Source organism: Podarcis pityusensis (assembly GCF_964106645.2).
Source record: "Podarcis pityusensis genome assembly, chromosome: 5".
Lineage (NCBI taxonomy): Eukaryota > Metazoa > Chordata > Lepidosauria > Squamata > Lacertidae > Podarcis > Podarcis pityusensis.
The window spans coordinates 52,782,500-52,854,588 of NC_138032.1; the positions used below are offsets into that span (position 1 = coordinate 52,782,500).

The following is a 72,089-nucleotide window of genomic DNA, read 5'->3' on the forward strand; positions in this document are numbered from 1 at the left end:
GCCATCTTCCTCCACCTCAGCTGTTTCCTTAACCAAAGTATGGCTACTTTTCTGTAGCCCCCAGTAGACGTATGCTGAAATGTACCTGGAACAGCATTCAGCTATGTTGTCTAAACTAGGGGTGAGCACAACTAATCCTTTGTACCCACCATATAAAAGCAGCTCAATTTGCTGCATCACACAGGCTAAATTTACTCAACACTTTAAATAATATTAATAATCTACACTGAAGGCACGTAGTCTCTAGCATTTATTTATGATTGACTCCATACAGGCAGCAGATGGAAGGTGGAGAAAATTTCCAAGCCGTCATATTCATGGCTGGCGATCCAAATTGTGTGGTCCTGTCAGTACATGGGTACAAGTATCATATCTGGGGGGGGGGGGGATGCATGAGCTTTTTCTGAGCATCCTCTGAGAAAGCTCAAGCTCCTCAACTATTAAGCCAATTTTGAGTTGGGCTAAGTTCATCCAGCAGTTTTTGAAAAACTTAATCTTGACCTTATCCTTTCAAATGACATTGCATTTCCTACTGTTAAAGAGGAGCAACTGCGGCTTGAGCGTGACCTTATTAGCATTTTGAAATGCTATAGTGAAAAGATTGTTTTGAATGATCTGTCAGAAGTGTCTCATTTTCAGAAATGGCAAATGAAAATAGTCCTAAGACCAGGATTCAAGTCTCTTTCTCTGCCTTTCGGTGTGCCTGCATGCTAGATAATGGACAGTGCTCCGAAGACCAATTGCCATGGTTACATCCAAGCAGTCTGCTCAAGTTTCCATAGTTATTTTTTTTAATGCATTTATTAATTGAATGGGAACTGATCTCTGGGCAAAGCCCTGTATGCTTCTCTTTTCTCTAGGGATGAAAGAATGTCCTTGAAAGTCACAAGTTTGACTAATTACCAATTTCAAAGGTACAGATCAAGAAAGGAAAGCATACACAACATTCTCCTGAATCAAAAGAGCTAAATGGCCTTTTATTTGGGGCTGGGGAAAGGCATTGTGGGGCCCAAGGTAAGAGGAAACCAGCTTTTGCTGAAACCCTGCTCACCAACCTCCTTTAGGTCCTCCTTCTTTGTCACCACATCAGTGATATGGGTGCTTCTCTACGGACATCTTACCCATATCTTACTCTGAGCAACATCTGGTCTTTCCTCAGAGTGAGACGCACAGGAGAATCCTTGCAGCAAGTGGAATTTGGATATAAAATTTACAGCATGTTATGGTTTAAGAGGAAATTATATGAAAATGATATATAGTTGGTATCTAACACCAAGTAAACCGGCAAAAATGTATAAATCTAAATCAAACAAATGTTGGAAATGTAAAGAGAAAGAAGGTTCTTTTTATCATATGTGGAGAAAGGTTAAAGCTTGCTGGGAAATGATATATAATGAATTGAAAAGGATGTTCAAAATAACTTTTATAAAAACAAACAAACCCAGAAGCCTTTGTGGGGGGGATTATAGGGACAGAACTACCTAAATTGTATAGAAATTTATTTATGTATGCTACTACAGCAGCAAGAATGTTACTTGCCCCAAAATGGAAAGAAGCAGAAGTCCCAGTAAAGGAAGAATGGCTACAAAAACTTATGGAATATGCAGAAATTATGAAACTTACCAGAGGAATAAGAAGTCAAGATAACGAACTTTTTATAAAAGAATGGAAATAGTTTATTGAATATTTACAGATAAATTGAAAACAGATAAAAACATTAGCAGGATTATTGTAATAAACTGCAGTTTTATAAGAGCATATATTTACAGTAGATAATTAAATGAACAAGTTAAATGAATTTGGATATGTAGAAGATATTAAAGAATAAATTTAATGAACTACCAAAAGAGGGGGAAGGAAGTCAAATTTTGAAATGTTAAATAGATTGTAAAACCAATGAAATGTATAAATTTGAAAAGTATAAATAAAGAAAACCGAAGCAGGGAAGGAAGGAAGTCGAGGCGTGAGGACTCGCAGTGTAAATATGATGACTTAAAATGTTGATTGTAAAAGATTGCTTTATTTTCTTGTTGTTTGTGTGTGAAAAACCCAATAAAAAGAAAAAGAAAAGAAAAGTATAAATAAAAAACTATTTTAAAAAGAAATAATAAAAAGAGAGAAAACACTTGCAGCATAACCACTTTGTGGTAAACTGTGAAACGTTAAAACAGGTACTCTTCTGGAATACTTTGCCCACATTGTCTCACTCTGAAAAAGACATAGGGCGACCCAAAGAACCTTTTCAAAGCACCACAATTTCAGTATAGCAGAAAAGCAGCGTCAGGGCCCTTACAGTCCCAGGCAGGTGAGCTACAGTAACAAGCCTGCCCACTCAGGAAACAGCAGCAGATCGTTCCTCAGACAGATGGAGATAAGGCATGGATCACTAACCATGGCTAATCCAATAGGAGCCAACTCCTAGGGGCTGTGGGGACTTCAGCCCCCACAATAAAATATTTGAGAAGGCAGGTCCTCCACAAAGTTGATGGGCCTTCCCTTTCAAATGGTGTGGGTGCACTGTGTCATGTGATCAATTATGTGGGGCGGGGCTAACCTGGACCCCCACAATATTTTATTCAAGTTGGCATCCCCGGCTAACCCTGATCCACAGCCTGAGATGAGGAGTGTATCTTGGCTAATGGATGGACCAAAACTGCCTTTATTGCTGTATTTTTCGCTCCATAGGGCGCACCTGACCATAGGGCACACCTAGTTTTCAGAGGGGGAAATCAAGGAAAAAAATATGATTCCCCCCCCCCCCCAGCTCTGGGAGCAGCGGACAGGCTGCGCACAGCCTGTGCGCTTCTCCCAGACCTTCTCCCTGCTTTTGCGGGAGGTGGGGGAATTCCCCCATCTCCCGCAAAAGGTCACAGGAGCTGCGCACCCTTTAAGGAGCGCACAGCTCCTGTGGGCTTTTCTACGAGGAGGGAGAAGGGACTGATGCAGCCAGTCAGTCCCTTCTCCCTCCTGGGGAAAAGCCTCAAAGAGGTCGGGGAGCAGCACAGAGGCGGCGCACCGCCTTCCCGCTGCCCCGCAGCTTGTAGGGCTGGCGGTGGGGGAAGCACTGCTTTCCCCCACCGCCAGCCTCAAAACCAGGTCGGGGAGCAGCGCAAAGGCGGTGCACCGCCTTCCTGCTGCCCCCTGAGCTTGTGGGGCTGGCAGTGGGGGGAAGCGCTGCTTTCCCCCACCACCAGCCTCAAAACCAGGTCAGGGAGCAGCGCAGAGGCGGCACGCCGCCTTCCCGCTGCCCCCCGAGCTTGTGGGGCTGGCGGTGGGGGGAAGTGCTGCTTCCCCCCACCGCCAGCCTCAAAGATCCCTGAAGCCTTTGGAGCACAGCGGGACCTCACACTGCGCTCAAAGGCTTTGGATTCCTTTTCCTGACCCAAAGCCTTTGGAGCGCAGCGCGAGTTCCCACTGCACTCCAAAGGCTTGAGGCTTCTGGGACAGCCTTTGTAGCCTCCGGAGGGCAGCAGGGTGAAGGCACCTTGCTGCCCTGCATAGGCTTTGCGCAGCTAACCCCAAGCTAGAACAGCGAGACGGAGCGCTCCGTCTCACTGTTCTAGCGTCAGGGACAGCCTTTCTAGCCTCCGCAGGGCAGGGGGGTGCCTTCACCCCGGTGCCCTGCAGAGGCTTTGCTCAGCTAACCCCAAGCTAGAAGAGCGAGACGGAGTGCTACGCAGCGCTCCATCTCCCTGTTCTGCCTTTGGACTTAGCCGCGCAGCCTGCATTCGCTCTATAGGACGCACACACATTTCCCCTTTATTTTTGGAGGGGAAAAGTGTGTCCTATAGAGCGAAAAATACGGTATGTTTGTGGTGGGTGGAGAGGCAAATTTATCTGCCCATACCCTGCATTCTAGCAACATGTAGAGAGTTTTGTGATGCTTATAGAGAATGAAAGAGCTAAGTGATTCACTGGTTCTGTTCTGTACACAATACATCCACCACTTTTAATTTTTAAAAGCTAATTTTAATTTAGATTTTAGCTCAAGCTGCCCTGTCAGAGAGTGTTGATAGGCTATGGAATTAGGCATAATCATTCTCAATGCGAGCAAAACCTTTACGTCATCAGAACAGAAGATTTGCTGGTGCCGCTTAGTGAGAAATCCTTTATTTCAGTTCTGCACAAGAGAAATTCCACAAGCAAATTGCAGACCCCTGGGGGAATTCCAAAAGTTATTGTTTGGGGCAGCATCCATCAAGAGGTTCTCATTATGCTCTGAATTGCTCGTTCTGCCCCTAAATCCAGAAGAATGTGATATTATTGGCACCATCTAGCTATATCTCACGGCTTGCTCATAACTGACATTCCTGTAGCACGTGAAGTGTTGGCATAAAGAAAGCTTTCTATGTTCCATTGCAGCCTGTTGACAAAACTCAAGGAAGATAAAGAGGAAAGGGGGAGAGCAAAACAAAGCTTGTGGTGCAGAGAAAATGGGGGACGGGCGAGAGAAAGGGCCATAGCGCAGTGGTAGGTTTCCAGTTCAATCCCTGACATCTCCAGGAAGGGCTGGGTGAGATGCCGGTCTAAAATCCTAAAGCACCACTGCTAGTCAGTGTAGACAGTGTTGAGCTAGATGGACCAGGTAAAGGGAAAAGGGACGCGGGTGGTGCTGTGGTCTAAACCACTGAGCCACTTGGGCTTGCCAGTCAGAAGGTCGGCGGTTCGAATCCCCATGACGGGGTGAGCTTGCGTTACTCTGTCCCAGTTCCTGCCAACCTAGCAGTTCAAAAGCACACCAGTGCAAATAGGTACCACTGTGGCGGGAAGGTGAACGGTGTTTTGGTGAGCTCTTGTTTCCGTCACGGTCCTCCGTGTGCCAGAAGCCATTTAGTCATGCTGGCCACATGACCCAGAAAACCGTCTGTGGACAAATGCCAGCTCCCTCAGCCTGAAAAGCGAGATGAGTGGCGCACCCCAGAGTCACATTTGACTGGACTTAACTGTCAAGGCAGGAGTGCCAACTTGACCCTGCAACTTTGAGTGTCCGGGGCCATGGATGCCCTGCAGTGTGCATGGCCTTGGCACCGAAAGTTCTGGGTGCCTGGCCCCTTCATGGGGAATTTTGTGGGTGCTTAGGGATCCAGGGCCCCAGGGAGTTGGCACCTATGGTCCAGGGGTCCTTTACCTTTAACCTTTAGATGGACCAATGGTCTGACTTGGTCTAAATCAATTTCCTATGTTGGCTGCCATCTTTTGAGTAGTCCCTGGAACAATGCCTTTAAAGACCACCTGGATGTACCGATATTAGCAGGTGATAAAGCTTAGCTCTGTACTTTATCAACTGGGTTCTGCATACCAAGCAGCTGTTAAAGACTGAAGAGCAAGCTAGGCTTTTGAAAATGAAAGGAAAACAGAAAAAACGGAAAATACAGGGGGCAGGCTAAGAGATCGGGCTGGGGGGGGAAAGCCTCTGGGTGGGGAGGGAGAAAAAAGCATGCAGATGAAGGCAACCAAGATAATCAGCAGTCTGGAAACCAAGTCTTATGAGGAACGGTTGTAGGAGCTGGGTATGTTTAGTCTGGTAAAGAGGAGACTGAGAAGAGGTATGATAACCATCCTCAGATATCTAAAGGGCTGTCACATGGAAGAGGGAACAAGCCTGTTTTCTCCTGCTCCAGCAGGGAGGACCTGAAACAATGGCTTCTAGTTACAAGAAATGAGATTCCGACTAAACATCAGGAATAACTTTCTGGCAGTAAGAGCTGTTAAACAGTTGAACGGACTCCCTCAGGAGGTGGTGGACTCTCCTTCCTTGGAGGTTTTTACACAGAGGTTGGATGACCATCTGTCATGATAATTCCTGCACTGGACTAGATGACTCTTGGGGTCTCTTCCAACTCTACAATTCGATGTTTCTATATCCAGCCGCAAAGATACCAAAATACAATTCATCATGACAACAAAAACCAGCATCAGGACACAACTCGGGAGCAAGCAGACAGCCACAAGTGGATCTTGAGGGCTTTCCTACTGGGGCTTGTCAGCATAAAGAGAGTAGAGTGCGCCGTACAATAAAGTGCAGTGAAAAGGGGAAAAGAGCATTGATGATGTACAAGAAAAGTGGAGAAAATCTCACATACCTCATGAGGCAGAGTATGCTATAGAGTCAAAAGGGAAGGTCAACAAAAGGGTTCAGAGAAGTAGTAGAGAGAGGAATTCGTCACCACCACTGTCCTCAGAGAAGTAACCAGGCAATGTCTTCACTCTCACAGCCCATGGAAGGGAATTTGCTTTTGCTTTGTGAACTGTATTCATGGGAGCCACTTGAATATTAGACAGACGCCATCTCTGTTCTCTTTTCAATGCTTCCCTTTTTTCAGACCCTCCCTCTTTCAAGATCTTTTGAAAGATCCCTTTTGAGATCTTTCCCGGTCTTCTGCATCTGCATTGGAATTGTTTAAAAGACATTTTATTGTTTTTTTCCACTTGTTTGCTGTCCTGGGCTCCTTCAGGAGGAAGGACAGGGTATAACTTTAATAAGTAATAAATGAATATAAATAAATAAATCCAGCAGAATAAATCTGGCAGTCACCCTTGCTGTTAACCTTCAGGTATCTCTTGAAATCTTTATTTTATGCTGACAAAAAGTAGTATTTTATAAGTTAACTGTTGTTTGTTTGTTTTTTAAGCTGGATTCAGCCAAGCTTGGCTAGAAAAAAAGAATTCAGTGCAATAATTAAAAAGGAATCAAATCAACTGTATCTCAATTGCACCTGACACAAATCTCAATCGTTTATAACCCTTCTGTTAGGCTTTGTTGGTACAGTTATTTCATGTAATTATCCCTTTGACTCTTTTGCTATTGTTCTGTACAATGGTTGTATAAAAGAAATTTGTACAAGGAACAGTATTTAAAAAGAAAGAATTAATCTAGGCACTACCTAATTTTCAGGAGTTTGTCTGAAAGCTGTAAGCGATCCAAATGCAAAGACAACATTCTTTCCTTAAGCGATGCAAGGTTATTCAAAACGTGGCAATCATAGAGTTAGAAGGGATCTCAAAGGTCATTTAGTCCAACCCCCTGCCATACATGACTAAATCACTCTGTGGATATATGGGACCGGCTGAGGAAATGTAAAACATCTGCAGTGATTCTGCAGAAATGTCCACTTCACACTGATGAGTTGCTGAAGGTCAGCCTCCTTTGAGCAAACGGTTGCTAAAGCAACCAACATTGGCCGCTTGGATGAAACCTTTTGTGTATAATACATGTTTATGGAGCGGTAATTTCATTAGTGCTCTCAAAATAGATACTTGAGAGCACACAGCTGCTCACCAAACAGCACTGAACTTTCAGCAGGACCAAGACTTCGGTTGATAAGCCGCCCCCTCTCTCTTAACTGCAGTCTTGAACAGTAATTGACATCAGTTCCTGGAAGCAAAGATGGTAGCCTGGGGGAGGCCATTTGAGTTTCTCACAAAGCCTTTCAGTAACAGATTCTTTAAAAGAGAGAGGGGGAAGTGAAGTTGATTTGGCACTAGAAGTAAATTCAAAGATAAAATGGTTTACACTGGCTATGTGTGTACCACAAATTAGAAGGTGAATTGTGGTAGTTTGGGAAAGGTTCTTGCTAGTGCTATTTTTCTGGGGGTGCACAAGGGCACTTCCCGTAACAACTTCATGATGAGTACCAGCGCAAAAATATTTGTTATTTAACTTAATTAGAAGACTCAATTAGCAAATTAATCACATCATCAAGAATTTCATAGAAATGAAAACAAAGTATAAAGATGAGCATTGCCTTGGAACTTATGATTTATAAATAATCTCCAGTGTTCAGTCAATCTATTTGGTACCCTTCCTTTCCTATTCCTTCTATAATTTGTGAGAAATGCTATTTCCCAAACTCTTTTATACCACTATCAGTAGTTTTGAAGATTTCCAGCTGCTAGCAGTGACTTGCCTAGCTGCTCTTATCTAATATTCTGTATGTTTGAGATCTGATTCTTCAACCATTTCTTTTAAATTGCCAAAGGGAGTGGTTTTGCTGTCCTTGGGATATCATAACCAGTAATGGCTTCCATTGTATTCAATATCTCTCGCCAATTACTTGAGGACAAGTCCAAAATAAATGTAACAGGCTTGCATTTGACATCTCCAGTAATTATCATCCTGAAGATTGTGTTTTCTGCAAATGAACAAACATCAGATACTAAGTTGCAAGTTATATAAATTCTATTTTAATGTCACTGGAATCAGATTTATACAACCACACCCATTCTTCTGCAATAATTGGTTCACCAAATCTTCTCTCCGTATACCTTCAAAACTATATGTGTGATCCTGACTTCAGCAGTTGAAGCCATTTAGGTTTATCACATTGACAGCAATCAAAACAGCCTGTTACTTACATCCCTTGAGAATTGATAAGTGCGTCAGGTAAAGAAGTCAATGCAGTGGGATTGCAATGCCTAGCAAACTGTACGTTTTGTTATTTTCCAATCAACCCTTGTCAAAGGCAACAAACCTTCTAGAGGGAACAAGGAACCAGAGGAGTCAATCACACTTGATACAGCAATGTGCCTGCTTATATAACCAAACCCATGCATTTTACCTGAAATTTGTTGACAGACAATGCCATTTATCAGGTGAAGGAAAAGCTCAAGAGGCATTGTTCTGAAGCTTAGTAACCTGTGTGTTGCATCACAGATTGGCTTTCTTTTCAAAAATGAATCTGTGGTTCAAGAGAAGCTACACTAACACCTTCAATCCAATGCCATTCTAATTCCACTTTTTAAAATGCCACTGCTTATGTAGACTGTAAAGAGGAGAGGAGATATAGCCATCTTCTACATAGACAAACTCTGGCCCTCCAGATGTTTGGTACTACAATTCCCATCACCCCTGAACACTGGTCCTGTTAGCTAAACATCTGGAGGGCTGGAGTTTGCCTATGCCTGATCTAAAGGGCTGTCACATGGAGGATAGAGCAAGCTTGTTTTCTCCTGCTCTGGAGGCTGGGACCCAAACCAATGAATTCAAGATAAAAGCACCAGTAAGAGTTGTTCAAAAGTGGGGCCAACTCTCTCAGAAGGTGGTGGACTCAGCTAATATAAACAAATTTGCAAATTTGCAAAGCCATTTCCCCTAAAATAATGCATTTATGTGTGGGTGGGTGGGGTGTGTGTTTTACAGTAGTACCTTGGTTCTCAAACTTAATCTTTTCCGGAAGTCCATTCCAAAACCAAAGCATTCCAAAACCAAGGCGTGCTTTCCCATAAAAAGTAATGCAAAATGGATTCATTCCAGACTTTTAAAAACAACCCCTAAAACAGCAATTATCATGAATTTTACTATCTAACGAGACCATTCATCCATAAAATGAAAGCAATAAACAATGTACTGCAGTCACACAATCAATCAATCAATCAGTAGCTGAACTGGGTTCCACACAGTCACAAAAACAAAACAAAAAAACAGCGAAAACAAAAACGCAAAATAAATAGCAAAAACAGACAGACCTCAGCTTAACACTCAAAACAGAAGTGTAGCACTCAAATCGGAAGCGTAACACTCAAAATGAAGTACGTTCAGCTTCCGAAAAAAGTTCGCAAACCGGAACACTTCTGGGTGTGGGTTCCAAGTTGTTTGAGTACCAAGGCGTTTGAGAACCAAGGTACCACTTTATATGCATTTTTCAGTGCATGTACCAGTCAAACAGACATCTGTTAATGACTGGACTACTAACTGGGCCTTTCCAACTAATCTCAATGCATGGACTGGATGGTACTGGGAGAGGCATCTTTCATATATTACATTAGAAGAGACCCCATGTGTTTCTTAATGCCATCATAGATTAATCTTAGAGAAATGAGGCTCTGGCTTCTGTCACAGTTACCCTTGCCCCACTTATCCAAGATGTGAGAAGTTCCAGGCCACAGAACTTACCTGGAATTAGCTTTCTTTGGAGATTCAGACTAAACATCAGGAAGAACTTTCTGTCAGTAAGAGCTTTTTCAACAGTGGAACTGATTCTTGTGAGAGGTGGTGGACTCTCCTTCCTTGGTGGTTTTTTAACAGAGGTTGAATGGCCATCTGTCACGTATGAACTAGTTGAGATGCCTGCATTGCAGGGGGTTGGATTAGATGACCCTCAGGACCCCTTCCTACAGTTCTATGATTCTAAGTCACACACAGCAAACCTGATGTTTTCTAAGAATAGACAGGGACCCCCCCCCAATACACACACACACACACACACACACACACACACACACACCAAATGGACAAGTCAAGCCCTATGGGAATAGAGCATGCTCACTGAACACAGAATGCTGATAGACTGTTGAGAGGGAGATGCAGAAAAGTGGGTGAGAAAATGTAATTGAGCAACTGGGAAAGGATGATCGGGAAAGTGAGGCAAGTAGAGAGAAATGAAAACTTTCTCACTGCTGCCTGGTCCACAAGAGAAAAGGCCATTTTTAGATGTTCCCTGAGATGCCTAGAAAAATGAGAGGAGAAATTCAGGATTTTCATTTAGCTGCCATTGCCCATTCTCACACTGAAAATGGAGGGGGAGGGAAACCTCACCAGCACCCAAATATCCTCAGTGAGCAAGAAATACTGAGGGCTGGAGAGAGAAGTTTTGGATTTGATATCCCGCTTTATCACTACCCGAAGGAGTCTCAAAGCGGCTAACAATCTCCTTTCCCTTCCTCCCCCACAACAAACACTCTGTGAGACGAGAGTGAGGCTGAGGAACTTCAAAGAAGTGTGACTAGCCCAAGGTCACCCAGCAGCTGCATGTGGAGGAGCGGGGAAGCGAACCCGGTTCACCAGATTACAAGTTTACCGCTCTTAACCATACACCACACTGGAGATGACAGGGAGAAACTGAAAACAAAGGAAGGGTAACAGAATGACGTAACTAGCATTCTGAACTCAAGCTGCAGGCACCACTTTCCCCTTCCAATAGCAATGTGGCTCATTGGCTGGCTCAAATGGGTTGGAAACAAAATGGGGCTACCCGTAAGAATACAGGTTTCTGCATATCTGGGGGACCCTGAGCCACACAGATGTATATGGCTTCTAAAAGAAACCTACTCCGTTAGGACTATGTGCATAGTGGCTGGGCAGATAGCTCACTTAGGCAGGTGCAGCAACTCAGTGGTGGTGGTAGCCCAGGTCCTGGTGCAGGTGTTAATACCGGCTGCTCTGAAAGGAACAGAAGATGCTGCTATTTTGGAAGACAGAGTAGGAGCATGGATTGATAACAACCCTGTGTCTGGTGGAATGCATGAAAGCGGTACCTAGAGCTTGCAAGGTGGTCCTTGTGGGATAACTTAATGTTTGACAGCCGAAGGAGGGAGGGAAGGATGGCAGGTGGTGAGCGGTTGCAAGAGATCCCAATGGGCACAGAGAGTGGGGATGGGGGGCAGTCTGAGTAGTTTGGGGAGCTTCCTGCAGAAGAGAAGTGAACAAGCGTATCTGAAGGTGTTGGCTTGGCTTTTATAAGTGTACTATTAAGCTAGAGAAGTAGCCCTCGAGCAGATTCATTTCTCTCCTTGCCAGCTGAGGATTTTCAGTTTATCATTTGCTGGGTTGGAAGCAACAGTGATTGACAGTATCCAACAATTGTTTCTGACCTATGTGTCCCTCATGCCTACAAGGGAAGTCTGGCATATATGATGAAGCTCTAAAGTTGGGTTCAGAGTTTGAAAACATTTACTAACAACCTGATCCTGTGGCCTATCTACTAGGAAACAGGTCCCACATAATAATAATAATAATAATAATAATAATAATAATAATAAATTTTATTTATATCCCACCCTCCCAGCCGAAGCCGGGCTCAGAGCGGCTAACATCAAATGTATAACACATTAACATAAAATCAGAAAATCAATTAAAATACATCCTCAAATCAGATCAGGATCAGAATAAAATCCAATCAGATGGCAACCCGCAGATTAGGGTTGGGGACCTTAAATGCTCACCAGGCCCAACTGTTTGTGCTGAACTTATATGGGCCTGTGAGAAAAATTGGGAGGCCACTTTCATGCAAGTTCTTATGAAAGGGGAGAGGGAGTCAGACTGAACCCCGACCAAAGGCCTGGCAGAACAGCTCCCTTTTGCAGGCCCTGCGGAAAGATGTCAAGTCCCACAGGGCCCTAGTCTCTGGTGACAGAGCGTTCCACCAGATTGGCGCCACAGCCGAAAAAGCCCTGGCTCTAGTTGATGCCAGCCTAACCTCTCTGTGGCCTGGGACCTTAAGGATGTTTTTATTTGAAGACCGTAAGTTCCTCTGTGGGACATACCAGGAGAGGCGGTCCCGCAGGTACGAGGGTCCTAGGCCGTATAGGGCTTTAAAGGTTAAAACCAGCACCTTAAACCTGATCCTGTACTCCACCGGGAGCCAGTGCAGCTGGTATAGCACCGGGTGAATGTGATCTCGCCGTGAGGACCCAATAAGGAGTCTCGCTGCAGCATTCTGCACCCGCTGGAGTTTCCTACTCAGGAACAAGCCACATTATAATGATTTGTACTACAAATTTTACCTATGCTGACACGCCCCACTACTGCTTTCTCTTCAGCAGCTAATGCACCAATGCCAGTCAGCCTAGCAATGAGAATAAACTTTGTGGCTCCCACCCAATATCCAAGAGCTAAGGTAACTCAATATGCATGAGACCCCGCTGCCACATTTTGCCAAAGGGCCCGCCTGTTCACATCCTATGTCTGACCACTGCCCTCCACCTCACTCACATTTGTGGATAGGGCCTAATGGAGCCACTGATTCTGTTGGAAGGAGGAGTAAAGAAAACTCGGTAGGAACAGTCAACCTCACCCTCCAACCCAGGATATAAAGAACTGTATGTGAGCATTCCTGTTTATGAGGAGGGAAATTGGGGTCGCTGTTAGATGTGAACGTTGTGTATGTACCATGCAAACTCCATCTGCTCTCTTAAGTTTTAAGGGCAAGCAGGAGGTGCAATCACATAATTTCACTTGAGCAAATTAGTAGGTTCCCTTCTTACAATAGTGGTTGTCTAAGCCAACCCACCACGTTCACAATTAATAAGTCCTGGTAAAATGCCACAGCAACTATAGCATTCACTGCACAGTGGTACCTCTAGGCTAGGGAACCTCATACATGGGACTAACCCCAAGGGGACACATTATATTTTTTGCTGCTTGCTGATAAGAAATCTCCCACCACTATATGACAGATCCCTCAAGAGCATTGGCCTTCAGCTCTTAGGGGTCAGGACTCACTTCTGGGCCACAGCATGATCCAAGGTGGTTCGCAACAGAAGCACTACCACAAAACAAATATATGATAAACGATTAAGAAATGGGCCACCAAAATCTATCTTTGAGTTAAAGGTGGGTCTCAGATTCAGAAATAATAGGAGGCTACTGATCTAGAGAATACAGTTCCAAGGTTATCTCATTCCATCAGCAACAGAAAGCGCAATCACTAATATTATATGGAGGATAGAGGGGGAAGCCATCCTAATCGGCCTAGATGAATTTTTTTATTTAAAAAATTGTTTCAGAATAAGGGGTTTCTAGCCACACAATCACCCTACCCTAGCAACAAAAAACTGGCTGGCAGCTTTAGAAATTAGAAAGGTTCACCCAGAGGGTGGAAATACACGAGCAAACAAACCACTGAGCAGTGAAGTGGCTAAATCACAACACTTTTTGTGATGTCTTAAATATGAACTGCTGTTCCATTACCAACAAATGTAAACTGGCATAATTATGTCTGGCAGACAAAATAGGGATTCAGGAAATGAAGATCAAAAGATCACTATATATGCAAAGCACTTTCCACAGCTCTCCTGCTGCCTAAAAAAAGCAGCTAGGTATAAGACTGATGCTGAAAATTTGTTAATGTCAGTGAATGGCGTGTGAAGAGTTTGAACAGCCTGCAACTCCTATGTGCACTCTGCACAGTAATATATTCAACAGTATAATATTAGGAACCTTTGCACAATAGATCCGAGATGGAAATCTCAGAGAAAATAATGTCATTACTTCTCTGGCTGATTACTGCAGAAGCATCCTTCAAAAGGCAGGCAGAGTTTTCCTTGGGACACTTCTGCACTCACTGTGTAATGCCAGCACTATTACTGGCCATCAAAGTTTCTCTCAGCCAGGCAAACCAGTATGGATAAGTGGATGCAAGTTAAAAATGGAAACTTCAAAACCAAAATGTTTGTCTAAAAATATTTTAATAGAGCAAATTTCCCAAGAAACAATTCTGATATATAAGATGACACCTGATGCATAAAATTTTGCTATTTAGGTCTCATTTGAGGGGGGAAACAAAACACACACACACGTGTGGCAAGTTGTCTGATTCACAGAAGCACCATAGCTAAGACCATGCTGCTTTGGTTAAGTCATGGCTTTAGAGACCTGACACACTGACTGACCAAGAAAAATGTCTACAGAGTAACCATTGTTTCATATGTTTTGTTGTGTTCTTTCATGCTCAGCTCACAAAGATAAAACCCTTTGAAGATAAGGAAACAAATGATTTCAGCATTAGATGCCAAAACATACAGAAATCTTAATACTAATTTACAACATAACACAACATTTTTTTTATTTTTACAAAAAGTTTTCAGTATCCTAGTCAGGCAAGATGCTACATAGGGCTAAAACATTTTTTCCCCAAGAATGTGTAGAATATTGACATTAAAGGAAGGCTTTGTCCTAACTTTTAAAGAAGGACTGGTTTCAAAAAGGTAATGTCCTAAGACTCAACATTCAATGACACAAATAAAATTATATAACCTGAAACAAAAGTTGCATTCTACAGGTTATTTACAAATCACAAATTAGATACACGAGTTTAAAAAAAAAAAAGCAGCCCAACATACATAATAAACCTGCACTCTTGGAAATCAAAAGGGTGTTTTATATTAACATTCTCATCCGCTTGATTCTGGTAGCTCTAGTTCTGCCAACAACAAAATATCAAATGAGAATCCCATTCTAATCCGTAGTAACATAGACTATGCGGAATATATTCAGTCTCAAACAGTACCAACACTCCAAATGAAGGGAATTCCATGGCAATGGTATAAGTCACCATGAATACTTTCTGCTTATGTTTCCTTATTGTAGGGGTATATCTCATTGGTCAAAGCAAAATGGCAGAAAGGTGGAAGATTAACTACATGATCTTTCTGGTTAAACAAGAACCACAAATCCCAGGCATGATTGTCAACCTTCCACCCTTTCAGTGGTACCAAATATTTCACGTGCTTCAGATGGCTATCCCTCAGATTACTTTACCTCTGACCACTCTAAATGAAGATAAAGTGGACCAAATGGCAGAGGACCATTGGTAGGAAGTATATGATGGGTTATACTAAGCAATGTAGTGCTTTACCAGGGTGATCTGTAGTGTAGTGGCGACATTAACTGGGGAGGGCAGAACAATATGGGTTGCACCCAACTAAGTTGCCCCATGAGCACAAGGACTTCCACCTGTGCAATGGAACTTCCTGTCTCTCTCCTTGGTGCCCCTCAAATCTCTTCTGGAGGGTTGGAGGGGAAAGCCAGAACAGATTTGGAGGGGAGAAGGGAAAGGAAGTCCCACTGTGGAAAACCTTGCATTAATGAGATGACTTCAATGGATACAACTCTTAGGTTTCCATCTTTTAGAGAAGACCCAGTGCCATGGAATGACTGTAGGCATGGTGTCCCATATGCTTGGCTCCAGTCCTCATTCACTAACCAGAGCAGGGATGAGGAACCTATAACCCTCCAGATGCTGTTCAGACTACAGGTGATGATCCTCACTCCTGCTCTAGCAGTTGTAGCTCTGCCATCTTCTGCCACACAACTAAAGCCTGAATGGGAGGATTCTGAGGAGAATGCTGCAACAATAGGAATCACCTGGATGTAGCAAAGTACCCATCCTTAAAAATAAATAAATCATAAAAAAATTTTCATAACTGCGGAAGCAAGTAGCTTTTATATCAGGGATGTTGATTTTATTTTCTTCAATCTGTTTTTGTTTGGTTACTAAAACTACTAAGTTGTGCATACATTCTGCACACTCCCATTTTCCATATCCAAAGATATACTCAGTCAACTGGTGTGAGTGGCATTTGTACAGATACATTCTGCATTAAATACAGTATTGGATATATATGACCTCCCTACAAAAGATACCCCCCCCCCCGAACTTTTCAACATCAGGCCTTATGTGAACTCTGTCCTTGAGGGCAACTGAGGTCTGGTGGGTGGGGTGCCAACCTGGAGCAGATGCCAACTGGGCTAATGTAATTCTAGTGGCATGACTATGTACTTGCTCATCACATTCAATGACTGGGAGCTCAGCGTGCAAACTTATGGACACTGAGTGGGATGTCACAATATACTGCTCATGGTATCAATTTGCTGGAGATGAAACCACAAAAAATGTTACACTGGTAAAGGTCCTAGGTAGTCCATTGTTTCTAATGGAAAACATTCCACAGCAGAATCTGCTCTAACAAAATTATACCTGCCTCTCACTTAGTACTTTTCATCTAATTAATTGTTTCGAAGAAAAATACTGAACAAACCAAGAACATGCAAGGGATTAATTTTTAAAACATTTCAAAAATTAACAATCTGTAATTTCCTAGTGTCTTTCATTTGAATATCAAAAGAAAGGAGGACAGCCTATGTAAAAGTAGAAAGGAATTTTCTTGCCATATCTACTGTCATGGTTTCTTTGAAGTGATGCATAATTTTTGACCATTAACTAAGAGCCCAGTTTTCCCATCAGGTCTAAAAGATTTGTTGATATTGCAAGGGTTTTGTTGTTCTTTTTAAAACAAACCAACACTTTTTCCAAGTACCATTTTGCTATTTAAGATAATGCTCTCACACTATAATGGACAAGCATATCTCTCAAGAGTCCTACCCAATGAGATTTCAAAACTGTGCAGGGCACTCTGTGCACCAGATAAGCCCAGTGTGACCAGTGCACAAAAGTGGGGAAGGCATGTAATAAGATTATTTTTTTACTAATAAAGAGAGCTGCCATTTATTACTTCTGGAAATGCAAAATGCTTTCACTCCATGGCCTTCCACGGGCACAACACTTATATTAAAGGTTCATTCACAATGAACTTCCCCTGAGCACTAACTTCTCAGAACAACTGCATCCAGTTTGGCTTTGCTGTCTCAGTGGCAATCGATATCTGCACTTACCTTTTATTGCAGAGAACGACCTACTCTTTCTATTAAAAAACCTCCTCATTGTGTGATATCCAACTAAATCCTACCCAGAAGGGACCTGATGAAATCAATAGACGTTTAGTCATGACTAACAAGTCTGCTCTATAGATCTACTCTGAGTATGACCTAGCTGGTTACCACACATAAGACACAGGGGATCCCTTAGTTCTCTATGCATGCATGGTGCTTCTTCATAGAAAACACGGGGTGGGCAGGACAGCACCTTGTGACTTGCCTCTGATCTGGGACCAGAAGTAGAATACAGGGATCCAAATTCATCCCATATGAGGTACAGATTGCTGCATATATATTCATACCCACAATGCAGTGCAATCTATTGCAGGACGTTCAAGCTTTAACAAGAGGAAAAAAATCCTTTACGTGCAAATCAAGTACACAATTCACTTACCTTCTGAAAAGGGTACAAGCTTTTCATGGGTGTGTAAAATTGACCTAGAGTACCTTGCTACCCTATTGGGACGCGGGTGGCGCTGTGGGTAAAACCTCAGCGCCTAGGACTTGCCGATCGCATGGTCGGCGGTTCGAATCCCCGCGGCGGGGTGCGCTCCTGTCGTTCGGTCCCAGCGCCTGCCAACCTAGCAGTTCGAAAGCACCCCTGGGTGCAAGTAGATAAATAGGGACCGCTTACCAGCGGGAAGGTAAACGGCGTTTCCGTGTGCTGCGCTGGCTCGCCAGATGCAGCTTGTCACGCTGGCCACGTGACCCGGAAGTGTCTGCGGACAGCGCTGGCTCCCGGCCTATAGTGAGATGAGCGCACAACCCTAGAGTCTGGCAAGACTGGCCCGTACGGGCAGGGGTACCTTTACCTTTACCTTACCTTGCTACCCAGAGGTAAGCTACAAGCAAAGTTTCAGCTCCGTTCTTTAAATCTATTATAGCAGTCCAATAACAAGGTAATCAAACAAACAGATTATTTAAAACCATAAAGAAAAATCTATCTGTACTGTCACACTCCAACACGGTAGATGTGAGCCAATAACCTGACCCACAATGTCTTGTCAAATCCTTCTATCTGTATACACCAGCGTTTTAACTCTGAATTGAAATCACATGTGGGAACCGCTTTCTATCTGGGGTTTAAGTTTTTGCAATCATTACTGAAGCCAACAACAAAATACAATAAATGCTGAGACTTGCATTAATACTTCTCATGTGGAAGGAAACAGGGAACATAATTACAATTTTCGTTCACTCTTGTTTTCCTAAGTGATAGGTTGCAAGAAAATCTTGCAAATTTGCAGCATGTTTAATCAAATCACAGCTTAAGAGAGACAAAGCTGCAAAGCACCCAAGCTGAAAGCAAGGAGACGGGGGGCACAGAAGGACCTATTAATGGATATCAAAGGGGGGGGGGAATAGGGGGAAGGGGGCTGAATAGGTGAACTATATAGATCTGGAATGTCAAGAACCAATAACGTAAGACTGACTCTAGGATGCAAACTTTTTGTGGAACAAAAGAAATACTCCCAAGTGATCAATTTTTATTCTTTCTAAGCAAAACATTTCAGACAAAACCTAACGGGCACAAGCTCAGCAATGTCCACACATTTAGAAAGTGCAAAGTTTCTTTCAGAGGAAGCTGCTTTTTTTTTTTTTTTTTGGCTACCATGTTTTAGTATGCACTGGTCTTTTTAAAACAGAAACAAGAAGGTCTGCTCCTCACAGGATTGCTCAAGAAGAACTTGTCAAGACTGGTCACATTGTTCCAAGTTAGCCCCCAAATAGCAGCAAACAGATATTTTATTACATGGCAAGAAATATGTCCAAACTCCTCTTGTAGGTATAGCTTGCATCAAAGAACCTGAGTATCAGTAGAGCCCAACGGGGCTTCTGGATACCCTCCCTTCCAATGTCACTCCAGTGTCTGCTCCTACTGAGAATAAAATACTTGTTGCAGTCACTATCTGCATCCTCTTGAGCTTGCACACGAAGCGGAACCATCTAAAACAGTAAAAATAAAAAAACAAGTTTAAAGAGAAAAATGATTCAAGGTAGCATCTTTGCTGGTGCCCTCCCACCTGATCCATTATCTCAAAAGACAAGCATCCCACCCATTCTTCTATGCGTACAAATACCCTAAGAAACTTAAAGGACATCTTTCCATATGCCGGAAAAATACATAGATGGCTGTTAAGCCATAAAGCCCTAAACACCACCATATTATACAACACGATACAGTAGTTTCATCAGTTTGGAGCACCAAGGACTGCAGAACGACACTGTTCTGCAGAACGGACCTGCAAGATAAGGCCTGGGTATTTCTGATCCTGCCAATTCAAGTAGTATCCATTCAATGATATCATGCTGAAGGTAAAGTTAACCTACACACACATACTTCAGTGATCCAATACTAAATTTACAACTTCTTGAATCTTTTTTTGCTCATCTGTACAAACTTTATTATTACCAATATTTTAGAGATGTAGAGCAGGCATAGGCAAACTCGGCCCTCCAGATGTGTTGAGACTGCAATTCCCATCATCCCTGACCATTGGTCCTGTTAGCTAGGGATGATGGGAGTTGTAGTCCCAAAACATCTGGAGGGCCGAGTTTGCCTATGCCTGATGTAGAGGGAAGTGGAACTACAGAGAGCCAGTTTTTCTTACTCCTCAAGGTTACATTCCAAACCTTCTGCACCCTGGCACCTTCTCTTTGACCCGTGTTGCAAGTTGCCATACACAGGAACTTAACTTTGCAACTGTTGGTGAGAAGGAGTTGTTTGCTTCACTGTCTCAAACGAAGCGTCTGTTGTTAATCAAATAATTTATAATGGTAATCTAAATTACTTACTGTAGGTTAATTCTTCTCCAGCTCTTTTACGTGACTGGTCACCTCTTAAAAAAAAAAAAAAGGTAGCAATGGAAGGAATTATAGAAAGTTAGCATGAAGCATGACATCAACATAGAGTTCAAAAACAATACAAATAAAATATAATATTTATGTATGCCAGAAGAGCAACAATAACAGAAGGAACAGAATGTACCAGAATCAATTTATTCTGCCTGACAAGTATTATCCCTAATATTTAGGGCCAAGTTTTGAATTACTTGTGTGTCAGGGTTTTATTTCTGTATGGTCTTATTCAACACCAGCAGTTATTTGAAATGAGCAGCTGCAGAGGATAAGCAAATGATGTACTTACTTCCCATGCTGGCAGCATACCGCTCTGTGGTTAGTAACACTGGCATGTGAAGCAGACACACAATCTACCTATCCAACACAATGGCCACCTTTCTAAATGTTACAGGGACGGATCCAACCATGCAGAAGTAGCTATCCTACCCAAAAACATAACATGAGATTGACACCTATGACAACTTCCTTTTGGAGGTGAACAGCAACTTCAATGAGGGGCTGTTTTCATTAGGATGCCATAACCCTTTCCCATCCATGCTGCTAACAGCCCAGAATGGGCTATCTTAAAAAAATAATTATAATAACCAAGCATGTTAGCAAACATACATTTATTTAATGAGCCATCTAATTTTACCTAAAAGATCTGAGACACAAGGAGCAACCCTGCCATTAGTCACAGGAAAGCAGCTTTATTTAAGCAGCTTATTTAGAAACTGGGAAAGGGCAACAATTACTAACATGGGGAGTTTCATTTGGCATTTGTGCCTCAGCCATCAGACTAGTTAGTGTTTTGATGAAATTTCTCAAATTTACTATTTCTCCAAAGGGGTTTGAACTGAGCATCTTGGAAACCACACTGATAAGCTACTGAAAGAAATGCTTCCAAGCCAACATTGTTCCATTTAGTGAACAAAATAGAAGAGTTAACATTCCTCCAACATATGTATGACTCATAGCTAAGCTATTTTGTATTGTAAGTGACCTCTAGCACTACAGATAACTTATTCTCCTGGAACATTGCTAGTGCTAAATATCAGCCCCAAGGCTAAATTTACCCAGAGTCACTGGGGAACAGCAGTTTAAAATTCAAAATAAAAATAAAACAAGCACTTGATCAGATTTCCAGGCTAAAGTGATTAGGTGTAACTGCACAAGAAACCTACAGCCATTCTGCATGGATTCAAGTACAGTGGTACCTCGGGTTACATACGCTTCAGGTTACAGACTCCGCTAACCCAGAAATAATACCTCGGGTTAAGAACTTTGCTTCAGGATGGGAACAGAACTCGCGCGGCGGCGGCGCGGCAGAAGCAGGAGGCACCATTAACTAAAGTGGTGCTTCAGGTTAAGAACAGTTTCAGGTTAAGAACGGACCTCCGGAACGAATTAAGTATGTAACCAGAGGTACCACTGTACAACCTTTTAAGGAGAGTGTTGAGAGAACTCCTGCTTTTCCTGGCAAAAGCTGAAAGTGTGCACACATACACATAAGAAGGACATATAACAACAAACAAAGCAGAACAGTAAGAATTCCCATCCACTCCGCCATCACAACATTCAAAACTCTGGTAGCTGGTTTATCAAGGCTATCATGTGGCTTTAAGCAGACAGCTTTGGGTGCTTTTGTAGCAGTTGTTCAAAAGGCAATGTCTTTGTTTTGTCCTGTTCGCAGTCCTTGAAAACTGTCCCTATCCCTGATAGCTCCTCAGTGAACACATTCTCCACGGTCAATGGAAACACCAAGGAAGAGTACAAAGAAACACGTGCTCCTTCCGCAAAACATTTACAACAAGCAGACAGTACAGGGGTAGGGAATCAGTTGTTATTATTGCACTTTAAACTCTACTCTCAGGGCAGTTCATAAAATGTTTGCTTTACACACAAGCTGTTCTGACTTTTCTGGGCAAGTACAAGGACTGCTGGCAGCAATTATTCTGACTGTGGCTGCACTTTTATTTCAGCTCATAGTCATAGCCATGACTGACCCCACTCCCAAACCCCAACAACATCAATTTGAGACACTTGCTGAAAAAAACTGGGTACTAATTTTTAAATGCCAGGGTTATTACCTGGAAAATCCTTCCTGAATAAGTTCTTGTTGGAGTTTCTGGTCTTGAGCAGCATATTCCTCAAGCTCAGATTCTACAGCAGGAGGGAGGATGTTTGGAATAAATTTAGAAAATAAAGCTGGTGCCATCTGAACCCATTCTGTGTAGAAATGGAAAGTAATAGTGAATGAAACAAAATCACTCGCACGCACACACATTAATTCATATGGCAGGCCTGTAACATCCTAGCACTGAGCTTTCACACGACATAGAAAGGATAGCTCAGTTGGTTAGAGCGTGGTGCTGATAATGGCAAGATTGCAGGTTCAATCCCAGTATGAGACAGCTGTATTTCCTTGCACTGCAGTGGGCTGGACAAGATGATCCTCAGGGTCCCTTCCAAGTCTACAACTCTATGATTCTATGAAAGGATTAAATATTATCTTGCTGCATGCTAAATGCATGTACAAGGCATCAAATTGCTTAGCTGTAGAAGAGAAAGATGTGTGTCAGGGAGCAGCCTGGTGGAGTAGGTGTTCCCAGTGTTTCGACAGCAATCATAACCACAAACGTACCACAAATGCATCCAATTTCCCATGTGCCACACAGTTTAACTACACACCTTGACATTAATGGCTCTGATCTAGGACTTCACCTGCAAGTCCACAATCTGGCCAAAATAGATTATAAGAAAGGACTATAACACACACACACACACACACAGAGAGAGAGAGAGAGAGAGAGAGCGAGAGAGAGAGAGATACGCCTTCTTGTTGATCTGGTTATTGAGACTTGCCTAAAATATACCGCTCTTGAAGGCTTCAAAGCCAAGCCCTTTCATTTTTTGCCATGCATACATAAGCCAGGCCATGTCAACAGGGCAGAAGTCACAAAATCATGGAATTGTTGGAAGGGACCCTGAGGATCATCTAGTCCAACCCCCTGCTATGCAGAAAAATGCAGCTATCCCATCCAGGGACCAAACCTTCAACCATGGCATTATCAGCACCATGGAGACAAAGGAACTTGCTGCTTGATTTTCCAGGGACATCAGCCCTGTAAATTATAGACTATTCAAAAGAAAAATGATTTAGCTCATTTCCTATGTTTGTATTCCTTCTGTGAAGCGTAAGATACACTACATATCGATATTCTTTATATCTACTATCCATCAAAATGTGATCACCATTTCTCCCCCATTGTTTTATTGTTTTCTAAACAATGCGCTAAATCAATAAAGAGTATTTAAAATAATAATAAAAATAACAATAGTAATTTACCTGGCCTAAGCATATACAATCCTTTGACAATGTTTGCCATAGTGGAAGGGTCTATCCAAAAAGGCGTGGTCTGAGCTTCTAGGAGTAAAGCTGAAATGATAAAAGAAACTCACTTAAACATTAATTGTATGCCAATTAAGCAGGTAATGGTGGCATCCAAATAACCTTTTCAGAAGACAAAACTGAATGAACCATATTATCAATTGCAAATGAGGAATATTCTAATATTATCAGTTCAGAATGTTATCAATTCAGAATATTATCAATTCAGAAATGAGGAATATTCTAATATTTTCCATCAACCTTTTCCGAATATAAAGACAACTGCCTTTACCATCTTTCTTAACAACAGTATGAAAATACTGGATCCTTCCAATATCTATTGATACCCCCACATGACACAGTAAGAACTTTAAAGCCTGTTAAAACTTCCCAAGATAAGAAAACATTTTAAGCCTCTTAAAAATAAAATCAAGTAAAATAACAGTTTGTATTAAAAAACAGAGGAAAATCTCTGTATGCAATGGTAAGTTAACAGAAGAGTTTGAAGGTAACCCTGGGTGGGTTATGGGGACCCCCTGGTGTCCATGGACCACCAACTGGGAACCACTGCTGTAACTTAATGATGAACTGCATGGAAAATGTACTCACCCATTAATATAACTGGGTGGCCAAGAGTTCTTTTATTATGAGAAAATGGGTGAGGAGTTGGCTAATAATAATAATAATAATAATAATAATAATAATTTATTATTTATACCCCGCCATCTGGCTGGGTTTCCCCAGCCACTCTGGGCGGCTTCCAACAAAATATTAAAATACAATAGTCTGTTAAACATTAAAAGCTTCCCTGAACAGGGCTGCCTTCAGATGTCTTCTAAAAGTCTGGTAGTTGTTTTTCTCTTTGACATCTGGTGGGAGGGCGTTCCACAGGGTGGGTGCCACTACCGAAAAGGCCCTCTGCCTGGTTCCCTGTAACTTGGCTTCTCGCAGCAAGAGAACCGCCAGAAAGCCCTCGGCACTGGATCTCAGTGTCCAGGCAGAATGATGGGGGTGGAGACGCTCCTTCAGGCCCATGCACTTTCTCCACACCAGACATACATTTACAGACTGCTATCGTGTTTTGGTTGTCTTTTCTCCATACTAGAAAACCTAGCACATCAACCTTTTGATGGTTCCAAAAAATCCCTTGTAGTTACTGAGGTGACTCAGCCTTTTAATGTCTATTGATTACACCCAATAGCAGCGCAGGAAATTACTTCTTGACTTTTAACAATGCCTTTACATCTAAATGCCTTGACCTTTACACCTAAATAAAAAACTGCTGCCAGTTCATTCATATGTCAGACACATGAGTCAGTCTCACTAAAATTATAACGTTAATGATTTAGAAAAATTAACAGTTGCAAGTACAGTGGTACCTCGGGTTACAGACACTTCAGGTTGCAGACTCCGCTAACCCAGAAATAGTACCTCGGGTTAAGAACTTTGCTTCAGGATGAGAACAGAAATTGCGCAGTGGCGGCGCAGCAGCAGCAGGAGGCCCCATTAGCTAAAGTGGTGCCTCAGGTTGAGAACAATTTCAGGTTAAGAACAGACCTCCAGAACGAATTAAGTTCTTAACCCGATGTACTACTGTAAATGGAACTGACGCTGAAGCACTAAACAGCAAAAATGTAGAATACTACAAAATGGCATTGCTGGGTGTTCATTAGCTGTGGACTGGGATGTAAGAAGTGAAGAACAGACATTTCCTTTTATTGACTATGATCAGTTGTTTACCTTGATTTGATATAAGGGAATTTTAAATAAGTACTATTAAACTACTAGCAGAAAGCATTTAGATGCAATACTTATGGGACTTTAGGGTGTATCTAATAATTCTTACCTACACCTCAGTTGGGCTGATACATTGACAGTAAAAAGTTTACCTTAATCAAAGCCGATACAGTCAAACCTCGGTTGTTGAATGTAATCCGTTAAGGAAGACCGTTCTGCTACCGAAACATTCAGCAACCAAGGCACAGCTTCCAACTGGTTGCAAGAGCTTCCTGGACTTAAGCGGAAGCCGGGTCAGACGTTCGGCTTCCAAAAAACGTTCAAAAACTGGAGCATTTACTTCTTGGATTTTGGCATTTGGGAGCCGAAATATTCCAAAACAGAGCCGCTTGGGAACTGCGGTTTGACTGTATAGGTTCACAAAAAGCAGGTGGTGCAACTCTCCTAAAGACAGGCATGGAAAATTGCATGTTTCATGCTTCCACACATACAAAAAAATGAAATATGTAGCTCATTATATGCAGAAACCTGGTGACAGTTTATGAAAATGTCTGAAGAACAGAATTTCCATGAACGATTTCAATGGAGGCCAAAGTAATCACTGAAGTGTTCTTATTTTCTTACTGGGTTGGTTCGAATCCAGAGATAGTTGCTGTTTTGCCAATGTCAACATTGACATCTGAAGAGGACTGTTTCCATTTATAGCAAAAGATTTGTAAAAAAGTAACAAAAAGCTGGATGTTGTAGTAAGAACAAATCAACAGTGTGGCTGCAGACTTCCTGGCTTACAATGGTTTTTTTGTGAATGACCAGCATGCTACTGTATGCTTCCCAATGTTCCCACTGAACTCCTTTCCAGGCATGAGCAGGAAAAGCAAACTCGGAAGCCCAGATCTAAACTGTGGATCGTGGCTTGTTTCTCCTTAACTAACTTGATGAATAATCTTCACCTCCCATGGTTTAAGGTTAGCTAAAGATCAAGGCTTGCTAGGGAGAAACAAATCACAACCCCCTGTTCAGATGGAACAGGAAGTCTAGGCTTTCTGGTTAGTATATCCTGCTCATATCAGAGATGGAGTGCAGTGGAAGTGACTTGGCATGCTGCTTGTTCACAATAAAACCACAAAAAGCCAGAAAATCTGTGGATGGAGCCAGTTTTTCCCAGTGATGCATTATGACTGTATTTTAGTACAACTTAATACTGTCAAAGACATCTGCTTCAAACCTCTTCAGCAGATAGCTGTATTTATTGAAATAATCAATCATACTGCATTTTCTAATATAGGCCAGGAATAAATGACATCCATCATCTGGTCTTCAAAGCCTATTTTGAAATGAGCTATTAAAGGTTCCTTGATATAATATTTGGTCTTAGACTTTTTACCTGTTCAATTTCCCCATTAATACTGAAACTTCAGCATTTTGTAACTCCACAATACGAAAGAAGCCAATTAACTTAATATTTTAGAAAACGTAAGCCCAAGAACTTTACTTACGCATTAGGCTGTAAATGTGCTTTTCTGCAACATGTTCCGTAAACAGTTTTATAAGGTCATTTTTTAAGTCTCGATTAAGCTTGGTTTCTATGTAAAACTTATTCTGAAAAACAAAACAGAAGAAACCATGTTAACTGTTTTGGATTTACAGCAACACAAAAAAAGGCCTGTGAAAATCTTCAGAAAAGCATCATTCATCATCACTCCTTAGAACCTTTGTTGTTGTTGCTTTTGAGCACTGCATTTCTTCAGGGATAAACTATTGGTGACCACATGGTGGTGGTAGACATGGGCTGTACTAGAGACACAAGTGGCCCAACTTCTATTATTATACATTGTTGTTATTACAAGGTATTTATAGGCAGCTTTCCTGCATGATACCCATTTCAAGGGGAGAGAGGAAATCAACAATACAGAAGATAAAAACCACTAGATCACCCCAAGATTTAGGAATTCTTTTCTCTTTCTCTCTCTGCCACTCCCTTTTCCCTTGTTTGCCACATGCATGAAATTAGGCCAAGGGGTGCTTGAAATGAAAATGATGGCTGCATGTTGCTCATACCTGATATAAAGTAAACATAGCTTTCTTTGAAAGTGATTCTAACAACTTTTGCTACCCCATTACGGTACATAGAAAGTGTTCACAGAGTGATAAAACAGTTCAATGTAAAACCACAGTAGAGCTATCTTGCTTATCAGTACTGCAGGCATCACATATTTCTACAGGAGCCATTTCCTGCTTGTATCACTGCTGTTCTTCAGCATCACACATCAGTTGCCATTATGGTCCTCCATATAGCAAGCATATAAAATGAATATTAATGATACCTGTCAAGCACCAGATCTGCCCAGCTGTCCCCACTATTACTTATTTATTTAATTGCATTTATATACCACCTTCTCCCCCAATGAGCTCAAGGTGGTTCACATAGCTCTCCTCCTCATTTGATCCTCACAACAACCCTGTTAAGTAGGCAAGACTGAGAGACAGTGCCTGGTCTAAGGTCACCCAGTGTGCTTCATGGCTGAGTAGGAATTCAAATCCTGGTCTCCCAGGTCATAGCCCAACATTAACCATTATGCCACACTATATTCTACCACTATCAAATTCAACCTAGCAGATGTCAGGAGACAAAATGTGCTGGGGCTTCTAAGGTGATGATGATTTTTTAACATAGAGCAAAGAGAAAAACACATCATGTTTTGAATCCTCCATCCAAATGGCTCCTTAAACCAAGGTTACATTTACCAAAATGGAATGTCTACTTGTCATTTTGGGGCAAATCAGCTCGAAAGTCTTATTTTTCAAATGACGGACTGCCTGTTAAACATCTGGCTAGTTCAGATGACAACCTTGAGCTGGGTTAAAAACTCTGAGGACTTAAAGAAGAAACATCACTTGATCCAGGGACAGTCCACATATATATTGGCCTATTCTGACCTCTTTTTCTTAATGGTGACTGCTCCTGCTCAGGCTGCACAGAAAAAGCATTTCGGTTCCTGAAATTCATTCCAAGTGTACAGATGAAATATATTTGATAGAATTCTACAGGAAGTGGTATTAGGGTGTGAAAATAGTCCAGATCCAATGATCCTCAGGCTTGAGTGCCATTGGGAGATGAGAATACAGAAATTATTATATGAATCTAAGTGAGTGAAGTCTATTGGATTCAGCAGAAACACACAGTTGATTCAGAGACAGAGCAAAACGAGAACCAAGACATTAAATCTGACTAAAGCAACAGTTAACACACTGCCCACTTCATACTCCATTTAGAATCACTACAGACCTGAACATACCACCCAGAGATTTCAGCCAAATACAAGACACCTCCAAGCACTTCATTTTCTCTTGAGAGACACATGCTTCAAAACAACTTCAAAACGTTCCTCACAAAAGGTCAATTGTGAACTACTAGCACATATTCTGATAACACTAAAGCCCTTCAGTACCGTTCAGAATTTTTATCATTTAGTCAAAAGTCATTTTAAAAAATCAAATCAAGAAATATTACAACACAAAAGAAAGGCTACATAATGACCAGTTCAGGTAGTTTTAAAGGACAACACAATAATCTTTACAACATCCATTTTAGTTGTTGCCATGGCAAATAATATAACCCTCCTAATGTGTGTATCATTATTCAATACTATGAAGGATAGCTAATGGGATGCTCTCTAAAAGCAATGGTACCAAGGATACCAGCTAATCAGTTTTCTGGTGACAGTTTGGAGATGCGCCTAGATCCAGTCATGGGAGTTACAAATGGCCTCCACGGACCAAGAGTTTTCTAACAGCTTAGCTTGGTTTGTCAGCCGAGATTTCTGGAGAGAAACATAAAAAGCACCTGAAAAGATTTTAAGTTACGTATCTTTAAAGGCTGTTAACGAAACACAAGTTTGCATTGTTCCAGTGTTCTTTTAGGACTACAGATAACATGAGCTTAAGTCAAAGCGTTATAAATAGTCTCTGTGGTACAGTCATTTAAATCAAACAAATACTAAGCAATAAAATTATGGCACATATTTGTAAATCTTATCTGTGACCTGCCGATACACTTCTTTTTAAAATCTGAGATCTAGTAACAGTTGGCTCTACGTGGGTAAGAGAGTTTTGACAAAACCCAAATCATAACTGTGCATAAACAAATCCTATTTTTGAGATGGTGTGTTGACAGAGGGTTGTTTTTAATTACAAGCTTATTTTGGTACATTAAAAACACAGCTAGAGCCAAAATTCAATAAATGAATGAAGTGCTCTTGCAATAATAAGCATTACAACTTCTGCTTCTTGGCATGGGACCAGCAAAGTAGATCAGAACTCTCTTGACATGCACAGTTATCAAATTTCTCAAATCGGTTTGCAGTGTTTTAGCTGCAAGACATTTTAGAGCAGAACCCATCTAATACCCCTTCCTCATGTAAATCACATTAACATATCCAATGTAAGTGCATGTTTTGAATTAAATAGTCTGAATATGTAAAAAAAAACAAAAAACCAAGAAGCAAACCTTACTGATCCAGGAAAGATTATGCAAGATACAAAATGTCTATAAATATGAAAGCCTGGTAACCCATCTGCAAGAAAATAAATGTACATGCACTCTTAAGCTTAACACACCAAGCTAATGGCAAAACTGATTCTTCCAAATGAGTGCTTATACCAATTTTAGAACACTCATGAGCAATGCTTGATGCAGTACAACCATACTCAACCCGAGTGGTTGCCATGCAACTCCAGGCACTCTTAGATGAGATTAAGTTAACTGTAACCCGAGTTATGCAAGCATGCCCTCTTTGCTGCACCTTTCTGCAGTCCCTTATAACGCCTCCCAAGCAGCCAAGGGGGAAACGGGTAAAAAACAAGTACAGACAGCTTGTATGAGCCAAACCTCATGGTTGCATTGCAGATTGACCAATGCTGCTGGGTTTCAATACCACCAGCCATGGCATGCTTCTGGACAGGCTGTTTGGGTTGAGAACAGAATGCACCGTGTTATGATGGTTCTGTTCCTAACTGAGAGGTTAATTTCAGAAGGTGCTGCTGGGGGATAAAAGAGTGCAGCACAGAAGTACCTCAGCACACTAGGCAGGTTCTGTTATGGCCTGGGCTTTAATTAAACTAGTGGAATAAGTCCAAGTGAGCCCATGAGGGATAACTCAGTTGGTAGAGCATGAGACTCTGAATCACAGGTTTATGGGTTTGAGCCCCACTTTGAGTGAAAGATTCCTGAATTGCAGAGGGTTGAACTAGATGATCCTCGTGGTCCCTTCCAACTCTACAATTCTATGATTCTATTCCATGAGCAGAGAGAGGAAATCTGTGCTTCTAGCAGGAGATCATCCCACTTAACTCCCAATGTAAGTCTTCAGGAGAATCTAATTGCTGACCACTGCTATACCTCGCACCTAATCAGTTCCTTCCTTCCAGACTATGCACAATTTGAAAAAGTATTCTAAAAACTTACCATATATATGAAAAGAGGCACAATGCTCTGTAATGCTCCCATGTACTGTCCAAGTGCTATGTTAAACCTTTCGATGTAGATGTCTGGAGGGCTGGCCTGCAAGAAAGAAAACATAGCTGCCTTACTAGAATGAAGTAACCAGGTTGGACTTGCAGGTAAAAAACAAGACTAAATAAGGTGAAGTAATACAATATCTAGGGTCATATTGGCTAAATGCACTACTAATTTGTCCTTAAGTCGGGGGAAAGAGCTTGCTCAAAAAGAGAAAATGTGCAGGGAGAGCCAAAAAGAGCACCATTATATCTGCTGATATAATATCATATTAATCAGTGATGGGTAGCCTGCGGCTTACAAGCTTCATTAGGCCAGCCAGGATGTTTTGAGTGAACCAAGGACACTTTTCCATGCTTGATGTCCTATGATGTCAAGTGTGGGAAAGTTCAAGAAAGAATTCAAGTCATGGCAGGAAAGAAAGAAAAAAGATTTCCTTTGCTGCTATGAGTTGAAGTTTCAATTATCTAGTGCCAGGTGATTAGCAGGTGGTTGATTACGCTCACTTTTCCAAGTGGTCTGTAGAGTGCCACTTTTAGAAACCTGCTGTATACCAACAGGGAAATCACTCCATGAGTGTGTAACCTTATGTAACCAAAATGGGAAGTTATCAGCAGGCTTGGGCAAATCCCCAATGTTTGTAGGTAAAAAATGTGGTGGGCAGGGAATACTAAGGAAGGGAGAGGACCTGAAACCAAGCCAATGAGGACTGAGCATGCTCAGTAGCCACAGAATGTCAAATGTCTGTTGCAGGGGACAGGGGGATGGTATGGAATATCCCAGAAAAGGGCATGGCTGGCTGGAATCTGGAACTGAGGCACTGCACCATAGTCGTCCAGGTTCTACTTGCTCCAGGTTTTATAAAGCATGAAGAACATCAGTACACACACATTCTATTAGACTTTTCAGGGGGGAGGGGAAATCCGGTTAAATTATTATTTATATTCAAGCAAAAGAATGTGTGTTTGTATCCTAATTTTCCTAAAGAGCATCTAAGAATTGTTGAAGGAATCATTATATCTGTACTCTATTCTGCACTAACATTACAATTACTGCAACACTTACTGACCAAGAAATGCTTTTAGCAATCATAATTGGGTCTTGATGACGTCAAGTGTGGGAAGGTTTAAGAACGAATTCAAGTGATGGCAGGAAAGAAAGAAAGAAAGAAAGAAAGAAAGAAAGAAAGAAAGAAAGAAAGAAAGAAAATCTTCCTTTGTTGCTATGGGTTGAAGGATCTCTTCTTGAAAGGGACACTTCAGAATATTCCAAGAAGTCGGCATCAATTTAATGTAATTATTTATGTTCTGAAGAGGAGCATTTGCTCTTCCACTTGTAACTGAATATGCTGAATACACATCAAAATTCAACAGTAATTCTCTTTAAAACTCAGGCCCAACAAATCCCAAGTTGCATATGCAATTCATGGAGGGAAGCTTGTCTAGCACAAACTGATTTCCGCTTGTGCAACAGGACTTCCATCCCTCCAGTCCTGCCCCTGTGTGCGCTCTCCTCAAATCTGTTCCAGAGGGTTGGGAGAACCCCTAAATAATGCCGAGAGTGTATAGGGGAAGAAGAGGGAGGAAGTCCCACTTTGCAAGCAGAAATTCTTGTGCAGACGCAACCCTAATGCAGTGCTATGCTAAATACAAACCTATACAACTATCTGAAGAACTCCCTAATAAGTTAATTGCTGGCACTTATTTTTTTTTAAACAAGCTGCACAATGAATTGGTGCAAAATGTTGCAACAGGCTAACACAGCTACGTTACCCCTCTGAAAATACGACTGAGAGTTAGTTTAATTTTTTTTCAATTTAGTTTAATTTTGAATCACATCTGCAAAAACCAGAACCCTTTGCTTCACACATACCCTCTGCCCGCAAAAATGTTTATCCCATGTTGTAGAAAAGATTTCCAAAACCTAATGTATAATAGAGATAATCTTTTGGCATAAAAAAAATGTGATTCTCACAGTATTTCTGTCAGTTTTCCTTAGTATAGAATGAAAAGTGATTTTCCGAGACTGCTAAATTAAAAATTCATATAAACTGTGAAGAAGTTCAAAAGATACCTAGGGAGTTCTTGTATGCATAATTAAATTCATTATTAGATCAAGTGCATACTGTAACAACTTTCAAACAGACTTGCAAGGGCAACAGGTCTTCCAGCATTATACTTATTTTTAAGCACAAACTTTTTCAGCTGATACTTTCTTATTGAAGCATGTTCCTTTTTCTTCATTATATTCCTTTTATTTTCCAGCAACAGTATTTAAGAATTGCCAATCTGTTTGCTTGAAATTTCTCTGTATGAATTATCATCATTCTTTTTAAAAAGTTATGCTTCACTTCTACAAGCTACTATACGGGAGGATTATTTCCAGCACTATGATTAGGGTACAAAGGATGGTTTTGCACTGATGCTGGAAGCCAAACCTAAGTCCTACCTTTCAGTTTCAAGTCTTAACAAGTTAAAATTACCCCTTCAGGATGAAATTGCTCAATGCTAAACTCAAAATGAAATACTGAAATGCATTCAACCATTTGAACGGTTGGAAATGGAGAAAAACACCACAACATAAGGCCAACCAGAAAAAGTGATGATTAGCTAACATTTCATTTATATAAAGAAAAGATTAGTATCACCCAGAAAAGAAAGAAACTGAGGACGGGGGAAGCACAATTTTTCCATATGAAGGACTACAGAAATACAGTGGGACCTCGGGTTGCGAACGTGATCTGTGCGGGAGGCACATTTCCAACTCGCAGCGTTCGCAACCCACAGCGCCGCGTCTGTGCACGCGCATGATGCGATTCAGCACTTCTGCGCATGCACAAAGCACAATTTAGCGTTTTTGCGCATTAGCGAGCACCGAAACCTGGAAGTAACCCATTCTAGTACTTCTGGGTTCAGTGCGGTCCATAACCTGAAAACGCACAACCCACAGCGTTCGTAACCTGAAATATGACTGTATCTAAAAACCTGCAAACCTCTACTAACACTGCTGCTAAGAACGTCTTGCTCCAATAAACATTTTTGCTTAAGATTTTGCTTAAAGGTAAAGGTAAAGGGACCCCTGACCATTAGGTCCAGTCGTGACCGACTCTGGGGTTGCGGCGCTCATCACGCTTTACTGGCCGAGGGAGCCGGTGTACAGCTTCCAGGTCATGTGGCCAGCATGACTAAGCTGCTTCTCGCGAACGAGAGCAGCGCACGGAAACGCCGTTTACCTTTCCGCCGGAGCGGTACCTATTTATCTACTTGCACTTTGGCGTGCTTTTGAACTGCTAGGTTGGCAGGAGCTGGGACCGAGCAATGGTAGATCACCCTGTTGCGGGGATTTGAACATCCGACCTTCTGATCGGCAAGTCCTAGGCTCTGTGGTTTAACCCACAGCGCCACCCGTGTCTTTTAAGATTTTGCTTAACCGAGGTTCAATTCAGCAGGTAATATTAAGAGTTTTGCAAGGCACAAGAGCAGACTTCCTCAGGAGCTTGTGGACTCTCCTTCCTTGGAGGTTTTTATACAGAGGTTGGATGACTATCTGTCCTGGATGGTTTAGGTGAGATTCCTGCATTGCAGGCGGTTGGACTAGATGACCCTTCAGGTCCCTTCAACTCTACAATTCTGTGATTACTTTCATATTTTCAGGGGAGAATGAAGGTTTGCCTTATGCTGCTTCTTACCATAAAATAATTTAAGAGGTGGCGATGGTGGGTATTTTTGCTTGTACATTATTTAACATGCTAGAAGCTTCATATTGAATGCCTTGACTTTTGAGTGTCTGCTTGTGCTTGGGGGGAGGGGACTGCCTTCCAGCAAGCCTTACGAGGTGATGATGGCTGCGTGCAAGGCTGTCTGCAGAGTACTGGAGAAGTTGTGGACAAATTATTTTCAAGCAGAGCAGCAGAGCATTTTTGAAGAAGTTAAAGGAAGTTTCCAACCCGCCCTTCCAACCCATCCACTGTTCTGATCTAACAACAATAAGAATAACCACCCGTTGATTTTCAGTGTTGCACAGGCAGCATTTCGAATTCCACGAACCTAAAGAAACATTAAGAAACCAGAGATACAGTTTGCAGAAAAGTACAGAGAGAGAATACCATTTGGCCAACTTAGGGCACTTGGCTGACATTTCGTTTCACCATAGTGAGGGGTAAAGACATCCCAAATCACTTGCTATTCAGCCCTAGCAAAGGTGCTGCACACCTCTAGTAAAAGTATGTGCTCCTCTTCCTTCCAAGCCACTGCATGCAGAGCTGGTGTGGGGATAGAGTGTGTTAAAATTCCTGCCCCATGATTACAGTTATGGGATTGTTGTCTATCACATGATGGTGTATGTTTTCATTCCACAGAGTGGGAAGTGACAGAGACAGGATATTTGTGTTACTGTGTTCCGTGAAGTGGGACTATTGTCCTTTGCTCTTTCTCTTTGCTGTCTGATGCTAGAGAGAAAGGGAGCCATGTTGCAGCGCTCCGTGTGTGTTTATATGTAAATAAAGTAGATTAGCCAAAATGCTGAGTTGCTGAGGTCTGTTACACAAACCGCGAACACTCTGCAGATCCCTAAGTGTGCCGGTGTCTGTTGGCATCGGTCGCTGTGATGTTTGGGCAGAAGAAATCTTTTGAAGCTTCCGAACGATCGACCAGGAGGGAGAGAACATGCCAGTCAGGCATGTGTCTCTACCAGGGTCCTACTCGAGAGTAGGATGAGCTCCTGACAGAGAGGGGCTTGCCAAGGACCCCCTGCCCCTGAAAAGCAGAAAGACAAAGACAACCTATTTCCATCTTCCCCTCCACAATTTAGAGTTAGGCAGGAACGGCAGAGTTGTGCCTTATTTTGGCCCTCCACTTACATCCAGCAAGGGTGGAGCCAAAGCAAATCTGCTCATCTCTGGGGCTGGGAAAAGGGGACAAGAATAATCTCTGCCCCTGCAGTTCCATGGTTTGGAGGAACTCTCAGATTTGGTTACACTTGCCTGAAGATGGCTAGGCAGTCACTATGGAAACCAAGATTGAGCCCTACAGCTGTTTATGTATATATTTTGACAAAATGTTTGTTTCATTTTCTTTTTCCCTTAGAGAAAGGATCCCAAAGGGGAAATTTATTTATGCTGCAGACATATATGCAAAGTAAATTCAAGAAACCACCCTCATTTCCATTCTTTATAAAATGCTGAATAAAGCAGTCCTTCTATCTGAAGCAGCAGCAAAACGAAAACCTAGCATGTTCTCTTTGACAGAAAAGCCAATATATAGTTTTGTTCACTGAACTACCTTTCTGATTAAAAAAAGGGAGCAGTGTAGACAGCCATTTACCAAGCAGTATCTTATCATATGCAGATATAACCATTTGGTTAGCCATTATTGAATGTCACCACATTGTGCCTGAAGGACATGATACTTCTTTGCCTGATAAAAAAAATCCAAGAAAAAAGAGAAATTGCAAGATTCTCCTTACCTCTTGGTAATACAGTAAAACCAAACTACATGCCACGTGGATATATGCAAATAGTTAAAGTTAGTTACCAACTAATCAGTAATATGAGTTTATTATGAATGTTCATATATAGCCACCCAGGGCTCAAACTAAAGCCATAGTATTCTGACATAGCTCAATGGAAGACCAAAAAGGAGAAAAAATCACTCACAGTAGTTCCACTATTCCTAAATTTAATGTAAAAAACAACAACAGATAAGCCTAAGTATAAACTCTGCAGTGTGTGTTCAACACTTTCAGTGTTTAAAGTTTCTGTAAAATAGCAATTCATGTATTTTTAATTATTTCCAGTTCTTAGCAAGTGACTCATAGGGGCAACCTAACTGCTGTTGTCTAAACCAGAGCTTTCCAAACTGTGTGTCGCGACACGTCTGTCGGCAGCAGTGTGTAGGTGTCACACAAACACTACTTGCGCTCCTCCCGGGGCTGGAAAGGGGTTAGTTTCGGTTTTCTAGTAAAACTGAATCACTGTGTCGCAAATGATGCACGTCTATAAAGTGGGTCACCAACATGGAAAGTTTGGAAAGCTCTGGTCTAAACTCTGGTAACCTCTGGGCTAGACAACTGCAATGCATTGGGGCTGCCTTTGAAGACAGTTCAGGAACTGCAGCAGGTGAAGAATTTGGAAGCCAGGTTGCTCACTAGGACAAGATGGTCCGAGTACATAAGATCAGTTCTGGCAGAACTGCACTGGGTCTTGGATGTACTGTACATACAAACCCATGAAGCATTTTTCTCAGGCTGTGCTTCAAGTTCCGTTAACATCCATTACAATACAATATGCCAAGTAGACTTATGCAACCTCTCTATGATATTTAGACAACTGATTGTCATCCGCATCTATCTCCAAGACTTGTTGAATGCTTACAGATGCATAATGAAGGAAGGCTAATTACAGAGTTGTTACTATGACCAAACCTAGACCAAACCTAGCAGTTACTATGCGACATAAAGCGGGGAGGTAATATATCAGGCATAAGCTGTATTTAGTGTAGTGCATGTGGAGGATAATAGGGAGGTTGTAAGTGATACAGGGAACAGTCAGTATGGAACAAAGCTTCAGGTTCTGTAAATCTATGAGACAATCTAATGCACAGGAAAGCTACGAGGTTTTCAAAAGAGAAAATCTATCTTGTCTTTTCTGCAGTTTAAACAGTATTCAGACAGTGAAAGCATTCTGCTGCCACCTACAGTACAATTTACAAAATGGAAACCCCCCCCCCCTTAGCTAGTGAAGAGTCCACAGAAGACATCATCTATTCAGGTTGCTCACTGCAAGTTAAGCTCACTTGTCACTAGTCACACAAAAAGCAAAATTAGTACTTCACTGCACTATATAGAGGAATGGGATAAGAGCTGAATATTACAAAGAAATCCATCGAGTGTTAAAATAATGACAATATTTAATGTTAGATGAGAGATAGGCAAGGACTCTCTGAAGGATATGTTACATCCTGCAGAAAGACAGAACATTCCTCTGCGGCTGTCACAGACCAAGCATAAGCTTGTGCCAACCTATGAAAGGCAAACACATTCAGCTTTAACCTGCTTATCTTATCCCTACCCTCCCTTTCAAGCCAAACCTTGCTACAGTTTCACCAGTGCAAGATTGCACCAGCAACAACTCTGGCCTCATCTTGGATACTGATCAGTTCCTCCTATGATTGAGCAGACCCCTTCAGAATTCAAGCACCTTCACCAGCGCTGGGAACTAGGAAGAGGAATCACCAAAATCCTAACACAAACAGAGGAAAGGAATGAGCTACAGAAATTCTAGCTTTGTTCATCCAGCTGGCAGCACTTGTGAACATTTTACACACAAACATTCTCCTGTTTGCTCAGGCCTGGCAATATGCAGTTAGTTATGTGGTAAGATCTTTAGCTCACTTTTCCAGTCTAGAAGGGAGCAATCAAGGCAGCTTCTATCTAGTCAAGAGAAATAAAAACACGATGACAACTAAAAAACGTAACAATAGCACAAGAAGGGCAGTGAATGAGAACCTGTGGCCCTACTCCACAGGTTGGACTGCAACTCCCACAATCTGACCACTGACTTTGCTAACTGGCACTGATGGAAACTGAACTCCAGCTCCAATGGGGAGTCTCACAGGATCCCAATTTGTGCCATAAAAACAAAAAAATGTTAAACAAAAAGGGAAGTCAAAAGTTTTACAAATAAAAAATGTATTTTGGGACCTTAAGGTGAAGGGCAGGTTAATAATTAATAATAAGAATCAGAATAAGAATAGCAGAGATATGTTAGCCACTCTCTGCTATTAATATTATTAAGCAAATCACATGACAGAAGGAGTTGTGCTTTCTGGGCACCACAATGAAACAGGGGCTGTCTCATGTTCCTGCCAACCTGCATCGGATATCTGCTGAAGGATATTAAGTAAAAATAAGTACAGTTGGGAAACCATACATACACGCAGGTTTTTCTGGTTACCATGAGTATCTCATTGTAGATCCAAAAAACATCTTGTTTAGAAATGGCTGATTATTTAACTTGTAAATACTTACAAGCGGACACTTGCTGCGGCTGCCTCAAAACATTCAGCTACCAATGTTGACATTTTGCAATGAAGTCTTTAACAAGTATAAGGAAGCACTACTTTTAATAACTAATCACGATGTTCAACCTTATTCCATAGGAAAGCAATACGCAAGTATCAGAACATTTGAATTTACTAGGGAATAATGCTTCAGAGGCACAATGTGCTATCCAGAGGCAAGTTTTCTTTTTAGCAAACAACTTTTATACATTGACACTTCACACCAGTGGAATCATTGCCAATAAAATTGTGTGATGCTGAAAATAAGATTTACAGATTATAGAGAGAGTGTCTAAATAATTCATGAAAAAGCATCAGATTACATGTACATTATGGCATCTTCTTAAAGAAGCTTAGAAGTTGGGAGTGAATCATGTTTACTTTCCCATCTCTATCAGGACAGAGGAGCAGGGAGAAGACTGGAAGAGGCCAGAGAAAAGCTAGCCTTTCCCCTAGTAAATGCCTGCATTTTCTTAAAGCGGCTTGCCACACACTTTTCTGTTCCTCTCATTATGGGAATATTCATTCCAAAGATTGACAAGATACAATAAAATCTCATATGTGGATGAACATATTTTGGGGGTGAGCAGGCTTCAGGGCTGCAAGATCCATCATCTGAAGGCACGTAAGGCCACTACCTTGCTGAAATAAAGCAGGTATTGGTTTGGTTGGTACCTGGATAGGTACCTGCCTGAGAATCACATATTCATCACCTTGAACACGAGGGTACAAAGGTGGGATCCAAGTGTAAAGTTTTTATTCATTTATTTAGCCAGAACGTTGAGGTGTAACAGTAAAGCCAGTCACAAAGCAAAAGCCTGGGAGAGGCCAGGTAACTGCAACTGCATGCTGGATACCACAAGCCAGACATCAGGATGACTATAAGAGGCACTACACCTGACCCCAAAAATTCTACACAAAAACTACATAAAGACCTACTGTAGGTACGGTGATTAAATGTATTAAGGCTTGTGCATTTAAGATAATACAAACTTTATATGCCTATCAATCCCAGCATCCACCTCTGAAATTTATCCATATCAACCTCTGCCTTCAGGCTCGCAGAAAAGAAAACAAAGACCTAAAAACCCTGTTCCCAACAGGAAGGAAGCCTAAATTCAATGCTGATGCAGAACTCTTGCACTGCATTGCATCACTAAGGACTGAATAGTTTAATGAACTCTAATAACAGTTAAATTCAAAGAGTAATCCAAGCATCTATCTGCAATAACAGAGTAGTATTTGGATGATGTTCACAGCAGAAAATGCAGATTCACAGAAGATAACTGGCGGCAGCAGCAACAACAACAACAAAGGCAAAAGTAAAAACAAAGCAACACAGATTTTTTAAAGGGATTTGATTTTTTTGGAGATTTTTTTGAAAAACAAAGTCATTTTTACAAAGGACATTCAAAGCTAGGAGGAAGAGCAGGCAGAGACCAAGAAGAGGTGACTGTAGAAGCAGAGGGGTACAGTAGGCCATGTCTACCCTGAACCAGGTTAGACTTCCGTTATGGTGGGGTCTGTAAGCATATGCCTTTCCCTGCTCAGCCAGTACAAGCAAACCAAAGATAGTGGTGGATTAAAGGGAACAGTAGTTGCAGCAGCTGCTCTCAGGAGTCCTCCTCCATTAAAGCCCTACATTCCAGCAAAGAACCAGTAAACATGCATGGGGATAGGAACTTCTAACCACTTCTCTCATCTTTCTACAAGCCCTGAGTAAGAAATTGACTTAACAATTTTTCTTATTACCACTCATTTTTATACTTGTTCTCTTAATGTACTTCTCCTTTCCTTTGCACCTTGTTGCCCAACTTTGAACCACAAGTGTAAACAGCTCTACATGTTTTAATGTATAGCATAGAGGTATTAGGATATTTGTAGCTCAGTACTGAGGGTAGAACTAAATGCTTGCCCCCATCATCGACAGAAAGCAAGAATGAACAAAAAGAAACTTTTATACTCTAAGAGAAAGGGGAGCTCCTCTTAAGATGGCAATGTCACCCACAAGTGACATTGGCTAGGTAAAAACAAATGTGTATCAGCAGTTTAAGTAAGACTCAATCAAAGCTGAAGTTCTGCGATGGATTTGTAGTCAATCCTAAAACACAAAGGAATTTACCCAGGCAAAAATATAGTAATGTCTGCTCCTTTGGGAGGAAACAATGCACTTTTGTGCTGACCCGGGGTAGGTTACGATGTGCCATAATGAACCACTAAGGAAATGTTTTTAGAAAATTTAAATATACATTAATAATTGCTCTGGTTTTGGCTCACTTTTATGTTATCCCAGAGAAGTCTAGAGGTCTAAGAGTCAAGAATATTCCATTGCATCTATTTCAACTTTTGGTTCATGACACTTTTATAAAATACAGGACCTAAGTAAACACAGTGAAACCTCATTTTCCTAGAGGAATCATTCAAAGGTTAGTGCTCTACACTCACACATTACACATAAGGTTTAGTTGAGTTCTACATAGGTAACAGCTGTGATAACAATCATTTCAAATGATCAGTGGCACACTACTCCCAGTAAAATGCCAAATCCCAGGAAAACAAAATTGTGCAGCTTCTTACCTGCAGCTCCTTTGAGACTCTCTCTAAGTGGTTAGTTATCTTTTTTATTAGGTCACTATACATCTGTTCCGAATGCTGCTGGCACACACATTTATACACACAACTGCAGAAATAAATACAGGAACAGTGATGAATTGACAACAGTTTGCAGCACAGGGGGGGAAAAACAAGAAATGTCAAGCCAGTAGAAATTCTGCTTAAAATTAAAAGGAAACTTCAGCAATACGCATCCTAAACAAAGACCCTATTTATCCAACAAGTTTTGTAGCAGCCTACAACCTGTGCTCCCTACAGACAGCCTTGCAAACATTGAAAAGTTAAGGCTGCCTCATATATAATGTTTGGGATTTTAACAGAATAGCTTGATTGTATCAAATTGTTATGGAAAGCCATCAAATAATTATTCACATGACTGGAGTCTGTATTAACATGGGCCACTTTCTCAAGCTTTATGCACTTTAACCACAGCTTCATCTAATTCCTTCAGAGTCTTTACGTCTGAACATAAAGGTATTCCTGTCAACTAATTTACACTTTCCCTGTTAGGCACAGAATGCTGGTTTAAACCTACAAAGCCCCACACAGCGCAGGACCCCTATACCCAGTTCTCTCATATGAACCTACCCAGCCCCCAAGGTCATTACAGGCCTTCCTCTCTGTGCCCCACCAGCAGAAGTCTGGAGAACAGTTACAAAAGAAGAAGGGTTTTTCAGTGGTGGCCCCCATGCCAATGGATGCTCTCCCTAAGGAGGCTTACTTTGCATAGACTTTGATATTATTTTGGTGCCAGGCAAAAGTGTGTGTCATCAAGAGGCAGAGGAAGCTTGAAAATAGGCAGGAAAGTAGAGAAAAGTACTAGTCTGGACACCCCTTCAGTGTCTTTCACCTTAAGCAAGTAATCTTTACTCCTTTACTTTACTCCTAGGCACTTAAGTGCAGATATTTTACTGCTACTTCTTGGGGGCTGATTGAGTTTTAAAGGTTAGGTGATCATATAACGTTTGTTGGGATGAAGAGGTTTCATTGCTTGATTGCTTAAAGAGTTATTGATCGTTGTAGTGAGTTATTTTACAGTGTTTAAACTGTTGGTTTTGTATGTGATATTGTTTATAATGTATATTTTGACATCACCTTGAAATGTTCCATATAAGGAGATTCTAAAAATCAAAATAAATAAGGCTTAGATTAAGCTAAGCTAATATTTGTTGGCTTTCCCAGAAATGCAAGCTGCAAACCACAAACAAAATAAGTAGTACAGAAATACCTGCACATTACAAGGATTTAAAGATGCTATTTCTGAATGGAAACTGACAGTTCTGCCATTAGTAGTAACCACATTTCAGCAATCATCTGTGATCAGTGTTCCACGACTTGCTTAAAGTGAAAGACAATGAAGGGGTGCCCAGACTAGTGCTTTTCTCTACTTTCCTGCAGGGTGGATTTGATTTAAATCAAATCAATTTAAATCTCAGTTTTAAAACACTTGATTTAAATCAATCTTTTTACAGAAAAACTCATTCCTGCTGGTATAATCTTAATATTTACAACCAGACGAAGGTTTCATTTTTGGAATAATAAATTTTCAGAGTAGTTCTCACAGTTATATCAAAAATTACTGATTTGGTTATACTATTAGAAAAACATAGACTGGTAATTATGAAATTATTGTGAGGTTTAGTAAGTGAACTGTTTATATTTGGACAACTTTTCTGCTGTACTTTATTGGAAGGAGAAAAATAATCATTTCCTTAATAACAATTTAAACAATTTATTTAACTAAAACAATAACATTATAGCATATGTATCCATGTTTAAACAAATCCTTATTTCCTGATGAATAACCTTTGGACTATAATGTAACTTAAACAGAAAACTATCTTTAGAAAGATTTCTTTCCTCCAAAAGCATTTTATTTTAAAAATCCAATTTAAATTTTAAAAAATCTGATTTAAATCCATTTTTTTAAAAAAATAATCATTGATTTTATCCACCCTGCTTTCCTGCCTATTTCCAAGCTTCCTCTGCCTCTTGATGAAACAAATTTTGCACAACAAAACAAATGGTGTGAAAATATAAGCAAGTCCCACTGAACTCAGAATAACTTGCACGAAAAGCTACTGGTATAGATTCCACCTAAGACTGCCAACATTGGAAGTGGTTCTGTTCTGAGCACCTATCTAAAGTATGGCTGAAATTCCATCAAAGCCACAAAACCTTAAGCAGCATAAAGCTGTTCCTTCATCTTGACCTAGAAAATACCACAGATCAAGGGGCATGAAGCCACTTCAGATCAAGCCCAAGTAACAAACCAACAAATGTTGTTTTAGAAGTATTCAGACCTTCACCAATGTGGCCTGAAACAAAAACAAGGCTGTCTATGATCCTTTGTATCCACTTTGGAGCTATATAGGATAGCACCTTCATCACAATCCCTGCTCACACTGTCATTGACTGCAGGAACTGCTCTGAAGTCATGCATTGGGGCTCTGACAGCTACCATGATTATTCATATGCAAGTCAATGGAGACAAGAGGATCCATGCTGGGTGTGGACTTCTTCACTGTTGCCAGCTTTTTTCGGGGATGCAATATTTATTTTCTGCCCCAATGTGCACCAGCAGAGAAACTCCTGCTTACATTGACAGTGGCTGTCATGTAGTCAGCAGGTGGACATCAAATTACTCAGAAAATCAAAATCAAGGCTGTATCCTGAGTACAAGGTGAAACAGGTCCTACCCAAAGTACAGAAGTTGCTTCTGAAGCAATTTGTGTGTGTCTCCAGATCTCTACTACATATCGCATCAATTTAATCGGGCTCAAAAGAGAAATCCATTAAAAGTTATTATCTACGTAAGTCTTAACATCTAAAGCCTTTATTGCCAAATACTACTGCGTTTAAGAACTTTCCAAAATTGCAGCAGCAGCAAAACTATACACAGGGAGTATATCTGACAATGCATGCAGTGTTCTCAGATCAAAAGTAAAATAGTAAAATGAAAACAAAATTATATTTAAATAACAATTATAACATGTGGGACTCCAAAATGCTTCATTTGAACTTTTAAGTACAGTGGAACCTCCGTTTTCGAACATAATCCGTTCCGGAAGACTGGTCAACTTTCGAAACATTCGAAAACCAAGGCACAAAGGGCAGTCTGCAAATTTACAGAGAAAATTGAAAAAAATACAGTGGTACCTCAGCAGAAGACTTCTGATGCACGTTCGAAAACGGAAGCATTTACTTCCGGGTTTTCGGCGTTCCAAGTTCCAAAACATTCATCAACGGAGATGTTCGAAAATCAAGGTACCACTGTTTTAATTTCAGAAACACAACTACCACAATTCTCAGATACAAGGCCATAACCATTTTTCTACTAGTCCTTCCACACCAAATCACCTGATTTTAATAATCGAATGTGCTCTCATGACTCAGATTTTCTTTTTAAAAAAATTATGTGTAGATACCTATGAGATAATCTCAAATTAATTTTTGTAAAAAAAAAATTGGTCCAAAATTAGGCACAGGAGAATTTTTTAAAAATTTTGATTTTCATACGATATAAACTAATGCAATTTCTGCGTCAGTTTAGAAAAAACCTGCTGTTTTGCTTATTTTTCAACCAATTGGGCTTATTTTGGTATCAAAATAAAGCTAATTTTTGTCTCTTTCAAAAGAAGGTATAAAAATGGTACTACATGCCAAAGAAAAGGTTCACCGACCATTCAAAGTGAATTTTAGTCATTTTGTACCTTGGTAGGTTCAATAAGCCACAGCACATAAACCACAACTAACACATGTACCATATGTTTTTTGTAGAATGGGCTAACCATGAACTTGTTATGTTTTAAAAATCAGAAGGGTGTTTATTTGGTGGTAATAAAATATTTTAAAATTAAGTTTTATTAATTAATAAAAAAAAACCATACGTCTTGGAACCCTTGTTCATTTTATTGTGCAAAACACTTCTGCAATGATATGGTCAAAGCTCTTTTGTTTCCCATATGTGTAATATGGTCAATGGTGCTGTTTTGGCCACTGTATGCAATATGACGTTTCTGAATCACTAAGAAAAAAATGCATTTTTTTTACTTTCAGATAAAAAAATGCTAACAAGTTTCTTGTGAATGAAACCTAAGCATTTAGGAATTAAGTCTACATGAGTGTGCCTGTCTTTAACAGGAAAAAAACAAAAACAGCAACTTGCATTGGAATGGATGGCAACATTTTAATTAGTGAGCCTATCTTAACAGGATAAAGCAACAGAATGAAACAGCTTCACCAAAATAAATGGGACTACTGTACACCACAACTAACTTTATATTAATTGTGTATAACTCTGTATATCTCCCTCTCTTCAGCCCCATGTTAGAATTCCCAGGACAACAAAGGAAATGGAAGCACATGCATTCAATTTCTTTGACATTTGGTACATGACAGTACCCTGGTTCATATTTTCAAAAAGTGAGTGGTCACCTCCGCTGTCCTTCTCAGAAAGATAATTTTACAGTGGGGCAGATAAAGCACAAGTCAGATGGTGTCAGCTTACAGCAAACAGAATGCTGCTTTTAGACACTGGGCTGCTTTTAGACAAATATTTAGGTGAGCAATAAAGAAAATTGGTTGGTCATGGACAAGACCCAAACATCTCTCGGCCTCACCTATTTCATGGAGTCATTGCAAAGCTCCCTGAGATAAGCACTGCAAAGCACTGTGTGTACACATAGCAAGTGACTGCAGATGAGGAAAGTAGAGGATAACAAAGAATTGAAGTTTAAGCGCCAGTGGTATTCTGCCAGCATTACAGCTTCTGTTCATTTCCATGGGGTCCTCAAGTAACCCATGATTCTCAGCCCATTTTATTGAGGGTTCTCAACACCCCCAGTGCCAAGCTAGTGTTGCCATTAAACCTGTATTTGCTATTTGAATCAGAGCTGAAGGTACCAACAACCCAATCCCTGCCCAAAATCACCGAGCTCCTTTTAACTAAAAAAGGCCGCTTCGTATCTCTTGAGGAATTATTGTAATCCATACTGTATTTGGCTGGCCCTTGAATATTCCATAAATTTTCACAATCATAGATGATCCAGGAACTATACCTTAGACATCAACACACTCAGAGATTCTGAGCCAAGGAAATAAACCGGCAAGAGTTTCACCGAAACGTAATTCTAAATAACCTTAATGCAGTCCTTGGAACATTAAAAACCACCCAGCAATACAAACAAAGAACCCCTGGGACAAATCATCCCTAAGTGATGGGTTGAACATATCTATAGATCTGTCCCAATGGGAGAGGGAAGAACTAGGTAACAGAGGTGTAGGGGTACATGATAGCTATTCTAAGAGCTGAAAGCACCATAGTGGAAAACATTATGCCAGAGACATTTGGAGAGAGACACCATTTATAAGTGTTTATATGCCAATACTAGAAGATTCCAAGACAAGATGGGAGAGCTGAAGTGTTTGGTTTTAATGAACAGCATAGATATACCGGGCATAATGGAAACCTGGTGGAACAAAGAGAACCAGCAGCACAGTCATCACTAGATTCAAACCCTACAGAAAGTACAGGAAGTGCATACTAGGGATGACTGTAAGTCAAAGAGGACACAGTCAAAAAAGCTAGAATTCCCTAAAGGGACAGGATCCTTTATAGAACCACTGTGGCTGACACTAGTAACTTAATTGTTAGGGACATACTGTCATCTCCCACCACCCTAACTAAAATGGTGAACTTGAGATTGTGAATCCAAATCAAGGAAGCATTCTAAGGAGGAAGTGCGGTAGTAATAGGAGACAAATTACTCACACATTAACTGGGTGATTGCAGTCAGGGATGTAAGATTTCAGGGTGCCCTAAAACGTTTGCCCTAATGGAACTGATCAGATGGGAAGAGACTCAAGACTTAAATTTAAGTGGTAAAGAGGGGATGTAAAGTGCTGTTGAACCAAATGCATACTGTATGACACGGCTATCAAGTTCAACATATATGGAAGTGGGGAATTGTCAAGGAAACTGAAAGCAGTCACACATATACTTCAAAAGAGGAACCTTCTCAAAATTCAACAGAAGTGTAAAAAGGGAAGTTGAAAGGGAAAGTCAAGAAAGTAAAAACTCTTCAAAATGCTTGGGAGTTATCTAGCTCAGCTAGAATGTATATAGCATTTCAGGAATTAGTGGTGACTGGCCAGGAAAGAAATTTTGGGGTCAATGTGGATAGCTCAATGAAAATGCTGACCTAGTGTGAAGCAAGCAGCTGTAAAAAAAGGAGAATTCTGTGCTAAGGATCATTAGGAAAAGGACTTAAAATAAACCTGCCAATATCATAACACTGTTATACAAATCCTTGTAATTCTGCATGCAGTTTATTGTAGAGCTGGAAAAGATGCAAAAAAAAAAAAAAATGGCAACCAAAATCATTAAGGGGGTGGTGCAAATCCCTTATAAAGAAAGGTAACAATAGTTGGGGTTTTTTGTTTAGAGAAAAGGTGAATAAGGGAGAACAAGGTAGAGGTTATAGCATATGTATATTCTGGAAAAAGCAGCTAGAAGCTTTTTCCTCCTTTTGTATGCATAACCCAAGATTAATTGAAATTATTCACCTTACTTTCCAATAAATGAAAACTTCAAAAATGTGTTACCTGGTTCATTTTTTTTATCATACTTTTACCCTGTCTTTCAACCTTAAGTCTTAAAATCTAATATTAAAATGAAAATTGTTACCCAAGAATGCAATACTAGTGCAATAAAAGTAGCTTCTATGCACACAATTGATATACAGCAAACCTTAAATGCAAAATAATTTATTCCAGAACCATACAAAGCTTGTAAAATTTTCTTACCTGTATATTTGTTCATAGGAGATGGGGATGTAGTCACCAGGACACTGAGTTAAAAGCTGATCTATGGCACTATCCAACTTTGGCCAGTATGTGCTCTTATAGTCTTCTATTGTTATAACATTCATTACTATAAGAGAAAATAAATCATCTTAATGCACTTATGGAACACAATGAGAAGAATGATAAAATAATTGCACCAACATTCTTAGCAACATCTGTAAAGCTGTCTTAAATGTAAATCATCTCTATAATGCAAAAAACGTATTTTTTGAGATGCAAAAAACGCATTTTTCACTGTGATACAAGAACAAGAATTTGTTCTCATCAGTGTGCTAGAGACATTAATATGTTTATTTCAACACAAAGCATGTTTAAAGACAAGACATTATACATTTACACCTAACCCCAAGCCAAACCATGGTGAAATGTGAACAAGCATGTGGGTACTCAAAAGAAAAATTTGCAGTCATTTTGCCCTACTCTGGCCCTGCTGCTACCTGGAACAGAGCCATGGTCTGGCTTAGAATTACATCTTAATCCACGTTTATGGTCCTTTTTGCTCCAGACAAATCATGAGCTATAACCAAAGTTTGTTCTTGGCTTACTGCTCATTGTTTGTGCGGTGGGGAAAATTCAGATGTAACAGTAAGGGAATCTATGGCATGGCTCTGAACAGTGTGGCACAAGAGGACACGGGCAAAGAAGCTGATAGATGTTTGCATTCAATTGCCTCCTGAAACACACAGATGTTAGGAGTTTTATCACACCAGCTGCCCAGCAAGTAGCACTATGGTTGTTTATATCATGTGAGTGTCTGAGAGCGTGAGAAAGGGAGTCTGAGTACTGTGAGAAGTTACTTTCACTTCTGTGTGAGATGTTGTTCTGTACTGCTGCTGAGAGAGAGCAGACATGCTGATGGAGTCTCTGTATACAGACCGCTGAATAAAGTCGTTTTAAAGCTACTGATTGTCTCTTTCTTCTGCAATGAGATGCCAGAAGACGAGCGTGCTCCTCTCAGGAGGGAGGGGTCGCTTATCACCAGTCTCTCTGGACTGAAAAAGATTTACAGCCAGAGAGCGACCACCAGAGAGACGCCCCGGTGTCTTGGGAAGGTGGTGGCCTTCCCGGGCGTTTTTCCAACACAGAGGACACGGGCAAAGAAGCTGACAGATGTTTGCATTCAATTGCCTCCTGAAACACACAGATGTTTACATAGCAATTTTCCCAACTCAAATATTTATTCTTTTCTTAGTAAAACAATAGGGCAAACAACATGCACTTCCATAAGCATGTGTGTGCATGCATGCAAAAGTAAATGCACATTGGGTAACTTTTTGTACTTTCATGTTGTTGAATTGTTTTTGTTGATTATGTTTTATCGTACGCTTCTCTGGAAACCTACTGGTACAAGAGCAAGCTATCATTTTATATAACCCAGTTTTCCAAGCGCTCGAAGTGCCTTGGACACTTGATTAAAACAATCCTTCCAACTACCCTGTAAAATAAGCCATATGCAGTGCTAAACATAACAAAATGGTTTGGGGATCAGGTTATTTGAAGGGCTATCTTATTCTGCATAAATCTGTCTGTTGGTGTTCAGAGGAACTGTACAGCCAAAATGATACCCACATATGTAGCCAAACTAGGGAGGGCAGCAATTCATGCACACACTGTGATGATGTCAGGGAAACAGTTTAAGCAGTAAGAGGCGCCATCCTCAGCTGGAGAACATATGGTGACAGGCATATGAGAGCAGTCTCTAGCGTGTATAAGCACACAAATTCATGTCACCAGAGGACAGATGTTAGTTATCTCTCAACATTTCCATGTGTAGCACTTTTTAACTGTGGAGCAACTTGGACAATAATCATAAACCCACAACTGAAGAGAGCACCAGCCCCTTACCTGTTAAGCCAGGTACAACCAGAATCCCATCATCCTAGGACCCTCATACTTACGGGACCGCCTCTCCCAGTATGCCCCACGGAGGACCTTAAGGTCCATAAATAGCAACACCCTAGAGGTCCCGGGCCCTAAGGAAGTTAGATTAGCCTCAACCAGAGCCAGGGCTTTTTCAACACTGGCTCCGGCCTGGTGGAACGCTCTGTCTCATAAGACCAGGGCCCTGCAGGATCTGATTTCTTTCCACAGGGCTTGTAAGACAGAGTTGTTCCACCTGGCCTTTGGCTTGGAGGCAATGTGATTCCCTCCCCCTTTTTCTTTTTTCCTTTCTCCTCCTGTGATGAGGCTGCATTTTAATGTTTTAATGTATTTTAATCTTGCTTTTAAGTTGTATTCATTCAACTTGTTTCATTATTGGTTGTTAGCCACCCTGAGCCCAGCCTTGGCTGGGGAGGGTGGGGTATAAATAAAATTTATTATTATTATTATTACTATTACTACCCCAGGGAGCAACTGTGGTTATTACCCACCCATCCCCGCAAAAAAACCCCCCATCCTTTCACTAAGATGCAAGGACAGAGCAATGCCACAGGATTTACAGGCTGTAAACTGAATGTCAGTTTCTGCGAGCCGCTATTTGCGGAGGACCCTGCATGTGGGCACCCTGGGACATCTTTGGGTGGCCACGGTGAGAACAGGATGTTGGACTAGCTGGGCCCCTGGCCAGATGCAGCAGGGCTTTTCTGACGACCTGAAAAAAGGGCCAATGGGCCGGGATGCTCCGTGCAAGGGGGGGCACGAACCAAGCTGGCCTCCTCTGCTCAGCCCAGCTCCCCAACAGATCGACCGGGGTGGGGGCGGGATGGAGGTGGCGCAGAACACGGCCGCTTGGGCCACGGCCTCCCTTGGCCAGGAGGGCGGCCCTTTTCGGCCTCTCTCTCACTCACAGAACTTGGAGGCCGAGGGGTTGATGTTGAGGTTGATGCTGGAGCCCCCCTTGACCGGCGTGGCTTCGCAGCCCTTCCCTGGCCCGTTGGCGGCCTCGGACATCATGTGGATCTCCAGCTCCTCGTGGGGCGACAGGGAGGCCCTGTGGGGCTCCCCGGGGGACGGAGAGCCCGGCCGGCGCCGCGTCTGCCCGTAGCTCCCTCCTCCTCCTCCTCCTGCTGCTGCTTCCCAGTTGTTGTGGTTCTGGTCGTCCATTAAGGCCTCGTAGCTGCTGCTGCTGCTACTGACGCTTCCGCCTCCGCCTCCTCCTCCGCCGCCTCCTCCCGCTCCTCCGCCGCCCCCCTCCTCCTCCATGCTCTCCTCCTCCATCCCGACAGGCCTGGAGGGGCCCGCTCTGCCCGGGCAGGGAGGAGGGGGCGGGCACGGAGAGCGCCGCCTGTCACAATCGCCTCCCGCCCATCGCCGAACGGCGCTGTCGCGTCTCCAGGTTACGCGGAACGGCGAGCGGCGGCAACGGCTGCCTTCGGGGTGGCTCACTCCGGAAGCGGATCCGACCCTGGCAGTCGTAAAGCGACCGTCGCACGCGCACCGCTCTTTCCGACGGCTCTCCCCACCCCTAAGCAGTAGTTTGCGGCACAGCCCGGCCCAGTTTGCTGTCGCGGGGCATGCTGGGAAATGTCGTTTAATGATCGGCCTCCCCGCCATGGCACGAGAGGCAAAGGATTCCAGGAAACCTCGAAGCTGCTGTAGTACTGGGGGCGAGGCAGGGGCGGAAGTGGTAGAAGAAGCATTCGTCTTCTTTCCCCGCCTCCTGCTTTCCTGCAATGTTGTGGGGTGCTAGATGTTTCCAAGCCCCGAACTGAATGTTTTGTTGGAGGAGAGCAATTCTGAAGAGTGAGGAAAGCAGTCTCTGTCTAACTCATCCCTTTACAGTGCAGGGAGCAGAGTTCTTTTTTAAAAAAACACAAAGCAGGTGGTCTCTCGTTACCCCTAGATCAAGCACAGACAAACTCGGCCCTCCAGATGTTTTGGGACTACAACTCCCATCATCCTAGCTAATAGGACCAGTGGTCAGGGATAATGGGAGTTGGAGTCCAAAAACATCTGGAAGGCCGAGTTTGCCTATGCCTGCCCTAGATGCTCACTACCTGCTACAGACTCCAGTGGGTCGGCTCCCCTCCTCCATTTTACTTTCCTTGGTTGCGGTCCATATTTGAGGGCACCCTGGGCAAGTGGTGGGCTTCCTTTCCTAGCAGACAGGGGCAAAACTAGGCTTTATTTCACCTGGGTCAAAGACCCAGTTTGGCACACGCACCCCACACACATTTGTGTACACAGACTGGGAGCCTCAATGGCGCCCCTCTGGAGGCTTCACCTGGGGGGGGGGGACCAAATACCATCCCCCGCTAGCAGGCTTACCTCCAAGCCATGTTGGACATCTTCCTACTTACACATTTCCCACAGTGGCGCTAGATCAGTCTGTGGGCAATCAAAGGGTGACTAGGTGCAGCTGCCTTTCATTGCTCAGTGTGTTAGTCTTAAAAAAAATTAAAAATAAAGGGGGTCCCAGGGTTGACATCAGCTGTGGGCCCTGTTGGCACTGCCTAAGTATGCTAAGCAGCCCTGGTGGCTGTGTTCAGTTGTTAAATTTATTGCCCATTCTCCAACAGCAGGTCCCAGGGCAGGTTACAGCAATTTAGAAACTCATATTAAAAACAGTTAAAACAAATTACAGTCACAGTTTCAGGGAGGGGGGGAGGCCTGCAAACATGCCTCTCAGGTTTCAAAGGCACAGAGATGTATCTTCTACATTCATGAGAAGCTATACAGTGAAGGTGTCAGCTGCACCTCTGTACAGAAGGAGTTCTGTGATTTAAGGGCTGCCGTAGAGAATGCCCTGTCATGGGGCCATGGATCAAAACTCGCAGTCTCTACCATAGACTTAACTGATAGATCACACAAGCCCTATTTAGGCAAACCATTCAGGTATTCTATCAAAATCTGATATCGAAGGAGCTTTCACATATACAGCTAAAAGGTCCCTATTAGGCCAATGGGGATTTATTTATAATACCATTTCCTTTTAATTTGCAAGCATACAAACTTCTATACCTAAAGATGTATGCATGTATTTGTGTAAAGCATTGTTTTATCACCGTCTTGAACCAAAAAGGCTCACAGAGCAGCTTACAGTTCAATTTTTAAAAAACAAGATAATCCCTGCCCTTGGATTTCCACTATAAAAGACAAGAGAGAAAAGGCACCAGCTCTTAATGTTACATTTCTCATAATATGGCTGTTATAATTTGGATGGAAATAGTTTGGGGTGGTAGCCTGATGGAATGGGTGCTTCTCAGTGAAAATTGGGGAAAAGCCAAAAGCAACTAGTCTCCCACCACAGTGACAGAATCGCCAATTTCCTTTACCTCCCTTTGATCTGTAGCCTGCTGGAAGGGCTGGTGTTTGGAGATAGTTAGGGAGAGCCAAAGGGATCTTGTCTCTCAGCAGAGATGGAATAGCCCTGCTTCCCTTCTCTGCTGCAGCTTGACAAAGTCTGGCTTTCCCTGCTTACAAATAAAAGTCCAGATTCAGTGCACTTGTATACTCATAAGTGTAGGGGAAGCCTGTCCCCAAGTCATGTTTTTCCTCAAGACAATTAATATATCTCTAGTCATTTGAAAGAAACAAAGAAAGTAACCTTTTGGGGGAACATCTAGTGGTGCAAGATTCTGATGAGTCACATGAAGTATCAAATGGTCCTCAGCAATTTAGAATTATAGCAATTCGTTTCAAGCAGCCTGTAACAGTTGTAACCTGCCTCTCAACCTGTAAAGTTACTGGGGACTGTTCTTCAATTTTCAGAATTTCAAAGTACATTCAAAGTTCAAGTTTACTTACAAATTGCAAAAGTAGGTTAAGAATACACTTAAAATATAGGCTGTTTATTTCTACCAACTATAATTTGGAATCAGCTCTATTAGTTTTTATGAAAAAGAAAAAGATAGGCAAATTATGATAAGCATATGCAAGTCATTATATCGTTATAGTGTGGTCCCTTGATATCATACCTCCAGATGCAAGCCAAGCGATAAAAGCCACTCCGACTGCTTCCTAATCATATCACCCATAATGTGCCACTCATTTCTGTGGAGGCACACATACTAGTGCACAGCACTGGAAAGTCTGGAGGGAGGTAGAGTTAACCAATGTGACCACAAAGTCTTGCAAAGTATGAATGAATAAAAGCAGGGACATCACATTATGCTACATCTTTTCACACAAAAGCATGTGCCTCAGCATGGCACATTAATTTGCTGTCTCTGCTATGGCTAGTTTTTATTGATGTCCTGCTATCCCTGGCTTGCACATGGGGGAAAAGAAACAGAGGGTTAATTTATTGCCTTTGTCTGGTATTAGCTTCATATCGCTGCTCTCTTGGTACACCAGGTGGTTTGCTGTTTTTAGCATCACTGGAGCCTATTAGGATGGATATAAAACTCTGGAACCTCGGTCAAGAAGCCATTTCTAACATAATTTCTGGTCCCTGCACAGCTCCATATGTGAATCTGCACATCATTCTCGATAGCTATTGAGAAGCATTTTATATTATTCACCAGCAGGGAAAAACGATCACTGTCCTGCAGACCTGGCTGTCAGTCTCAGTTATACAATTGTCAGGCATTTAGAATTGGTAGACATAAGGAGCACCGCAGAGGTATTTTTTTTCTCCCTCTCGCATCCTGTTTTTTAGGAAATGGTTTCATTTGCAGCCCTCAAATACACACTGAACCGCTGAGATTCTTGAAAAAAGGACCTGGAAAACAATGTAGTTTAGAAAAAATAATACATTATCTCTGTACATGTCCCCTGGTAGGGATATATAGTACTATATCCTGACATTCTTCGCTGTGAGAACAGGAGGAGCTAGAGCAGGGGTAGCCAACATTCGAGTCCAGCAATATTTGGGGAACACTAGGTTGACTACCCTTGAACTGGAGTCTTGCTAAAAATGAAAAATGCATTTTACTGGATTCTAACAAGGGCAGAGAAATATGATATGCCTTCTGATCCTGTTCTTATTTGCTCATAGGTAAGCTCCCTGAATTCAGTGGGACTTACTTCCAGGTAAGTAGGGGGGAAGTCATTGCTTATACAAGAGTAGCTATGCAGGACGGAGCTGCAAGTTGCCTGGAATGTGGTGTTCGTTCTATGCCACTCACAAAAATTATCCACACACACACACACACACACACACACATGCTGCCGGATCCTTAATCCTAAAATTGATTGTTCCATGGAAGGGAAGGGGTTCAGAATGCCCAGAAGAGTTGGCCCTTTCTTCCCAGCTGGCACCTCCTTAAAAACATCCACTCCCTTATGTGGTAATTAGGCTTATGAGGGAAAGCTCTAATTCAAGCAAATGATGGGGTGGGTAGGAAGGTCTAGACTTCAATTCTGTACAGGATCAAGGGAATAGATAGGGTCAAGGGAATAGAGAACATGGTCCAGGTTCAAAAACAACATGGGCTGCACCCAATCACAGTCTGGCAGTTCTCTACCCTTAGTTTAAATACATCAAATAGGTTATATTACTTCAGGGGCTTTGTCAGATAGCAGGAATTAAGGAGTGCAAATGTCTAACCTTTTTGTCTGATTGAAGACAAAGTTTCAAGTCTAAATGCACGGGTTCCCTGAAGGTTGGCTGATTCACATCCAAAGAGGCTTATAACAGGGGGAAACGTATTCTCTTTCCTGTTTGCTGCTGACAGCTGTATTCCTGTTACTTTGCCCACTGTGTGGAGAACCTGAAAATATGATTTTGATAAAAGTAAGCCAGGATGAAGACGAGAAGTGTGAGGCCCCCAAAATACATGCAGAAAACACGAGCAGATTATGAATTTGTTAAATGTGATGATTGACAAGGAAATTGTTCCTGAACGCATAATACAATTGAAAGCCTGGCTGTAAAGCAATATGAGTGATCTTGATTTGAAGTTAAGAGGATTAAAAGAGTGTAAATAATTCAAGTCCCAAGGGCTGCATTTAGAGATTATTTTTTTCTTACAATTTATACATGCATCCACTCGGGGGAGTACTTTCAATTTGATATTCCTTTTCATGTGCTTTTCCGCTCAGTGCTTCTTTCCATGATCAGAATGTCAGCTTTCTATTCAGCAGAGAGAAGGCGATAAGAAGTAGTCAGAAAAGGAAACTTAACAAATAAGAATTATAGGAGCAGTCCTGGGAGCGGCTGCCTCAAGAATTGCTATCAGCAAAAGTGTCTCTCCAGACACTGTTAGTGGGGGAAGGGGGGGGGAGAGAGAAAAGGCATAAAGGCACAGCAGCCATTTAGTACTTGGTTTTAAAGCACATAATTGGAGCTAAATGTGGTATCTGCTTCCACTTGCCAGTGGAGCATGAGGAAGCCCTGCACTCCACTATATGAACCATATACATATCCACATCCTATTAAAATTATGCTCATTTCATGAACTACTGTTCATATCACATTGCTGCAAGACAGAGCCATCCATTATTATTATTTTTTAAAGATGATAAACTTTATCAGTTAAAAGGTTACTGCTTACTAATAATATATTTTATGGATACCTCTTTGAGGCTTTGACAATTAAAGGTATATTACAGTAGGTAAAGGTAAAGGTACCCCTGACTGTTAGGTCCAGTCGCGGACGACTCTGGAGTTGCAGTGCTCATCTCACTCTATAGGCCAAGAGAGACGGTGTTTCTCCGCAGACAGCTGCCGGGTCATGTGGCCAGCATGACTAAGCCGCTTCTGGCGAACCAGAGCAGCGCACGGAAACGCCATTTACCTTCCCGCCGGAGCAGTACCTATTTACCTACTTGCACTTTGATGTGCTTTCGAACTGCTAGGTTGGCAGGAGCAGGGACCGAGCAACGGGAGCTCACCCCATCGTGGAGATTCAAACCGCCAACCTTCTGATTGGCAAGCCCTAGGCTCTGTGGTTTAGACCACAGCGCCACCCGCATCACTAAAGGTATATAAATCCTGTTAAATAAATTCACAGAACGTTACAAGAATTGCTGCATATATACTGGGTGTCCATGTGTTACATGATGTAGATAAGTCCTGTTCACAATGCAATATAGACAAAGAGCAGAGAGGGGACAGGAGACAACAGGACTTGATCAAGAGTAGTGAGGTTTGCTGCTACTCATCAATCAGAGGGGCTTGGAGTCACTTGAATTCCAACCTACAGTACCTGGTTTTGAAGGTGTTTGGTTACATTGCTAAAGGAATCAGAACCATGGACAGCTCTTCTCACCTTGGAAACATGCAGAGATTACCCTAAAAAGGATGAACTGTTGAAGAAGCTGTCTTGCAATGACTTCAGCATCTAAGAACAAGGTGACTGTAATAGGATTTGTTTTAATGGGTAAGCAGGAGTCAGCAAACTTCTTCAGCATTGGGCCGGATCCGGCCCCCGGGCTTTAGTTTGCCTACCCATGGGTAAGACGAGTATCCAGTCACACTAAGACATCCAAAATTAGTTACTTAGATATAAGATTACATTTTCATTTTTTAAAAAAAAGAAACGATAGGTCTACATCTGCTTCCAAAGGATTCACAGCATCTCATTAAAGATCTGTGTAGCTGTTTCAGCACACACACAGTATCATGCACTAACATGGTTAGCATTTGATACAAATATCATGCTGGTGGTGATGATGATTTTATTTGTACCCTGCCCATCTGACTGGGTGACTTCCAACAAATATAAAAGCATAATAAAACATCAAACATTAAAAACCTCCCTATATAGGAAGGCAGGACAGATATGTCCCCCTGCACTATAAACAAGGTTCCACATTGTCACTTGCCACAGTTAATGGGCTATTGTCCTCTGGCAAGTGCAACAAGTCCCAGCCTTGGAGCTGCAGAAGGGGTGGGAATCACTCCTGAAGTTACATGGCAAATCCCATCCAATTTCTAGCTCCAAAGTTTGGGAAAAGGCTGCATTGCCAATGCAATCCAAAGGTCACAGAAGCTCAAGTTCAGACCAACAAACCTCTACCTTTTAAGCTCCAAAGTATCTGGACTCTCTCAGCCACACAGAATCAAAAAGACAAAACCCTCGCCCATCATGCTTTCTAACTTCAGACTTGGACCTGGAGAAGGGAGGAGAGACACAAGGTCAGAAGTGGTAGAGTTCTGGTGTCCTTACATCAAAATCCTCAATTCCCCCTCCCCCCAAGCGATCCTGGTGGAGAGGGACTCTTGCAATCAGCTCTGCACATGTGACTGTGGGGCTATAAACGTGATGTAGCACCTTGAGATGAACCCACACAAAAATAACTCCCACCCTGCTGCTTTAATATCTAAAAAAGATTACTATGAGAGAGAGAATTCTATGCCCGCTTTTCTGACACAATGGGACTGATTTCTTAGTGGACATGTGTAGGATTGTGCTGCTGCTTATTGTTCTTGTAAAGCAAAACTTTTTGAGAGTGGCCCAGCTGTTGCAACTGTCACCTCTTACTGCCTGTCACCCCATGACAGACCTTTATCATGCCAGTTTAAATACGGCTTAACGTGCTGAAAATGAGCAAATCAAACATTTCTGTAAATCAGCGAATTCAGAGACACTGGGAGATAAGAAAGACACTCACGATATACGTTGCATTGGCTGCTTTACACTAGGCCTTTATTTTGCAAGCATTTTTATCCAACATTAAAGTGGTTATATTATGCTGCTTGCACTGACACTCAATTTTAATCAGTGGTTCTAAAACCCAGCCTGCTGTAAGTTTCTCATTTAGATTTCCACTCTACAAGGCTAGCTAGCTGCCTGTCAGAAGCTTGGCTTAGACACACTCCTGCCTGAACAAAATGAGTTGGCTGGCTTTCCCTGCATAATGCACACCACCTGTGTTCTGGAGGAAAGAACTGGCATCCATTTGTTTTCATTGAGGCTTACCTACATCTATCTGTCATTTCAGCCCTTGCATCACAAGTTCATGAGAGCTTGGCAGGTTTGCGGCGGTAATGCAAATTCAAAAATCCCAAATGGTTCTTAGTTACGCCATTATGTTAGGCAAACATCCTTCACTAGAGCAATAGCTGAGTTGTTTCCTGATGTAGACACTAGGAATGCATTCAATATTCACCATTTTTTTAAAAAAGAAATTGGGCGGGGGTATCAGAACTAATGCAGAAATGCAGTAGCAATTTATCCTGAAAATCCACTGGGTGGATGCTTTTATTGTTAGGTCAATGCTTCTCACGTTTCCCCCCACCCTTTCTTTTTTGCAGCATCTCACCAACATTGTTGGCATTAAAATGCCAGCCCATGTTTTTTTTTCCCATTTAATCCAAATTTATCCTTTTAGGGGGAAATCAAATAAGTTTTAAAAATGCAGCTTGGAATAGCTCAACAAACTATTTCAAAGTTCCTATCTGAAGGAAGTCTTAGGGCACAAACTTTACCCCTGGCCAGCTGCAGTGCAGCTTAATGGAGCAATGCAACTAGCACTGCACCCACTGTCTCTATGCTCACACCAACCAGAACAGAATGTGGGCAGGGGGGAAAATGCCCCTTCACTGTTTCAGATCCCAGACTGGAACAGTGAAGAGGACCAGATCAGGGCCATTGCTATTGCATGACAACAGGATGCTCAGCACAGGAGCCAGCATCCCATCTTAGCCTGCACTAGCTTCTGCCCACCTGCCATTTGGGTAGGTGGGAGCATTGGGGTGCTTCTCACTGGCAAGACATCCCCACTGCCAGTGGATCTCCCCACTACCAGAAGAGTCAGGCAAGGTTGGAAAGAGGGACATCTCAACCCTATCAAAGCCCCCTTCAACCCATTGGATCAGGGTGGATCCTATAACCTGTGACAGTTATGTAGAGGAGGGAATACTATCTAGGCACCCTACTCCTGAAGCTTTTTACCCTTATTGCTGATGTTCCTTTCTAGACTCATGACATATGTGATCCCACCCAACCAGTACCATGCCATGATTGGAATGATGGCATAATGCCGCATAGCCAATCAGATTTGGATACATGTTGACATCTCTGAGGGCAACTGAGAGTGAGGGCAGGTGGAAGCAAATTAAACAAAGACGTGGGGAAAATTGCAATAAGTAAGAGAGAGGTGTACCTTGTTTTGTTTACAGCAAACTCTAACCAGCATTGGGCATGGGCAAAGCCCACCATAAATCTCTCTCTTCAACTGTCTTAGGGCTTCTTCTCAAGAACTCTTGAGCTTTGTGTCAATCCTGAACTGGAATTGCTCAAGATGCTTGAGAACTCAAACATGTAAAGCACACACTGGATTCCCTTAACACCGCAGGTTGTATTTTTAGCATGGCTTGAAATATTTGCAAAGAATAGTGAGTATTGTTGGCTCAGTCCTGGGTCGAATCATGACCATGTGAAAAAATAGCACCACGCTTTTATTCTATTGCATGATTTGGAAGCCATGATGGTAGTGGCAGCTATTTTATGCCTGAGAAAGAAGGGCAACCACAACAATATGCACAATTCCTGCTGCTTGGTTGTGCTCCTTTATTTCCTGGCAATCTTTCTTACCATCTCACTAACCCTGCATTTATGTGGCCAGACCATTGAAAGCTTTCAAAACCTCCTCCATCTCATGCAAGTCTTTCTTGATTAAAAGCATAAAAGGGAACTGAAACTTTCTCAGGGAAGGAAAGTAGTCCCCCCCCCCCTTTTATCATCTTTGAATTCTTCCTTGTTTTCTTGGTTTGTTTCATATAATAAAGGATGGGAGAGAACAAAACCATCCCAGCCAAAAAATTCCAGTGCGGGAGAAATAATCTTTAATCACATGTCAATGAAATTTTGTGTTTCTTATAACAATCTGCCAACAGGGCTTTAAAAAAAACAACCAAAACCTACAATTGCATTCTTTGGAAACAGCACAGTAACTGAAATTATGCCCACAAAAGGGAATAAACCTCTGTAATTCAATTTGGTTTTATTTATTTAAAATGTGTTTATAGGGGCTAGAGTTGGCGCCAAACTCCAGAACAGTGGTGGTTCAGATACCAGATTTTGTCTTCGAGACTGGGTGAAATGCTCAGATTCCATACTGTCCTGCAAACAGCTGGATTTATTTTGAGTCTATCCCAAGGGCTGTAGGGCTGGTGTGAGGAACTTATGCTTGTTGCTGTTGTTAGACTACAACTCCCATCATCCCTGAACACTGGCCTTGCTGACTGTGTGCACAACTACTCTTCTGTAGTGCAAAGATGATTTCCTCAAGACAGGATCATGGGTGCTGGTCCTCAGCAATTCTGCTTTCAACCTAGATCAAATCTAGATCCTGCCATCCACAAGGGTCAGTGAGTTTTCATGATGCACATTTGAAAATCATCCCATTGATTAGATAATAATAATAATAATAATAATAATAATAATAATAATAATAATAAATTTTATTTATACCCTGCCCTCCCCGGCCAAAGCCAGGCTCAGGGCGGCCAACACCAGTAAAATTACAATAAAAACGTAATGGGGGGGGGGGACCAATTTAAAATACAGGTTAAAATGCAATTTAAAATGCAGCCTCATTTTAAAAATAGCCCATAGATCAAAAACTGTAAGGGGAGGGAAAACATAAGGGTCAGACTGAGTCCAAACCAAAGGCCAGGCAGAACAGCTGTGTCTTACAGGCCCTGCGGAAAGATGTCAAGTCCCGCAGGGCCCTGGTCTCTTGTGACAGAGCATTCCACCAAGTCGGGGCCAGTACTGAAAAGGCCCTGGCCCTAGTTGAGACCAATCTAGCCATCTTGTGACTTGGGACCTCCAAAGTGTTGTCATTTGTGGACCTTAAGGTCCTCCGCGGGGCATACCAGGAGAGGTGGTCCCGTAGGTACATGGGTCCTAGGCCACGTCAATTCCTCCCCACACATGCCCCAGCTGAATGAAGAAAGAAGTGGTGGTTGCGATCTTGGTATGGTATAGTATGGGTTCCACTCCTTGTGCTGGGACTGTCATCTATCCATTTACTAATGGGTACACTGGAGAGCAATGCAGAATCAAACAGCACTGAGCTTTTACTTTTGGAATGAAATAATTGGTCTGGAAGAAACCATACTAATTTTCAGATTTCAGAAGATAGCCAGGTAGTTAATGTGCCTTTCTTGGTTTAATAATAAGATTGGGAGGGTCCGCTCATCTGTTATAAGCCATTACTTACAGTAGAATAATTGTTTGTTTGGTCTTTGTTTTTAAGAGGAAACGTGTTCGAAACAGCAACAGGGAAAACCAATTTCAACACATTTTGTTATTTCAAAAAGAATTACTGCTCCTATTGATCTCCATTTCGACATCTTCCCTGCTATTGAGCAAAGCAATATTGTTCTGGAGCTTGAACCACAGGGAATGAAATTGACTAATCCAGTTTTATTTTCCATGCTGAATGTAAATAAATAGCATAAATGTTGTATTACATCCACTTTTTCAAGCTGTGTGCAGTTTCCTCTTCCTCAACAGCTCAGTGCTGATCATAGCTATGAATTAGTTATGTAAGACAGCTCATGATGGACAGTTCAGTCAGTAGAGCAGGAGACTCTAAATGGGTCATGGGTTCAAGCCCCACTTTGGGCTATTTCATTTTTGCTTATGTTTCTTTGGCTCTAATCTGTTATCTTTAAAAAGAAAGTACTTTAACGAACAATGCATAAGAATAGGGGATTCTTGTTTGAGTGTGAGGGGAGAAAGATAATAACCATGGCCCAAATACAGCAGAAGTTAGTTATTAGTCACCAAGACACCAATGAAACAAGTTAATCATGGTTGGCTTAACTCCCATTACTTTCAACAGGGTTAACAGTGCAGTCCTGTACATGTCCACTCAAAAGTAAGCCCCATTAACTTGAATGGGGCTTACTCTCAGCAAGTAAAGGTACATAGGATTGCAGCTTTAGTCATAAGTAACTCTCATTGTATTGGAGCCCATAGTAAAAAACATTTCAGTGTTGATAGTGACTGTTTTTGTAAGAAAACCTAGTCTGGCAGACTCTTATGAGCTTCTTTCTTCCATTTAATTTCCTGTGTCAAGAGAAATGATCTGTGATAATTACATAAATTAGATAACTTCATCTCACTTTCCTTGACTGACAGTGCAATTGAGTGCATTCTAAGCACAGCCTGCCTGGAAAAACCCACAAAAATATCCTATATAATAATAATAATAATAATGCATATCAATCATAACACAGACGGCTAGATTTTAATTAGATGGACTTCTCCCTATAACAAATGGTTGAGTGTCTGCCATCCATTTAAATCTGTGGCCTTGTTTGGTGTGATTATATCAAAAATTTGCTTTAACCATGTTCTGGATGTTTTTGTGACTAGAATCCTGTGTGTTTCAGGTTCTTTTTTCTTTGAATTGTAGGTTTGTTTGTTTTTATATTACTCCAAACCTTGCCTCCCACACACTTTCCAGAATCATGGGCTGCTAGGCTGGAGAGCTTCTTCCTCTTTTTACATTTTATTTATTGATATATAAAAAAATTATACTGCTGCATCATAAATATATGTCACAGTGGTTTATTGATATAGGAACTGAAGAGCGGCTTGTGAGAGCCATGCAGTCTGAACTGGAGCAACCAGTTGAGACCTCCTCAAACGCTGAGTTTCTCAGATAAACGGAGGGGGGACAAAGGCTTGATTACCTAATCCATGGGTAGGCAATCTAAGGCCCAGGGGCCGGATCCGGCCCAATCGCCTTCTAAATCCAGCCCGCGGACGGTCCGGGAATCAATGTGTTCTTACATGAGTAGAATGTGTGCTTTTATTTAAAATGCATCTCTGGGTTATTTGTGGGGCATAGGAATTCGTTCTTTTTTTCTTCTTCCAAAATATAGTCCAGCCCCCCACAAGGTCTGTGGACCGGCCCCCTGCTGAAAAAGTTTGCTGAGCCCTGAGTCCTAGTCCCTTCCAAGGTGAACTAAGCCTAGCAAGACAGCTTACTCTATGGTTTTAACCCCTTCATGCATTAATTAGACTTAAGCATGTTGGTTATATAAGGCTAGTTATCCCACAAAAAAGTAGTTAATATATCTATTAAGAGATAGAAAAATACAGTTGTTTGGACAACATTTTACTCTTATCTTCACTCTCAACAGGAATTTAGCTACAGTTTCTGTAATAATCTTATTTGTAACAGAGAAAAGAAGAAAAATAATACTTAGTATTCCAGGATACAAAGAGATTAGTGGATTAACCACCTCTTTCTGGAGAGCTTGATAAAAGTTACAAAATAATAAAAATATGGCTTACTGTTTCAATTTCATCTGAATCACAGGGGCATACCCTATTAAAATAGGCTATCCCATTAAATCTCTCATCAGTTGACAGTATAACACTGAAACATACAAAAGAGGACCCCCTCCTGTATTTTGGAATGCTTAAGTTTTGAGAATAGTTGGCTTGCAAATTAACAGAATAGAGTAAATGTTGAATAACAAAAGGGAGTACATCTTATTTGCTACTAAAATTTATTTGAAATTTTATATCTTTGATGTTCTGAATAATACAAGACCCCAGTCCAATACAGATCATGGACATATCCCTAGATCAGCCAATTCCCTAATCTTGCCTGAATTAAAGTTCATTTTGTGGTCCATATGCAGCAAATCAATGATCTCAGACACCAGCTCAGGGATCTCAATTGCCTTCCTAGGATTTTACCATAAAGAGAAATACAGCTGGGTTCCATATGCATATGTTAATACTATACTCCAGATCTGCAGGTGACCAGGTTCTATGTAGATGTTAAATAGTCTGGCAGAAAATATATAACCTTACAGTGCATTGTAGGCCATTGACCACAAGTTGAAGCATCAATCTTTTAGTACCATATTCTGAGAGATTCATTCCAGGAAGCCACTCCAGAATGGTTTCCCTCTATCTCACATTGACAAGATGATCCTGAAGGATATTCCATTGAATTGTCCAAGAGAATTAAGTAAGTCACCCTCCCCCTATTGGTCCCTTCATAAATGTCATTGACTAGGATGTACCTGTTCCAGAAAGTCAAAGTCAATTCATCATCTGTTGTGCTGTGATTCTGATAAAGTTAGCTAAATTGTTGCATATTTTGAAAACATGGCCGTTAGCCGACCTTAAAGCATTTAATTTTGGAATGTTTAACAAACAAAGACACTAACGGACGCTGGCACCCAGCTGCCATTTTTTATTTGTTTGTTTTAAAATCTGACTTTAATAATCTATTTGGACAAGATGTATGGCAATGCATTCAGTGCAAACTCTTATGAAGCCGATGAAGCAGATACAAAGATAAAGTATACCAGTCAGCTACCATCGCAGCTGGAAATCTAAATCAAATCTAATTACCTCTAATATGTTTTTCTTAAATTGTTTTCTGCAGAGGTGAAATGTGAAGTATCATACAGTGTGAGTGAGCTTCTACCTGCTGCTTTATAAGATAACTGTCATGCATAAATTGCTATTATGAGTTTAATTTGCTTCACACAGTTCATCCAAACACTGTATAATCAGCCTTGACACAACCAATAGAACAATTGCTACCTATTTTGCCTTACAAAAATCGAGAATTGCTGCCTTCTGCCTTCCCTCCTTGTTCACCTCTCCTGTGTCCAGTTGGAAGAGAAATGACATACCACGGGGTATCTTCCACAAGATAAGAAATCTGAAGCTCCCTACGCATGAGGAAGTTTCAGTGTGCATTATGGAGAGCCTGCCTACCCAAGTGATTTGCCATTCACTTTCGCAGTGGAGGAACATGCCATGTGTTCTGTGTGGAGCTGGCTGGCATGTGAAGCTACTCTTGATCTGTGAAAATGAATAAGGGATTTTTTTGCTCATAGGACATTCATGCATGTAGAAAGATACATGCACACAAAGCTTGAGATCAGGTCTGTTTTACTTGTTCAGTCCAAGCACAATGCTTCCAGCCAGTGGGAATTGGTCCTTCTCTCCAGATCTCATTATACTGGAGAAAGCTTCAGCTCACAGCACTCAAAAAGAAGCAAAAAACAACAACAACAACAACAACAACAACAACATTATGTTGGGCCTCCCTTCCAATAAGCATTAAATCATTGCAAAAAAATGCATATATAAATATGAATATTATCAATATAAATATTGATAAATATGGGTTTGGGTTTTATTTCCCCAAGAAGGTGAGAGGCAGAGAGCGGAGACTAATATTTGTGGCTCTGGCTTCTCCTTCTCTAATTCAATTAACAATTGTCTTACAATTAGCTTCATTTTGACAAGTTGGCAAAAAGAAATCCTGCTGTGAGGAGGCTGGTGTACAGCTTCAAATAGCAGAGCAGTTTAGAAAGGAGAGAGTTAAATCAAAAGGCCCATTTCAGAGGCCAGCAGCCTAGCAAGAAAAACAACTGACCCATTTCTCTTTTTTCTTTTATTTAAAAAGAACTTGTGGTGTTTTTTTCGCCTCTCCCCTACTGATCTAAATTTGATAAAGCATTAGCTAGATCTAAGGAAGGAAGAGCTGAAAAGTGGATATTCCAGAAACTCAGCCAGAAGCTAAAAATAGTTACCTCTGGTTTACTGAAAGTAAATTAAACAAAAAAAGGGAACTAGCTTTGATTCCAGCTGCTTTAAAAATGGCTTCATCATGCTATGTTCAAATATATGGGGAATAAACCATTCTACAATGAACTTTTTAAAAGCTATGCCAGTATGAGAGAGCTTGAAAATGCACACACGAGGAAAGAATTCTTTCTCTACCTCAGGAGAATAGTTATGTAACTCACCCCACAAATTGTTGTTAGGAATTACGTAGAGTGACATTCTGGTTTTAAGAAAAGCCTGTTGACATCACTAACCATAAAAAAATCCTCTATTGTCCTCTAGCACTCTTCTAACTTTATCTCCTCCAATAGGAAAATATGACATCAAACAAGGGCAATGTTCCTCACTTGCACAAGCAGCCTTGCTCGTCCCATCATTGTCACTAGATCCCATGCATCTGCACCAGAGCTCTGGATCACAGTTCAGGAACTAAAAACCCCAGGACTAGTCCAGCCTGAGTGGGAGCTGCCTTTCTCACCCTCACCCATTGGCAACCCAGAAGCAGAAAGGAACAACCCATGGTTGTGCCAATGGGACTTGCTGGTAATCCCTTACTCAAAGTGGTCAGAGATAGCTGACCAGGCATATACAGCGGTACCTTGGTTCTCAGACTTAATCTGTTCCGGAAGTCCGTTCCAAAACCAAAGTGTTCGTAGAAAGTAATGCAAAAGGGATAAATCCGTTCCAGACTTTAAAAAACAACCCCTAAAACAACAATTTAACATGAATTTTATTACCTAATGAGACCATTGATCCATAAAATGAAAGCAATAATCAATGTACTGTACTATAAAATAAATAAGACAGTATTGTAGATGATTAAAAAAAATAATCTTACCTGCACTGATGACAGTCGTTGTTTGGATGGTGGGCTTTTATCCATTTCCGCAGTCACACAATAATCAGTCAGTAGCTGAATTGGGTTCCACACAGTCACAAAAACAAATTAACCAGAAAAACCTCAAAAACAGAAGCACCAAACTTAATCTGTTCTGGAAGTTCCGAAATATTCGAAAACCAAGGCACAGCTTCTGATTGGTGCAGGGGCCCCAGAAACAATAGCCAACAACCACATTGGACATTTGGCTTCCAAAATATGTTTGAAAACCGGAACACTTATTTCCGGATTTTCGCCATTTGGGAACCAAGGCTTTTGGGTACCAAGGCGTTTGAGAACCAAGGTACCACTGTAGATAATAGAGCTGCAGGGATAACAGTATCTGTCTAAGACATTTTTCTGCCTGAGGTGGAATAGATAAATGGTGCTTCAAGATTCCAAAGCCGACCAATATATATTTGCCATTGTAACAGAAAATCTCACAAATTCCTCTCCTCCTCCCTGGCTGTAAAAATAATGACGACACAATAATAAGAAACAACTAGCAATTTTCTGCTTTTTCATGACATCCAAAATCAGCTGCCTGAGGCAGCTGCCTTTTGTTGTTTAGTTGTTTAGTCGTGTCTGACTCTTCGTGATCCCATGGACCAGAGCACGCCAGGAACTCCTGTCTTCCACTGCCTCCCGCAGTTTTGTCTGACTCATGTTTGTGGCTTCGAGAACACTGTCTAACCATCTCGTCCTCTGTCGTCCCCTTCTCCTTGTGCCCTCCATCTTTCCCAACATCAGGGTCTTTTCCAGGGAGTCTTCTCTTCTCATGAGGTGACCAAAGTATTGGAGCCTCAGCTTCACGATCCGTCCTTCCAGTGAGCACTCAGGGCTGATTTCCTTAAGAATGGATGCGTTTGATCTTCTTGCAGTCCATGGGACTCTCAAGAGTCTCCTCCAGCACCATAATTCAAAGGCACCTGCCTTACTCTGCCTAATAGTGGGACCTGCTCTCACTGGGGAGAACAATGGACCAGGACTGGGGACAGAATTGGCATGGCACTGTCCCTATTGATTGCTTACACAGGCATAGGAAGATGAGGCTTGGACAGTCTCCAGGACATTGAAAGACCATGCAAGCCACCACGTCAAAGGGAGAGCTAGTACAATGGCATCTACTTTATCTTCTCTCTTTGTCGGCACTCATCCCAGAATGGTTTGGTTTCTGTACATCCAAAATAGAGGCCAATGCATTTTTGAAACTGTTTTCAAATGGTTGCTTATTTGAATCGGTTGAATCAGATCGAAAACTATGCATGCGCGTGCACACACACACACACTTTGTTTAGCAATACACCCTGGGAGCACAAGAATACCTTGGGGGCTATGAATGGATTGTGGTTTATGTATTTCTCATTCCTGTTCTGCTTTACATACCCGCATTTCCCACAACTGACAACATTTATTTTGTTGCATATGTGCAGCAGAACCGACAGCTTCCAATAAACTCAGGGGGCTTATTCCTTTTGAAATAAAGAAATGAAGGTCCCTCAGGACCTATTCTCACAAACCTCATGGGATCCAGGAGCTGTTCTGACTCCCAGCCTTAGTGTTCATGGATTCAAGTACTTACAGAGATGTCAGCAGGCATGCTAAAGTCACATGGATCAGATTTGGGTGCCTTGTTGCAGGAATAGCCTTTGAACTTTTACATTAATGTGCCAAAAGCTGGAAAGAACTGACTTCAGCATGTACATAACCAGTGCTACCATGGTCAGAAGGTGGCATTTGGTCACTGAAAGCCATGTTCCCGAAGGATTGTGAAAACACACTCTCGTTTTCTTTGGGCTCATTCACCCAGAGAGCCCTATTCCTGTCTACTCATCCTCACCCCGCTGATGTCACTGCAGTTGTTAAAGCTCACCTTCTCTGGGCAGAAGAAAAGAAGAGGGAGGAAGCTACAGCAAGGCAAAGGCAGAGGCAGGGAATCTTTTTCTCAGCCTAAGGGCCACATTCCCTTGTGGGCAACCTTCCAGAGTCACAGTGGGGCAGCCACCTCAGACAGCTGGTTTGGGGTGTTCATGACAGACCAGCAATCTTTAGTAGTAGTAGCAGCAGTAGTAATTTCATGCCATGGCTACACTTGTGGAATTTCCTGCCTCAGGTTCCAAAACAACTTGGCCAGCCTTAGGTACCACACACATGATTCAGGCAGCAAAGTGTCGCATTTAGGGCTGATGTTTCAAAAACAACTATGCTGGTAAGAGGAACAGTCTAAAGATCTCTGGGAATCTGTAGCAACTGTGAGCCAACAGCTATTTGGGCAGCCAGGAATTTCTGTACAAATGGGAACTGGTTCATAGCCTCCCACATCAACCAAGTCTGTCATATACATTCAGGTACACTTTACAAAATCTTGCAATTCAGTAAAAATATGAGCTGTGTATATTTCAAGCTGTTGTGAGATTTATTTATTAAGAAACAGTATTATACCTCTACCATACCAGTTATGTCACATGGGATTTTTGAGGTGATATGAATGGTCTCTCTGGGAGGTTTACCTATGGTGGCTGTTTCGCTCATTCTAGACATCCCTCAAAGTTACTTTCACTGACTGATGAACAGGCATGTATGTGATCTAACATTTTCGAGACTACTATCAGTCAATGTGTTCTTTTGTCAGGTGGTTTGGAAAGATTACTTTCTCTTACCTCTACTACCTTTTCCTTTCACTACAAATGTCAGTTTGGCAGCTTAAATAACAGGTCCTGAAGGATTAAATGAATGTTATGTGCTACCCATTTCTCTAAGAGCAGCGATGTTCATGGGCAGCACTAAGCAGTTTAGTTTCATGTGGCTGAAAGAGAAAGCATTGCAGGCTTTTTTTTTTTTTTTTTTTTTTTGTAGCATTGGTTTGTGTACAAATAGACAGGCAGAGCACAGATGAAGCAAATAGACTCCTCAAGCAGGCAGCACAACCACTGATCCTGCTTCAGATTCCCAGCTAGCTTAGGCTGCAGCCTACCACCAAAAGCTTCACTCCAGTTTTCTTGCTAATTTTAACTCTGCCATGGTCTACATCCACATTCAAACTAACAAAATACATCTCCTTTTCCTCTTACTCATTGAATTCAGCAAGGTTGGGTAACATGAGACACAGGCCTAATATGGCTTGACTTAAAAGACTGGTAAAGCGCTCCTACAATGACATCACAGAGCCAATGCTTCCAACCTTCACTCTGAAGTTTAGAATTTAAATAGTAAAATGTTTTCAACTCTGTTCTTAGTCTTCCCTCTGAACAATCAAACAATCACCCAAAGTAGGGATGCTTTATGCAAGAGGAGAAAGTGTTCACAAAAAGCACCCGAGTTTGGGGCTCATCCATAGTTATTTGAATAATATTATGAGCTTAATCGCATTTTCCAAAATATTTCTAGATAGAATTACTATGATCAAATCTCTCCAAATTATTTGCCCAGTTCATGTGAGGCTGTATCATCAAAGTAACCAATGAGCACCTGGAATTGAGTCTCAGTTCTCATGCTTAAATACCTTCAAATTTCAGCTATATGTGGTTTCTAAGTGGCTTCAAATACATTTTATATTCCTCAGTATAGTAGCCTGACATCTATTGTAAATGAAAACACTATATTCGAAGTGTGAGCTGTGCTAAAAGGTTTGATTATTTTGACAGTTCCTGTTGATGAAAGATGAAAATGTTGGTTTATGAATAAGACCATGAATTGCAGGCAAATGTCTGGTTTCCAAAATTAAAAGGATGCAGATATGTTACTGAAATTATTATGAACTTCCCCCAGTAAATCAATCCCATCATTTAATAAATTATCACCCGTGTTTCTTTTGATTGGAATAATTTATTTCCATAGATGGGAAAGGAGAAATAATACCCAAATTTAATGTTTTTAGCTGTTCAAATGCATAGGGATGTGAGTATGCTTGGGAACATAAACCCCAAATAGTGTTGCCTACTAACAGGGATCCTATGATTTTGATCCTAAGATTAGTTAACTTAAGGAAGTTCACAGAAGGTGATATTTTTGTCCATCCTTCCCACTTCAACTCCCTCATACACACACACACACACACACACACACACACACACACCCCAAATTCAGGGAGCTGAAGAGTCCTCCAGAACCATGTAGGAAGAGACTGTAAAAGGAGGTTCACCAAAAATGGATGAAGATTCTCTTCCTCTAGTTGTCTCCTGTGCTTCACTCCACATTGTTCAAGAGGGTCACTCAGTCTTCCAGTGGACCTTGTCAGGGTCCACTGGTGACTGCAAGCAAAAAGAGTGGGTGAAAAAAATTCCCACTGTGAATTCTTAACTTATCTTAGGATCGAAGCCAATGTCTTCAACAGTCACATGCTGGGTAGGCATTCAACAGTTGATGCTTTTCCTGGCATGGCAATATAGGGAAAGGTTCATGAGCTAGATTTTTGTCTGCTGGGCAAGTCTTAAAGATGCAAGGGCCCTGCCAAAAGAAACTCAGCAGCCCAAACCCCCAAATCAGTTTTGATTTTCTGAGTGATTCACCTTTTATGTAGAGCTTTTGCAGTCCTGACAAAGCAACAGAAGCTGACCAGTGCTTTGTTTAACAATGTAAGTGTTT

General features: G+C 41.6%; 1 protein-coding gene and 1 long non-coding RNA gene across 2 annotated transcripts; both read right to left on the reverse strand.

Annotated features, from left to right (window-relative positions):
- Positions 1-14,165: 14,165 nt before the first annotated feature.
- CACUL1 (CDK2 associated cullin domain 1) lies at positions 14,166-51,592 on the reverse strand. Its single transcript, XM_081005272.1, has 10 exons — positions 51,023-51,592; positions 48,174-48,300; positions 41,331-41,433; positions 30,646-30,741; positions 26,678-26,780; positions 23,403-23,492; positions 22,144-22,282; positions 20,009-20,052; positions 18,036-19,159; positions 14,166-17,659 (listed from the first exon to the last, which is right to left on the reverse strand). The coding sequence occupies exons 1-9, from the start codon at positions 51,390-51,392 to the stop codon at positions 19,119-19,121; spliced, it is 1,113 nt and encodes a 370-aa protein (XP_080861398.1). The 5' UTR covers positions 51,393-51,592; the 3' UTR covers positions 14,166-17,659; positions 18,036-19,118.
- Positions 51,593-54,361: 2,769 nt separating this feature from the next.
- Positions 54,362-58,173, reverse strand: LOC308477110. Its single transcript, XR_013986392.1, has 3 exons — positions 58,079-58,173; positions 55,666-55,828; positions 54,362-54,837 (listed from the first exon to the last, which is right to left on the reverse strand). It is a non-coding gene; the product is annotated as an uncharacterized lncRNA (long non-coding RNA).
- Between the last annotated feature and the right edge of the window lie 13,916 nt (positions 58,174-72,089).

Excerpts from the sequence above, each read along its gene's own strand:
- CACUL1 (XM_081005272.1), bottom strand. The coding sequence starts at position 51,392 with ATGGAGGAGGAGAGCATGGAGGAGGAGGGGGGCGGCGGAGGAGCGGGA. Across the intron at positions 20,053-22,143 it reads ATTCAGGAAGGATTTTCCAG|AGGTGACCAGTCACGTAAAA; the intron begins GTAATAACCCTG and ends TTTTTTTTTAAG. Across the intron at positions 19,160-20,008 it reads TGGAGAAGAATTAACCTACA|ATGGTTCCGCTTCGTGTGCA; the intron begins GTAAGTAATTTA and ends TTACTGTTTTAG.